Here is a 72,089-nt window from a genome sequence, read left to right as displayed (position 1 = left end):
TCTCCCCCACTCCCCATGGTTCTGATGGTCATGCAGCAGGAGTATGCACAGGTGACCAGCAAAGTGTAACCAACCTCAGAGAAGTTGCTAGTTTAGTCTCCCTGTTTCCAATATACTCTATACACATCAATGGCTTCCTACACAGGAGGCGCCTGGCCTGACCTTTCCATAGCATAGAAATGGGACCCACAGACTCCAGCCCCATGTCCATCCCAACCCCTCCAGCATCCATCTCCTGTGCTGCCTTGTGTCTATCTCCTGAATGGGCCATGTAGCCCACCTCTTGACCTGGTCTGTGTCTGTCCCCTGACCTGATTATGTACCCATCATCTCCAATTCCAAACCAATCAGCAGCAAGGAGCAAAAGACCAATACTGTTCTGTTAGAACAGCCCAATGTAACCAATACACAACCTTCCTAGGGTGGCAGCAGCTAGCAGCCACCAACACTGCCATTTTGAGCAAGACATGAGCAAGCACATAAGCAGAAGGCCAGGTGTAATGGCTCTGTGGCTAAATCCTCACCTTGCATGCACCAGGATTGCATACGAGCACCAGTTCATGTCCCGGCAGCTCCACTTCCCATCGAGCTCCCTGCTTGGGGCCTGGGAAAACATTAGAGGTTGGCCCAAAAATCTTGGGAGCCTGCACCTGCATGGGAGACCCAGAAGAAGCTCCTTGCTCCTGGGTTTTGATCGGTTTGGGATAGGCTCAGCTCCAGCCATTGCAGCCACTTGGGGAGTGAACCAGTAGACAGATCTTTGTCTCTCCTCTCTGTAAATCTGCCTTTCCAATAAAAATAAATGAATCTTAAATAAGAAGAACATAAACAGAACACAGAGCCAGGTGCAAACTGAAGTGCTGCATGCAGAGAACCATCACTTCTCCCTGCCCAGAACAGATCCTGCCCAGCTCCCTTCAGAGAGCCAACTGGCAAGACCTCTTGCCACTATATGTTCTTTCTCATGCTTCCAATAAGCCTTGTCTAAATCGAACACTGGCCTCTTGTCAATTTCTATTTATAGGTAAGCCAAATAACCTGAGGAGGTAACAACCTCCAGCCAGAGGAGACCAGGAGCCTGCACCTCACCTGTGCTGGCCCCTCACTGGGAGTTGGCTGTGACCTACAGTGCTTGCTGCAGCGGCCTTTCCCTGTAGTAAAGTATGGGATTGTAGGGCATGTCATTGTGGGTCCTGTGAGTCTTTAGCAATTGAACCCTGGTGACATGCCACTATTGGTACAGTTGATTTTTGTAAACACTTTCTCAGGCACTAGAATAAACCTGTGGCGTGTCTGCTGTACCTTTTTCTTTCCAGGAAACTACTAACTGAGACTTACTAACCACATTATTGAGTCTCTGAGAATCATGTTTTGTTTCATACACTACAACGCCATTTTACTCATTGGACTCTACCAATTTATGTGTTTTGATTTCTGGTTTTTCATAACTTGCACCTGCTCTGTATAATTCTCACCCCCATTTTTGTGCCAGTGTGTGTGTGTTTACATAATGCAGAACTGATTTAATTAATCCAATCTGGTAATTTTAGTTGAACTTGACTGGACAATAAGATGCTGGACTCTCTGTTTGGTATACGCTTGCAATGGGGGAATCTCAACTGAACTTGAGCTGTGGTTATGCAACAAGGTGGAGGAATCCACCATGGTGGGAGGGTTTGGGGAGGGGTGGGAGAACCCAAGTATCTATGTAACTGTGTCACATAATACAATGTAATTAATGAAGTTAAATAATAAATAATTTAAAAATATCAATTCATATTTGTCACTATATTTATCATATTTCATCTTTTCCATACTATTTTAAAATACTTTTTGCCAATTCCTCTGTTTCTATTTCTTATAAGTAGTTTCTTTTTGTTTTTTATCTTCTCAGTTTCCTTGGTTGGCATATGTATTTCTTTTAGTACTAGTAAATATGACCTTTAAGCCTTTTGAGTATGAGAAAAAACATAAAGAAGGTGTTTTTATAGCAAGAAAGCTATTAAACACAACTAGGTCGTGGCAAAACAACTCGGCAGTTTGCATTTGCCACAGGAAGGAAAATCTGAGCATCAATATAGACAACTGCAGTAAATTAAAACACAATAACTAAAAATGAAAGTATGAGTTCATAACATTACCAAAAAGGAAACTTCATTGTTTGGCTTTTTTAATAAAATTCTTATAATTATTCTTTTAAACTTTGAGACACTAATAAAATAATCAAGGAAGTTAACATACAGCAGAATTGATTTTATTAATCCAATGTAACCCATAGCTGAGTACCTGAGATTCAGTCCCACCTGATTCCATGCAGCTTGCTGCTAATGCCCACCCTGGGAGGCAGTGGAGAATGTCTCACCTGCTTAGGTCTCTGCAACCCATGGGAGGTACCCAAATGCAGTTCCTGCTCCTGACTTTAGACTGGCTTAGCCCTGGCTGTTGCAGGCATTTGGAGAAAGAAGCAGCAAATAGGAGATCTCTCCAGACAGGTAGGGAGGGAGGGAGGAAGAGAGAGTGAGAGCGAGAGAGAGAGGATTATCTATTTCACTCTTCCCTGTATGAAAATTAAAAATATCTATTCAAGCCAAATAATAATAATCTTTTAAAAGCATTATTAGCCCCATATTTCTTAAATTGTCAGAATTTTTACAATAAAATAACCTTTAAGGGCCTGGCGCGGTGGCCTAGCAGCTAAAGTCCTCGCCTTGAATGCATCGGGATCCCATATGGGTGCCAGTTCTAATCCCGGCAGCTCCACTTCCCATCCAGCTCCCTGCTTGTGGCCTGGGAAAGCAGTCGAGGACGGCCCAGAGCCTTGGGACCCTGCACCCACATGGGAGACCTGGAAGAGGCTCTTGGCTTTGAATCAATCAGTTTGGCTCTGGCCATTGCAGCCACTTGGGGAGTGAATCATCGGACAGAAGATTTTCTTCTCTGTATATCTGACTTTGCAATAAAAATCAGTAAATATTTTAAAAATTAAGAAAATAACCTTTAAGTTCCTCCTGATAAAACCAAGTGGAGCATATTTTTACCTTCCTCCCTGTTAATAAAATCTGAGATTTAGATGGAGATGAAGTTTTTAGACTTTTAAAAGCTGTCTTTGCTGTTTCACGAATTCCCTATTTCTGAACAATTTTTTTTTTTATCTCCTGTGGCCTATATTTCTGCAAGTTTTTTTTTTCCAGAAGAAGTAAGCACTGATGGTACAGCTGTTAACCCTGGCCTGAAGGCCAGACTGCCTTGGCTTACCCCTGGATCTTGGCTGAAATTACTAAGCTCCCTAGGCTCCAGTTTTCTCATCTGCAAAGCAAGGACATCAAGAACCCCTGGCTTTACAGACCTGCTCGGGCATGAATGCACTTGGATCCACACAGGAGGTACCCAGGGACACCACGTGTCACATGGCACATCTCTAGTCTTTGCTAGCTGTTGTGAAATTTCAAGAGACAACTAATGGGGAGAGCAGGAGAATCCATTACAAACTTTTTCTCCAAAAAGTCTAACTGTTGCTCTATTTTCTTCTGAAAGCTAACGTTGCCCACAAGCCTGAAATCAAAGTGGTTTTGTTTCCTTACAGCACAGCGGTTAGGAGCTCTAACTCTAACTCATGGCACTGCCTTCATTTGTATCTCCCCCACTCGCTAGATGTGTGATGAGCTTGGGCAAGCCACCTGACCTCTCTAATCTTTCAAGGGAGTTACGACAAAATATGCCAAATTGGAATATTGAGTATTTCAAGCTGAAATCGCTTGGGGAACTGTACCATCAGAAGAGACCGTTTGGCCTGTCTTTTCCTGCAGACGTAAGCCAGAAAGATTCTTACGGGAGGTATGTCCTTGACATTCCCAGGCTGGAAAACAGCCTTGGTCACCGGAGATTGGCAAATGGGGCCGCATTGAACCTCAATAAACAAACTCTGTGAAGGAAGCCTTATCTTGTATTCGGTTCTACATCTCCCAAATGCATCTCTTAGTAACAGTCTTAGAATTTACTACCCTAGGCAAGACAGCAGTTTGTCCTGTCAGCCCTTCAAACTTTTATTCTGTTCTTTGTCCAAAGGGTATTGCACTGGTCATTTCTTCATACTTCACTCTCTTGTGAAGCAGCCCATATATATGTAAAGAGAATAAAACTTGCATACTTTCCTCTGGCCAATCAGCTTCTGTAATCACTGAGCTTGTGAATGCAGCCACAGAGCCCATGTAAGACAGAAGAGGGATGGAAGGGCTCTCGACAACCATCTCCACCTTACTGCTCTGCTCCACAGTGTGGGGCAACACAGACTCTTCCCTGTCAGGGACCTTGTGCATTTGCTGCCAAATGCCACCTTTCATTTCTTTTCTCTGACGGCAGTCTTTAATTCTAATGCAGCTTAAACTAGTAGGTTCCACCCTAGGCCAATTAGCCGTTCTCCTGGCCATCGTGCTGGATCCAAGTACTAAGGATTTGGGCATGAAGACAACCAGGGTCCTTCTTTGTCATTACCATAAACCAGACCCCATTGTCATCAGGGCACCTACGAGTCCTATGCCCAACCTAGACTTTATGGAACCTAAACTTGACTGTGGTCTCGTGGCTTGCCTCACCACTGAGAGTATCCTAAAACTTGCCATAGTTGTCAATAACACTTGCTTTGTTCTTCTATGGAAAAGCCAGAAGGGAGACACTTCTGCTTTTTCTAGTGAGATGCCTGAACTAGGACAGGGGGGGCCACAGTCACCTGCGCCACTTTGACAGAGTATCCTTGGAAGGTATCACTCAGGCACAAAGCAGCAGGATTGAGCTGCAGCAGAGCCAAGGGCTCCCAACAAAATCAACTGAAATTTCTGAATGTAATCATGCCAAAAGTCAGCACCAGTTCCATTATAGTGGAATGCTGTGAGATTGGAATGGGATAATTCACATAAAGCACGAAGTAGTGAGCCGAACATAGGCAAGCCCTAAATAAGGATTCTATGTTTTCTCCTGCCTTCAGAATTGCAGGAAAAATGTTGCCAAATGTGTTGAACAGGGTCAGTTGTTGCATTGCACAGACTCAGATCTTTGTCAAGCTGAGAAAAATATTTTTCTAGAATATGTTTCCTTATTGTATCTCTTGGCTAGGACAGCAAGTCCTGTGTATGTAGGTTGCCACATCATGTCCTGTTCTTCTTATCGGGCTTAGTGTTCTCTCCCCACCAGCCTGTGATGTCCGGGTCTCAGGGCTTGGCCTTGGGTGAAAGCCTTCACGACTACAGCAGGTAACTTCTTGTTCTACCCCCAACCTTCCTGAGGCACAGAGGGACCTCAACACGGTGGGTGTTGGAGAATGGAAGCACAAGCGAGGTTTACTCTGGTGCCAGTAGGGTTTGCAATCCCTGCACGCCTTTCCCAGGACCCTCTGGCAGCCCGTGGTGCGAGCTGTGGGGAGCAATCCTCAGCCCTGGCCCAGCCCACCCAGCCCCTTTCCCCAGATCACCTGAGGGCAGGGCTTTCTGCCATTCCCCAGGGCTCCCGCTGTCTCTCCAGCAGTGGTGCCGCAGGTATGCGCAGTATGCATGGGTGACCCAGGGCTCCTGCACAGCCACGTGAGAAGCAAGGCCAGGCTGCCCTTGGAGACCCCACTGCACAGACCGGCAGCCTGCAGGGTCCTGGCCTGGGAGCTGGTCCAAGGCAGAGATGACACTGTCAGGTGCCTCCTGGGCCCACCTGAATCCCAATGAGGCTTTGCCTAGCACCCCCAGGCCACGTGTGCCCATATCAAAGGGTGCCCCTGCTCCACTCCCCCATGATCTTTTCCTCTCATCCACGTGTCCTTCTGTCCAGGAGGTAATCCCTTTTTTTTTTAAGATTTATTTATTTGTTTTATTTTTACTTTTATTTTATTTTTATCTTTTGGGTAGGCAGATATACAGAGAAGAGGAGATACAGAGACGAAGATCCTCTGTATGATGGTTCACTACCCAAGTGGCAGCAACAGCTGGAGCCCATATGGGATCCCGGTGCATTCAAGGCAAGGGCTTTAGCTACTAGGCCACCATGCCAGGCCCCAGGAGGTCATTCCTTCCATGGAAGCTCTGGACCCCTCGTCTGGTCAGGTCAGGGGCCATTCCCCCAGCCCCGGTCCCTACTTAATTTTCCTGTGACTTTCGCCCTTGTGTGAGGGGCATCATTTCCACGACATCGGGCTCCAATGCCAGGGCACCTAGCAAACATGCGCACAAATCAAACTTTGCTGAAACCTTTGTTTTCCCGCACCCTTCCCTCCCACTCCCTCCCCACCCCAGACTCCTGCTGCAGCATCACCTTTGGCAGAATCAAAACACTTGGAAAGTTGAGGCAGTGATTTCTGTTGTTCTCTCCATAAGAATCGCTGATTTGGGGCTTAAACTTGGCCACCACTTGGCACACCCACATCCCATATCAGAATGTATTGGTTCAAGCCTTAGCTGCGTACAAGTATCTACTCCCAGCTTCCTGCTAATGCACATTCTAAGAGGCTGCAGATCACGGCTCAAGTGGTTGAGTTCCTGCTGCCAATGTGGCAGACCTGAATGGAACCACAGGCTCTGCCTTGGGTCTGGCTGGCCTAGTCACCGATCTTGCCTGCATTTGGTGCTCAAACCAATGAATGGGAGATCTCTCTCCCTCTCCCTCTCTGTCACCTTACCTTTTAAAAAAAAATAGGCATTTGGGGTGGGTGGGAAACTGGGTGGGGCTTCTCCCTCAATATCCCCCTTTACCTCAGATACATGATGGAAACAATATGGACATAATACTATTATCCACTTCCTTTTACCCCCTGAACCTTTTTTTTTTAACCGCAATTAACTATGTAAAGATTGTCAACAAAAATACAATAAAAAAAAAAATAGGCACAAGTACAATGGCTCAATTGTCTAATCTGCCTGCAGTGCTGGGATCCCATAGGGGCAGTGGTTCTTTTTTTTTTTTTTTAAGATTTATTCATTTTATTATAGCCAGATATACACAGAGGAGGAGAGACAGAGACAGTCCGATGATTCACTCCCCAAGTGAGCCACAACGGGCTGATGCGCGCCGATCCGAAGCCGGGAACCTGGAACCTCCTTCCGTGTCTCCCACACGGGTGCAGGGTCCCAAGGCTTTGGGCCGTCCTCCACTGCTTTCCCAGGCCACAAGCAGGGAGCTGGCTGGGAAGTGGAGCTGCCGGGATTAGAACCGGCGCCCATATGGGATCCCGGGGCTTTCAAGGCGAGGACTTTAGCTGCTAGGCCTCGCCGCTGGGCCCGGGGCAGTGGTTCTTGTCCCAGCTGTTTCACTTCCCATCCAGTTCCCTACTTATCACCTGGGAGGCTATCCCATGTACTTGGACACCCATCAACCATGTGGGAAACCCAGAAGAGGCTCCTGGCTCCTGGCTCCTGACTTCAGACTGGCTCAGCTCTGGCCATTGTGATCATTTGGGGAGTGAAGAAGCAGATGGAAGATCTTTTCCCGTCTTACCTTCTCTCTGCAAATGTGAATTTCCAATAAAAATTCAAAAATCTTCATTTGAGTATGTCCTCGTGAGTTTAGAAACTTTCATTTGTTCTGGCCACCTAACCTTGATAAATTTTCTTTCTCTAATTATTGGATCACTATTGAATATATACACAACAGTAACAAAACTTTCATAGCCAACTTTGGTTACCATGCAGCATTTCCATGGTTGATCTCATCTTTTTACTTTGGAAAACTCCCTGAGGTAGGGGTAAATTTTCCTATTTTCCAGATGAAGAAATACTGATTAGAGTAATAAGTGGAAATTGGGATCTTCCATTTTGGTTTTTTTTTTTAAGATTAATTTTATTTGAAATGCAGATTTACAGAGAGGAAAGACATAGAGAGAGAGCCCTTTCACTGCCTGGTTCACCCCACAAATGGCTGCAATGGCCAAAGCTGAGCCAATCCGAAGCCAGGAGTCAGAAGCTTCTTCTGGGTATCCCATGCGGGTGCAGAGGCCCAAGGACTTGGGCTATCCTCTACTACTTTCCCAGGCCATAAGCAGGGAGCTGGATGGGAAGTGGAGCAGCTGGGACACAAACCCGGATCCATATGGGATGCCAGCACTTGCAAGTAAATGATTAGCCTTCTGAGCTACCATGCTCATCTCCTTTCTTCTTCTTTTTTTTTTTAAGATTTATTTATTGGGTCAGTAATTTTCTGAAGTTTGCATGCTTTTTTTAAGATAATACGCATTTTTATGGACTTTTTGAGGTCTTCACAAGCTGACCTTTAAAACATAAATCACGAAAGATCCAGCATGGCTGAACAGGGGACAGCCACACTAGCTTAAGCTGTTCTAGGATATGAAAAGAACAAAGGCAAGACCTTCAGAGGTCTGACACACAGAAATTGTTGGTGAAGAAGTGGGGTGGGGTGGGGTGGGGTGGGGAACCGGCTGGTAGCCTAGTGGCCAAATCCTGACCTTGCACGTGCCAGTCTCCCATATAGGCACCAGTTCACATCCCAGCTGCCTGGTGCCTGCTTGTGGCCTGGGGAGGCAGCAGCAGAACATGGCCCAAGCCTTGACACCCTGCAACCGTGGGCTGTTGCGACCACTATGCTTGGGGAAAATTTTTCTGTCTCTCCTCTCCATAAACCCGTCTTTCCAATAAAATAATAATAATAAAAAATATGGCTTTTGGGGAAAAAAACCCCGGGGGGGTGGGGGGGTTGCGACCAACACAGACTCCACGAAACAAGAGGACAGGAGAGAGACACACGGCTGCAGCCAGGCCCTGGCTGTGAGCCGCCATCTTAGCACCTCATGGTAGGAAGAAATCCCCACGCCTCCACTCAATAGTTTAAGCTGAGAAGGAATTTCACAGTCCAGTCACTCAATGACTTTTACCTCAGCCTGGAGAGCTGGCTGGGGCCTCAGCACAGCCGACTATGGAGCGGGAAGGCCGGCGAGGCTTTCCCTTCCTCCTCTGGGCCGCCCACACAAAGCGCTACACTCAGCAGCAAAAAACCACACAGGATCACCTGGCCACTGCTCCGGTCACAGCCGAGTCTAGAGGCGGTCATGGGTGGGGCAAAGGGCACATCCCCGCCTCCTACGGGGGCCTGGGGGGGACCAGCGCCAGAGCTAAACTCATGTGCTCTACGGGAGCCAGAGGATTGGCCTCTTTAATATCTGGAGGCCAACACAATTTTTTTAAAAAAAAATCCACTCTCACCCGGGTGCAGCTGGGTAATGACCACACTCTACCCTGCAACCCCAAAACTGTAACAGTTTGCTGTAAAGTTCTCAATGCCGCTGGAATGTACTCAGCAGATACAGGGAAGAACTTACTTGGATTCCAGCTTTTCTTTTCTTTTCTTTTTTAAGATTTATTTTTTATTTTTAATACAAAGTCAGATATACAGAGAGGAAGAGAGACAGAGAGGAAGATCTTCCATCTGATGATTCACTCCCCAAGTGACCGCAACGGGCCGGTGCTGCGCCAACCCAAAGCCAGGAGCCAGGAACTTCCTCCACGTCTCCCATGTGGGTGCAGGATCCCAAAGCATTGGGCCTTCCTCGACTGCTTTCCCAGGCCACAAGCAGGGAGCTGGATGGGAAGTGGAGCTGTCGGGATTAGAACCGGCGCCCATATGGGATCCCGGGGCGTTCAAGGCAAGGACTTTAGTCACTAGGCCACAGCGCCGGGCCCGGATTCCAGCTTTTCGAACTCACACCTTCCATCATCAAATCTCCTGAATAGCTTGTAGTCACCCCATAGAACTAGAACAGCGGTCAGTTCTCATGCTGTAGTCCTAGAACTCGGGCTGCTGGTATTATAACGCACAACACCAGTAGACTCCTGGTGGGAACCAGGGAAGGATATACTCATGCTACACAGTCCTAGAACCACAGAAATCGGTGCCAGCAGCCTGGCATCACTCAGGCTTGCCAGTAGAATAAGGGGCGGGGGGCACCAAGAATAAGGTCTTGGCTATCATATTCACCAGGGAAACTGACACCGAATTCTCTGTGGACCAAAGATACACACCCATGGAAACCTTATTCATCTCAAAGTCACACTTTTATCACTATGAACTGCAGCCGACCAGACCACTGTCATTGACAGACACAGCTGATAATGAAGACAAATAAAGGCACTCCGAGACTATACTCCTGGGCCCATGTAGAAACAAAGCCAAAGGAACAAGCCGACAGATACAATGCTTTCCAGCCAAAGCATCAACTCTTTTCCAATAAACCTATTCCATCAAGGAGGGACAAACACACCAGATAGGCAGACATCAATGTAGGGACACAGGAGATATGAAGAAACAAGGCAGCATGACACCCCAACATGGAGTGATAGCTCAGTGGCTAAATCCTTGCCTTGCATGTGTTGGGTGCCGGTTCGTGTCCTGGCTGCTCTACTCTCCAACCAGCTCCCTGCTTATGGCCTAGGAAAGCAGCAGAGGATGGACCAAAGCCTTGGGACCCTGTACCTGCGTAGGAGACCCGCAGGAAGCTCCTAGCTACTGGCTTCAGATCAACTCAGCTCCAGCTGTTGCAGCCACTTGGACAGTGAACCAGCGAATGAAGGATCTTCCTCTATGTCTCTCCTTCTCTTTGTAAATCTGCCTCCAATAAAAATATGTTTTTTAAATCTAATGTATCCTGATGGCAAATTCAGCATGATGTTGGAAATAATATGGATCAGAGCAGAAATAAATGAAATTGAAACTTAAAAATAAAATAAAAAGTTGGGTTTTTCTTGAGATGGGAAATTAAACCTTGAGTCAGATTGTAACAAAGAAAAATAGAGAAAAAACTTAAATAAAATTAGCAACACCACTGTTATATAAAGGAATATAAGAAACTACTATTGGAAAACCATATTCATTTTAATAAATTAGAAAATCTCAAAGAAATGAATAATTACTGGATTCATGTAACCTGCCATGATTAAATCAGGAAGATACAGACTACAGAAACAAACCCATCACAAGCACTGAGATTGAAGCAGTACTCAAAAGTCTTCCATCAAGCAAAAGTCCAGGACCTGATGGCTGCATTACTGAGTCCTACAGACACTCCAAAAGGAAGTAACTTCAATACTCTTTCAACTATTCTAAAATATTGAACAGGATGGAACTCTGCCAAACTCTTTTTATGAGGTCAGCATTACCTTAATACCATAACCAAAGACATGACATGAAAACCACAAACTTACACCTTAATGAACAAAGATACATAAGATTCTCAACAAATATTAGCAAACAGAATCCATAAGTTTATCTCAAAAAAAAAGAAAAAGGAGATCAGGAGAAGGAAGGTAGGGGAGAGAAAGGGAATATCATTATGCTGTTAGAATTTTGTCTACAAATCACATCACTTTGAATCTGTTAAAAACTAATTAAAATAAATATTTTTTAAAAAACATAAATTCACACTGGCTCCCTACTTAGAGCCCTTCAGTAACCATCTAATCCACTTAGCCTAAAACATAAACTCCTCATGTCCCTTCCATGATCCTGTGTGATTTGACCTTGGTACCTTTGCGGAGACATCTTGCACCCATGCCCCACTTTCCTCATCCCATCCAACATCATGTTTTTCAGGAAAATGTTCAGGCTAAGCATCCTTTGTATTCTGTACTGTCTGCACTACAGGTTTCATTCTACTTTTGGCCTTGGAATTTTCTTATTCTCTTTAAGTCATACACCATTTCCATTTTGCTTCCACGCCAGGCCCAGGATTTTCTTTGTTTCTTGACATTTGCTCTCCTAGCTCTGTCAGTGAGGAATTCACCGTCCCCAAAGCATTCCATATGCTTTTCTACTGTGCATTTACCCATGCAATTTTCCCTTGCCCAGAACCTTTCACTTTCGGCCTCCATTGTTCAAGAGTGGGATGCTGCACCTTTCAATTTGTTTGAACTCTGCGCAAATTAGGACTCCATGCTCATGAGCACAAACATTTTGATGAGAATTCCATCATAACTCACAAATTGTTATGAAGAATGCAATTTCCCTTGAGCAAATTCAAATCATAATTTCTTGTTGTTGATTTCCTTTTGTAAAGCAGGTAATATATTTCTGTTACTGCTTTTGTTTGTTGGAATTATTTTCATCTGGAAACAATTTATTCATGTCACCATTTAGATTTCTCTTGAAGTTTGTCCACATTAAATTTTTAACATTTTAGCTCCAAGGATGGATGTTATACTATAGCAGGTTAAGGCTGTGTTGCATGTACACTGCAACTGAATGCTGGTTCGAGTCCAGGTCACTCCACTTCCTTTCCAGGTCCTTGCTAAGACACGTGGGAAGCAAGTGTTTGAGTTCCTGTCATACACATGGGAAACATGGGTGGACTTGGTGGCTCTTCACTTCAACCTGTTCCAGCCCTGGTTATTAATGTCCTTTGGAGAGTGAACCAGTGGATGGAACCTAACTCTTCCCACCACTCCTGCTCAATTTCTAATAAATATATCTTTTTTTATTAATTTCATTGCATTATGTGACACATTTTTTTATGCACTGGGATTCCCTCCGCCCCTCCCTAAACCCGTCCCCTCCCATGGTGGATTGCTCCACCTTGTTGCATTTCCATAGTTCAAATTCAGTTGATGATACTCTGCTGGTTCTACCTTCAGACCAGAGATGGTCCCACCAAGAAACCATTGCACTTACCAGGACAATAAGATGATGAACTTTATAATAAATATATCTTTAAAAATAAATAAATTCTGACTCCTTATGAATGTAGCTTTAGCAGTAATTATTTCCTAATCAATTTCTCATGGTTCCAAATTTTCTAGGCCTAAATTTGATCAAACCCTGTTTCTTCTGACAGCTTTTAGTCACTACCAAATGTAGTGCAATCGTGGTGCCTTCCCTAATTCCCACTGATGCCCACATTCAGGACATGAGAATGGTGGTTTCCTTCTGAAGTACCAACTTTGATAATTGTCACCTGAGACTCACTTTCAGCCTGCCACTGGTCTCAAGTACTGAGGAGCTAATCTCCCTGGAAAGGAACACCCCTGGTCAGTGACTGGCAGTAGTTGGAGGATATACATCACAACTCCCTTTTCTCTCTTCCGGAGGGACTCTGAGGGGTTTTCTACTTTTCTTCTTGTCCCCCAGCAAAGACTAAATCCAGTTCCTCTCAATGGAAAACTGTTTGATAATGGAACTTTGGTGAACTTTATGCCAGTTCCTGTCTTGTGTCCCCTATTCACTCCTGATGCTTCCTGCAACTTCACATTCTCCGTTCAGGACCTCTATGTGAGTGGCAGGGACTCACGTACATAGGGCATCACCTGCTGCCTTCCCAGTTGCATCAACAGAAAGTGGGATCAGAAGCACAGCATTCACAACTGGAACCAGGGCTCTGATATGAGACCTGTTGTGCCACCAGGCCTGTCACTCCTGTTCTTTGCATGTTTTATTTCTTAGATAACATGCGAGCATTGTAGCAACTCCAGATTCTGTGTTCCTTCACTCCCAATCTAAAAAGTAATGGGCTTTGCTGGTTTTTGGCTTGATAGGGATTTTCCTGGATTAGTCCTGTTTTCCAATACCCATGCCATTCCTTCCCTCTTCAATGTACAGCCACTGATGGTGTTTTTCAGTTTTTGTAAAACATAGGCAATTTTGGAACCAGGAACCTCTTCCTGGTATCCCACGTGGGTGCAGGGTCCCAAGGCTTTGGGCCGTCCTGGACTGCTTTCCCAGGCCACAGGTAGGGAACTGAATGGGAAGTGGGGCTGCCAGGATTAGAACCGGCGCCCATATGAGATCTCGATGTGTTCAAGGCAAGGACTTTAGCTGCTAGGCCACGGCACCGGGCCCATTTTCTGTTGTTTTTTTTAAATTACTTTTTCACGGGCAGAAAAAGAGTAAGGACAGAGCTTCCATTCACTAGCTCACCCCTTGGATATCCACAATGTTAGGGCTGGACTGGGAGCAGAATCAACAGCTCATTCCAGGTCTCCCACTTGGGTGGCACGTATCATCACAGCTGCCTCCAGTATCCAGTAGGCAGGAAGTTGGCTCAGGAGCTCACTCTGATATGGGACACAGCAGCTTAACTGCTTGAATACCTGCTTCTTCACTAATTTTCATTTTTAAGCCTGGATACCGAGGAACCACTGAGAAGTCAGCATGGCTTACTATTCTGCCAATGATTGGTCGGTTTTGCTTACACCCCTTGATTTGAGCCAGTACAGCCTCTACCTTTTGCTGATGAAAAATGTCTGGCATGGGAAATGTATTCAAAGTCTGAGCTACTTCCAAGACTCTTGTAGCTTTCCTTGTTTGCAATGCTTCATAACTGGCCAATGACAAGCAGCTTGGGAGGTCCTCTTAGGTCTCTCCTTAGGTGTTAAGAATGCTGTGCATGACCACAGCCTTCTGGATCACCAGGGATAATGCAGCATCATATCAAAGGCAGCTGTCTTATTTCAACAATCTCCCTATTAAAATGCTGACTACCCTGCCCTGTCTGCTGCTATCACCGATCAGCAGACTGAAAGTCACCAATCAGGAGACTTTAAGTTAGGTGCAAGTTTGGCCACAGGGAAATCTAGGATTCTCCACACGATTCTAACTAAAGCCAGCCCCTTCCCAGGGCTCTGGCAAAACTTCTGTGACCTGGAGCTCAAGGAATGGGAGTTTGAGTGGGAGTAATCCTAGGCTACATTACATAATTCCACTTTTCTTATTGAAGTTCAATAGACTTTATTGAACAAACACATTTGAGCTTGTTGTGGGACTTTGTAAAAAATTTCCAGACTATTAAACTCTTTTGTGACAAGACTTATCTTGCATTTTAGGGAAAATTGCTGAGCTCCTTGCTTAACCATTCTAGAAATCTCACTCCTTATACCACATCAGGATGCACAAATTATTCAAGTTCATACTATTCCTAGGCAAAGGTGGCATCTTCCTTGCAACATAAAATCTCCAAGGTAGTGAATGTCATTTCAATGTGGAAACTGGACCTGTAGAAGTTCTGTTATGTGGACCAAAGTTCCTGATGTAGTGGCCCTCTCTACCTGTTTTTTATGAACCTGTTTCACTTGGCTGCTTTCACCACCCACCTGGGCAGGCTCTCTGCCTTCTGGGGGCCAGGGAACTTGTGCTGGGGCCAGGGCTGGTGGAGTGGACCTGGGGACTTGTGCATGTGCTTAGGTCCCCGGTGGGCAAACAGGTAGGCATGCTGTGCGGGTAGGCCATGCTTGTGCTTTAGGTCCCAGATGGGTTTGGGGGTAGGGCTCCAGGCCAGCACATGTGCCAGAAGACCGGGTCTGGGGATCTGCGCATGCCCTGGGGTCAAGGGCTCCAAGCCAACATGCCACCCCGATGAAGGACCTGAGTGGGGAACCCATGTGCTCCCGAGCACGGGGCCACTGGATTGCTTAGGGAAGGGGGCATGGGATGTAAGGAAGGGGAGACCACTGAGGGAGGATGTTGCAAGCAAAGAAAGACTTCTGGGGGACTTCCACCGATAAGGCCACCGTACTTATAGGTAAACAAGGGGGCTGTGAATGAGTAGTTTTGAGGAGGGAAACTGGAGGACCTTTCTGGGTTACACCAACGCACCAACTGACGTGGGAGACCTGAGCTGGGCTAGTTAGCATTGGCCATTGCCAACCACCACCCAAGAATCGGGTGTGGGGTGGGCTGGGGCACAATATCCACCAGCACACAAAGGTCAAGACAGAGATGGACTACGCTGGGGTAAGGGTCGAGCAAATGCTGGTACATGAGAGATCTGGGACTGGGAGCAGACCTGCTGGTGGAACTTGAGGAATTCCCCTAGTAGGCATTAGCTCTCACTGGTGAGCACTACATAAAGACAATAATCAGAGATAAAGAAGTACATTTTAAAGATGAAAAATATTTTATTTAAACTTTTCTTCATAAACACTTTTAACATTTTTTTTTTCAATTTAAAAACAGAATGGATAGCATAAACATGTTTGAATAGATTATATCCACGGCTTGGGAAAAAATTACCTGACAAAAATGTAAAGGCTTTCAAAACATGTATAAAAGGCAAACCTTAAATTATTCTAAGACTTTTATATCGGCCCTAGGATTATTTGACTACTGGCCCAAAATGTACCTAAAGGTGAAAATATTTTTCTATAGACAAAGTATGCCCAAGGGCATATACAAGTTAGGTAGAAAATAACCTCTCTGATCACCTCACTGGAACGTTCCTTCAAAAATCTAACACCTAATTGTTACTGGTGTACTGGTTCATAAAATTTTTAATGCAACTGTTCCCAAAGGCGTAAAATGAAAACCCCAAGAACATTAAGGGGGGGGAACAAAGCTGATGGTATTCTCAGTCTTACTAGGGTAATATTGAAGTTCTACTGGTGTACTGAGAGGATATGATCCCCATGAATTTTATCTATTCCAGTCTATGCCTACTGAATATTTATACTCTTGGTAAACTAATTTCTCAGAACTTTTCATTTTTAAGATAAATCTCTTTTTTAGAAGATATTTATTCCCAAACCAACTCTAAATGCAACTGAACAAATGTATGCTGTCTAAAAACGTTCAGAATAGAAAAGGAAAAATCAAAAATGTAGAGTAGGCAAACAGGAAAACTGGCACTAGCAGTTTTACTGCCATATAGCCCTCAATTAAATCTAATTTACATTATTATATATGCTGTGTTTTACTTCAGTCTAAAACTTTAAATTATGTATTCTCAAAAAGAGCTAGTCTCTTCTGAGATAGCTTATAAACTGAAATAACAACTTATATTATAAACTGAAATGTTATGACCTACACCCACATATACATATATAAAAATAGTCCCACTGAACGTTTGACATGTTTAGATTATGCAGCTCAAATAATTTGTTATAAAATATTTAAAGCTTAGTTTCATGTAGTTAAGACAAAACTCTCCATTTTTACCACTTCTCCCTACACAAACAATGTGTGTCCTTTACAATGACTCACATAGGCTTCCCAAAATGAGGTGTCCAAAGGTGCTGCTTTAGAAAAGGGTAAGTCAAGGGCTCAGTCAGTATTTCACAAATGAGAATAACACTCATAAAAGAGCAGAGTAATGAGCACACATAGAAAGCTGTCTCAGGAAACACTATTCTACTCATTAAGCTTTGCTTCTAAAAAAAACCACTAACATCTCTTCCAGTACAAACCCTTCAATGTGAGAATCTTGCATTTGATGAAAAGACTGTAATGCAAAGATTTTCTTCAAAATCAAAACTTACAAGGTCAAAGACATGGAAGAGAACCAATGGTTTTAATTAAGATGCAATTAATGAGGATCAGCTATTTTTGTCAAGTCTGGCATTTAAAATGTAAAGTAAAAGAAAGAGCACAAGAGTTATTCTGTGGAGTTTCAAATCTCTTAATGAATTTTGAAATAACTATTTTGAGCACATACAATGCATATAAACACAAATGGTTCCAAATGAAGCACACAAAAAATGAAGTTGAAAAGTTCTTTGAAAAAATGTCCATAGTTTAGTATAACAAAAATAAATCTCTTGCAGCAATTAAACCATAGTCTTAAAGGGAATGTACGTTAATCATGGATTTAAAAGAACCTAAATTAGAACTACCTATAAACAGAAAAAAATTTTCATACATTCAGAACCCAAGCCACAGCAACTATTCTTAAAGCTCAAAACTGATCACAGCTAACATCAGGTCAGACATGACTTATGTGAAGCTGAATCCAGAGTTAGTTCAAGTTAAAATTTCACAAAATTCTATGAGACATGAACTTTGATTTGGCCTTATGTCTTTACTACGGAAAACCAAGAAAATTCAATTTTTGACTCAGATGTGACTCTAACTAGTGCTATAAACTGCCATCTAAGCCATTAGAGAGAACCACCACTGGAGTGTCAAGCTTTCAATATGGAACCCTGTCTGAGGGTGCTTTCTCGATCTTTTCCAGCCAGATATCAAAGAGGAAAATAATGAAGAAATGATTCTCTTTAAAGCAAGACAGCACATATTCAAAATCTTAAATGCACTAATGTAGTAGGAAAAACAGTTAAATGGTTAACCGAATCTGTAATTTCCAAAAGTAATGAAATCAAAAAGTATTTGTAAATGTATAAAAAAAATTTTGACCCACACTGCTATGGGAAATAAGATCAAATTGTATTTCTAGAAACTGTAGGTAAAATGAAAGATCACTTAACAAAACATTAAGTCTCATACATAAGGAAAGTATTACTGACTTTTCTGAAACTAATATTAAGGATATTTCTCTTTCAAAAGCTACTTGTGTACCTGGTTGTGCTTCTGAAACTCAAATGTCTTCAGTTAATGGAGTTTTAAAATCAGCTTTTATTAACATAGGGAAAAAAAAGTCTTCACATTTCCACTTCAGGCTTATGTGTATGTTCAATGTTGGGAGCAGCAAAATAAAACAAAAAAACAAAAAAAGGAAGAAGGAAACAAAAAGAACGCTAGAAACTAGAAAATGTATACAACAGCAGCCATTTAGAAGGCATTGCAATATTGCACCAACGTCCTAGCATCTGGCAAGTTCTGCCAGTGTGGATCTAGTCTGTATCACATATAGACTACTCTGGAGAAAATGGCATCAATTGGAATGATCCATCCCCAGGTTTTTCTTACTGAATTTAGTCAACTCTCTTTCCCTTCTTACCTACAGAGTTGCAAGGTGCAGCTAATTCTAAAATACTTTTAAACAGCATTTTTGTTTCACTCTGAACTTTGTGGTTACTATCCTTCATGCTAGTAGCTTTCAGTAAATAAAGTCAAATCTGAGGGCTTATGTGCTTAGTGCCGCTGGGTATTTTTGCATGATAATTCTTATGAAATAAACATGTAGACAATAACATTATAATTCTTACTTCTAAATCAAAACTGAGCTTAAATTTTCTAAGAGTTGCTACCTTCCATCCAATAACAGATGCAGCAGCCTTAATGAATGGAAAGAATGGGGGTTGCACTTATTTTCAAGGAGCCTTTATTTAGGAGTCTGGTATTACCTAAATTCTCTTTAAAAGTGCTTGTACATTGCAGGGTCAGAGCTTGTCAAATACGACTCCGATTTTCACTATAAATGGGGCAATGTTAAACGGATTGCAAAGAAAAAAACATTTTCAAAAAAAAAGATACATCGATAAGGAACACTAAAACATGATTTTGGAAACAAAATGCAAAATACTAGTTTTCATAAATCCATACATGTTTCAGAAATACAAGGAGCACTAATATTACTGAATCAGTATGGACTAAAGTTAGACTACTTTGATATCAAATGAGGACTCCAGTTATTTTAACTTTCTGAAAATGTTAATGCACAAGACGACATTACATCTAAAATTCAACAACTATGGCGAACCGTGTGTGCGAGTGTACTAGCTTAAAAATATAGAATCCTAAAACCACACATACAAGGGATGTGCCTTATCTATAGGATGTAGGCGAGTATGGATATGCGTTCACTAACACGATGCAATTAAGAGAAGGCAGCTTAGAAATAGTGTTTTGAATATAAAAAGTTAACTTTGTAGAAAATTTATATTTTTGCATTTTCAGCAAAAAGCCATGCAAAAAGGTCAAGAGTTTTAAACATTCAAATAATAAAACTCAAAAAAACTACAGACCGAAATACACTGAAATAAATGTCAAAAAATTTCTGATAACGATAGGGACTGAAATCACATCCAGTGACACATATCGGTCTTCTCTTAGAAGATGCATGACTGCTACACTAACACCTGAAAGAAACGTTTAAAGCAGATAATCGACTTCCTAGAGAAGTGGAGCATTCTATTAAACTGCTTCTGGAAGTAGTTTCAAGAGCTAGCGCTTAGATTTAACTTATTGCATGAGTTTGAGGCCACTGGGGGGGAAAAAAAGATGCTAGCACAGAATGAGAAATTCTTACGATATTAGACCAATGGCTTTGATAGTAAAACTGGTGAGGTTTTTCTTTTATGTTTGTTAACTACTTTATCACAAACAAAAGCTTTGTTTGCCTTTGTTTTTCAAGAGGAAAGATGTGTTTAGTTGCAACGTCTGACTTCATCCAGTACGTAGTCCGGAAAATGCAGGTTGCACACTTGTAAACCATCCAGCTTGCAGGGCATTCGAGGGTACTCATCCTCCTTCCATTTGTTTTCATCCGGATCAAATGTAAGAATGGAATCACTGTAATGACCGTTATAGCAAAGGCCTCCGAGAACCATTATTTGCTTGTCCAGCACAGTCACACCATGGCCACTTCTACCAATCGGCATGGATGCCAGGATGGTCCACTGATCAGTCTCTGGGTTGTATACTTCTGTAGAAGGGCATCCCTGAGATTCAAAAGAGGCCCTCAAGATCACACAGACACCACCGAAGACATAAAGCTTGCCATTGTAAGAGATCATCTTGTGAAAGCATCTCGCATAGTTCATCTTGCTCTTGTTCTCCCAACAGTTGGTAACTACTTGGGTTCTTCTGGTCCGCTGCTCTATGGTCCCTTCCTTACTGGGGTCAAACACGCACACTTGCTTGGAGGTGGAAGATGAGGTGATTCCACCAGTGATGAACAACTTGTTATTGAGCACTGTCCCTTCATGTCCATATTTGTTAACTGGATATGGATCCACAAATTCCCATTTATCATTGGTGATGTCATATCTCTCTGTTGAATAGAAAGTCTCATCTCTGGTTCGGCCTGCTACAGCATAAATGAATTTGCCAATAACACCAACTGCAAATTCTGAACGTGGGACAGACATGTCCGCCATTCGTAGCCAAGAATTTTGTCTTGGGTCATATCTGAACACTTTGGAAGAAGCATGGAATTCACCATCTGGACCTAGCTCTTCCCCACCTAACAGAAAAACAAAATTGTTGACAATAGCAAGGCAGTCTGGCCGCAGAGGTACCTGAGGGCCTTCCAGCTCCCACCACACTCTTGGTTTCTTTAAGAGAAGGATTTTACTGTTAACCATGCTATGTCCGATCATTCCTCGGAATACTGTAGTTTGGGGTTTGGCAGAACGAATACGGCTGGACTTCATGTCCAACAGAGGCTGCTGGTGAACATTCTGAAAGTAATTCAGTGCTTGGTCAACTTCATAGCGCAGCTGTCGTGAGTATCTGTAGAATTCTGATGTTTTAACCTAAAAATGCAAGCAAAACCAAGCAAAAGAATTCAAGCAAAAATATCAACAGCAGACAAAACAAAGCCCAGTAAGCCGATTAGGATATTATAATAGGCCCATTTTGCCGGTAAAATAATTAATTTTCCTTTGTCTTCTACGAAGTTTTACTGTATTTATTTTTATAATTTGCATTTACAGTAATTTTGTACATTCCAAGCTCTTAAAAGTAAACAAGTGGGGCTTGGCAGCGTGGTCTAGTGGCTAAGGTCCTCGCCTTGATCCCATATGGCCGCTGGTTCTAATCCCGGCAGCTCCACTTCCTCTCTATCTCTCCTCCTCTCAGTGTATCTGACTTTGTAATAAAAAAATAAAATAAATCTAAAAAAAAAAAAAAAAAAAAAAGAAACATATCTTTAAAAAAAAAAAAAAAAAAAGTAAACAAGTGATTTTCAGGCGCAAGTTAATTTCTAGCAGGAGGAAATTGTCTAGCAACGTTACGAGGCACCTATTATACATCGGGCTATGGCCTACAAGAGAAGACAAACAGGTGGCTTTACAGTATAGGAAATCAAGGAGGCAGTTTTCCTAACCACAAGTAACACTGTAAACTAACTATGACCAAAAACTCTGAGGAGTTAAGTCAGTGAGTCAAGTGACAATTCAATTCAATTACATGCAAAATTTCCATTAGTGCTTTTTTTTTTGAAGATTTTTTTTTTTTTTGGAGAGAGAAAGAGTGAAGATTGATCTATCCTCTGGTGGAATCCCCAAATGGCCTTTATGGCCAGAGTTGTGGCAGTCAAAGATAGGAGCCAGGAACAACTTCTTGGTTCCCCACATGGGTGCAGGGGACCCAAGCAGCTAGGCCATCCTCTGCTGTTTTCCCAGATCATTAGCAGGGAGCTGGACTGGAAGCAGAGCAGCCAGGATTCTGGCTGGAACACATATGGGATGCTGGTACTGCAGGTGGTGATCCCTGCCTTAGCTTTTTGCATAAACAATTTGGTCCGGTATTATGAACTCACACTGTAGCAATACAGTAGACAAGAACAAACTTCATTTTTCGTTTTGCTTTTGGAGCTGGAACTACCTAATTATGATGATCAACAAGACCTTATGAAGTCATTTTAAGTATCGTGCTAGTAAGCACAATGGGGAACTATAATCCAATTCCTGAAATAACTTAGAATAACTTTGGGTCGAGCTGGGTGCAATGGCTCAATTGATTAATCCTTCATCACCAAGTGCCAGGATCACATGAGTGTCGGTTCATGTCCCAGCTGCTCCACTTCCCATCCAGCTCCCTGCTTAGTCTGTAAAAGCAGTAGAGAATTGCCCAAAGTTTTGGGAACCTGCACACACAAGCGAAACCTGAAGAAGCTTCTGGCCCCGGGATTCAAACTGGCTCAGCTTTGGCTACAATGGCTATTTGGGGAATGAGCCAGCAAATACAAGATCTGTTCTCCTTCACTCTGTAAATCTGCCTTTCCAGTAAAAATCAATTTTAAAAAAAGAACAAGGGGTCTGGCGTGGTAGCTTAGTGGCTAAAGTCCTCTCCTTGCATGTTCCAGGATTCCCATATAGACACCGGTTCATATCCCAGCTGCTTCACTTCCCATCCTGCTCCCTGCTTGTGACCTGGGAAAGCAATGGAGTACAGCCCAATGCCTTAGAACTCTGCACTTGTGTGGGAGATCCGGAAGAAACTCCTGGCTTCAGACTGACTTAGCTCTGGTCATTGCAGTCATTGATTGAGTGAACCAACAGATGGAAGATCTGTCACTCCTTCTCTCTGTAAATCTGACTTCCCAACAAAATCTTTAAAAAAATAAAATTTAAAAAAAGAATGAGAATCCTTTTCTGCTACATTCTGTTCTATAAACTGTCTCTGTCTCAATTTCTGATGGACCTGTAAAAGCTGAAAGGCAACACTCTGGAAGTCATCAAGAATCATAAACCTCAAATTAAATATTTAAGTGTCTTCTGTGCACAGCCAGTGGTCTGAGAGCTACACAGGTTTTCAAGTGATAAAATCGACTCCAGCATAGTAATTAAGCATCGTATCAAGCAGTCCCGTATGGTGATTAGAATTCAGTTCAGGAAACTTTTGACTTTCATACACAGAAGCTGTGGTCCTGGGCATGTAACTTAATATCCTTAAACCAGTTTCTTCATCTGTATTACTAGAGTACCAACAGCACCAAGAGCACTCATCCTAACCTTAGGACGAATCAGATGATGTATGTGGGAAGGAGTTAGTGTAGTGCCTGCCATGTAGCAGTATGCAAACAGTATTAGCCGGCATGATCTGGTATTACTGACTGGAGGATTATCTGCAAGAGTGACTAAGCTTAAATTGATGCATCTGATAACATGCTTTTTGATGTGTGTAACAATTTAGTCTTTGAGAAAGTAGAAGAGATGAGAGAAATTATTAGTTTGGATTTAATATTCACTAAGGAAAAAACATGATTGGTAATACACAAGCAGGAAAAAGCTTTAGAGAAAGCAGCCATATTATCTGGAGAAAAAGAAAGGAACAATGCTGCACATATTGGACAGGCAGATTTCAGGTTTTTCAAAGGAAAAATAGGATCAACTCCAAGATCAGAAACCATAAGAAAACTTGAGAAGGCTCGGAGGTTCTAAAAGCATAATGCTGACTGCATAATTGCAAAACACACTGATGACAGGAAGAAAAGGAGAAAGTATCTTAAAAAAAATCTAACATACTGCACAAAACCTTCTGGAATTCAGATGTTAGAAAATCACAACAGATGGCAAAAAATAGGCACATAAAACAAGTATTACAAAGAATGAAATGGAGCTGTACTAATATAGTGAATAAGGCTAAAGCCTCAAGAGATAAGATGACTTTAAAAGGTACTAGACACTGAAGATACAGGATTTTAGATGTTAAGGGACAAAGTGATGAAGTCCCCTGGAAAAGACAGTTAATACAGTAACACACGACAGAGACACACAGCACTCAGCACTCCTACTGCCTCATTCCTGCTCTCAGTTAAGAATGTCTTATTCTTCCTAATCTGCAGTTCAAATATGTGTACTAATTATACCGGGGCCAGTGCCACGGCTCAACAGGCTAATCCTCCACCTGCAACTCTCAGCATCCCACATGAGCACCAGTTTGTGTCCCAGTGGCTCTACTTCCCATCCAACTCACTGTTTGTGGCCTGGGAGAGCAGTGGAGGATGGCCCAAATCTCTGCACCTTTGTACACCCATGTGGGAGATCAAGAGGCTCTTAGCTTCAGAATGGTTCAGCTCTAGCCATTGCAACCAAGGAAAGTGAACCAACAGATGGAAGATTTTTCTCTCTCTCCTCCTCTCTGTAAATCTGCCTTCCCAATAGAAATAAATAAATCTTTACAAAATAAATATACATATGTACTAATTATAAAATAAATTCAAGAAAGTTGAAGTAAAAAAGATATACTTGCTGGTTATTCTCACCAAGTTTGACATAAAATCTCACAAGTCATGACCTATGATCCTGACAGGCTTCCAAGACAAGGTTGACACTTCATGTCTTTTCGTTATTACATCTGCTTTCTATAACCCGTGTGGCATGATGAGAAATGAGGGAGGACTAAAAGCCAGAACTACTATCCAACCACAGCTGTTAGCCTCAGGTGGATCCTGGAGTGTTAAATAGTTAGCACTTGAAAGTAAGAAAGCAGCCAACAGATTCACCATGTAATGCCAAGACTGACCCTGTAGGCTAATTTTCCATGATGTAATTTCATCACTAGTAGAGAATTCGAGAATATGCAAAGTAGTAAGTTGAACCATGAAACAGGAGGGAGTTCAAACTATCTGAAATGTATTTGGGAAGTAGAATGAGTAATAGGAGACCCACAGTTTTTTTTTTTATCACGTTCCAGGGTTCTACAATTGTCTCAATATGAATCAAGAGGATATTGCAGCTTTAGGAGCTAATATCTTGGAATGAATTAAGAGTAGATAATTTCACTCTCTCCATTCAGTGAAAACCACACTACTCAGCCAGTATTCACTTCCGTCATCGCACTTCAAAATACACACTGACAATGTGGACCACATCCACCATACAGTGAAGAATGGTCAAATGGATGAAAAACATTTTAAACTAACAGAGTACTGAGGAGAACACCAACTTTTCAGGACCAGTAGGGGGAATTTGGAAATTTTTAGGCCAATATAAGAAAAAGCTGTGTAATCAGAATTTTCAAGATAGAAGATGCTCATTATCAGTAGACCATTGGATAAACTCTAGTATACATTATAGTCATTAAAAAGGTTAATCAGCAGATGGAAGATCTGTCTTTCCTTTTCTCTGTAAATCTTATCTGCCTTTCCAATAAAAATTTTTAAAAATCTTTTTTAAAAAATCATGCGTAGAACTCAATAAAGCTTATGTTGCTTTAGATGAAAGTAAGTCATAATTTAAAAGGTTAAGTACAAAATGACTTTAATTAATCCCTTTGTCCTGAAAAACTGAAGTAATGATGAAGGCTCTGCACACTCATCCGGGCTAACAGCAAATCCTTCTGGTTAATGCTGTAATTACAGTCCTCCCTCAGTATCAAAGGCCTCTTACAACTGTTCAAGTTCTTGATATAAAACGATATTGGCCTATGACCCAGAAACACCTTGTCACATATTTTTCTAAAGTTATCTATTACTTTTTAAAAAAAAAAAACATTTATTCATTCTATTACAGCCAGATATACACAGAGACAGAGAGCAAGATCTTCCGTCCAATGATTCATTCCCCAAGTGAGCCGCAACGGGCCGATGCACGCCGATCCGATGCAGGGAACCCGGAACCTCCTCTGGGTCTCCCACGCGAGTGCAGGGTCCCAATGCATTGGGCCATCCTCAACTGCTTTCCCAGGCCACAAGCAGGGAGCTGGATGGGAAATGGAGCTGCCGGGATTAGAACCGGCGCCCATATGGGATCCCGGGCCCTCAAGGCGAGGACTCCAGCCGCCAGGCCACGGCGCCGGGCCCCATCTATTACTTTTGAGGGGGCTCCAAAAAGTTCATGGAAAAACAGAATCAACAGATAACATGAATTTTCTGCAAACTTTTTCAAACCATTGTATTTCTAATACAATATAAATGCCGGTTAAACTGCTACACAGTATAGCTTAGGAAAAAATTTAAAAAAAAGATTTTTTTTTTTTTGGAGACAGTCTCAATCTGAGGTTGGCTGAATCCACAGATGTGGATGTGCAATGTAACACATATGGAATCTGCAGATGTGAATGACTGTACACTGTACATGTATCAAAGCACAGATCAAATTTTAATAAGAATTTATCCATTCTTTCCTCCACAAGCAGACAAAAGTCTAAAGAATTAACTTGAATTGCAGAACTAAAGTGACCAGGACAAACAGCAGCAAGAAAACAGTCACAGCATAGTTTGCTAACTTTTCCATTCCCGCAACTGTAAGAACTATATGAGAGGCAGCACTCTGGGGCAGGGGGCAGAACCACCACTTGTGACAGTGGCATCCTCTACATGAACACCAGTTTAAGTCTGTGCCAATATGGTTCTCACCAGCTTCCTGCTAATGAATGCACCTGGGAAGGCAGTGGCTCATGGTCCAAGGCCTTGGACCCCTGACATTGAAGTGGGAGACCCAACTGAGTTCCTGACTTCAGCCTGGCCCAGACCTGACTGTTGTAGACATTAGGGGAATGAATCAGTTAATGGAAGACCTCTCGCTGCTCCTCCTCTCTGCACACTTCCTTTCAAATAGATGAATCTTTTTAAAAAATATGCTCATTTCCTTCCAACTTCAGTGCCATAGGAATAGCACTATTTAGTAACTGTACAAATGTAAAAGAAATATATTTTTAAAAAAGACTTAAGAGCATCTATTACTGTTATACTAATATTTAGATAGCGCAACTAAGGTCTACAACTCACAACTTACGAGGAATTCTTTTCCCATTTATGGAAATATGATCAACTGTGTAAATATTTATAAATATGCTAGAGCATGAAAGTCAAATAATAGGTTTAATCCTAAAATTACCTGCTGAATGAGCAATGCTTACCTGTGACACGTATGGGTCTGTCTGGATAAATAACAAACCTGAAAATCAAAATGTTAAAACCTAAAATCTAAATATTTCCTCTTTTTTCTTTTCCTGCTCCTAATCTTTCCTACAGTTATTTCCAGACTTCTTTAATCCTTTTCCATTTCTGGTTATCATTTGGTTTGCCGTACCCTATTAAAAAGATGTTTGCTGCGCCCGGTGCAGCAGCCTAGCAGCTAAAGTCCTCGCCTTGAACGCCCTGGGATCCCATATGGGCGCCGGTTCTAATCCCGGCAGCTCCACTTCCCATCCAGCTCCCCGCTTTGTAGCCTGGGAAAGCAGTTGAGGACAGCCCAAAGCCTTGGGACCCTGCACCCACATGGAAAAACTGGAAGAGGCTCCTGGCTTTGGATCAGCTCAGCTCTGGCCATTGTGGCCGCTAGGGGATGGAGTATCTTCAATGGGTGGAATATCTTCTCTGTCTCTCCTCCACTCTGTGTATCTGACTTCCCAATAAAAATAAATTTACCAAAAAAAAAAAAAGATGTTTGCCTTTTACTCATGTCAACCTGTCTCCATTCCCTGCAGTCTTGCTGAATCTCTAGTTCCTCTAGGCTTGCTTTCTTTCACCTGAAGGGACAATCAGCAAGTCAGAGCAGTTTCACTTTCATTAGCTTCCAGTCTGCTTACCTGAGCCCTAAGGTGCTCTCTTTCTCAGGGCAGCCCCACCCCTAGATCCCTCTTCAAGAACCGCGGAGCCTGGGCTGAGAGCAAGGCCCCCACAGCAAGTCCCTTGCTCAACAGCTGCAGCCCCAAAAGCAGACGACTTCACAGGGGAAGAACAACGTAGGTAATCTTTACTGACTGCACATATGTTAATTAAAAATCCTCCGGGTCCATGGGGTCTGGGAGGAGGGGTCAGCACAAATCAGAATGACACAGAAAGACATTAACTGTGAAAGTACACTTAACCCACTGACCTACTTTTCAACAGCAAACCTGCTCCTCTCTGCTTTTACTCCAAGGGGCAAATGAGCTAATTGTTAAGCAATTTCAGATTCTAGCTGCACAAGTACAATATCCAAAGAGAATTTTAATTAAAAAAAAGTCTAGCTTATCAAATATTCTAATCAAATTTCACATTTAAAATAAGCATTGCTATCTTATCAATACATTTTTCACTGTCAAAATCCTGCTGTGTCTCATGTACCTCTAGAACTGAGTGCTAAAGGGAGCGTTCCATTTATTTCTCTAAATTTAGCCACTTCTAGCTAAAGTCAACAAATACAAATAAACTTTTTTCAACAGTTTTGGGGGACGGCATGCTGGCTCAACTGGCTAATCGGATCCTGCTAGCACCAGGATCCTATATGGGCACTGATTCACATCCCAGCTGCTCCATCCGGCTCCCTGCTTGTGGCCTGGGAAAGCAGTCGAGGACGGCCCAAAGCCTTGGGACCCTGCACCCGCATGGGAGACCTGGAAGAAGCTCCAGGCTCCTGGCTTCAGATTGGCCCAGCTCCAGCCGTTGCGGCCACTTGGGGGAGTGAACCAGCAGATGGAGGATCTTTCTGTCTTGCCTTCTCGCCATAAATCTGCCTTTCCAACAAAAATAAAAGTAGCTAACCTGTGGTAACACTTGCTGGACAGAAATTTTCATCATCCAAGTGTGAGATTATTCAAAACATGTTCTAGTGCCTGGGGCAAGGAATTCTGCAGGATGCCCTACACTGCAGAGGGAAATCTACCCAGGCAATGTCCTTACCATGTGGGTTGTACTTCAATTAACTAAAGTATCACCCTCTTCCTCCTAAACATGTGATACCATTAATATCAACAGGTGTCCTTAGATGTCATGGACCACTGTGAATGCTACATAAATCAACTCTGGTAACAGAAAAAATATTTAGTAGATTAGCAGTGGTGACCAGTTTTGAGAGGTACTAATTGCTTTTAAAATGCTTTAACTTATTTAAAAAGCAGAGTTACGGAAAGGGGAGGAGGAACAGAGAAAGACAAAGAATCTTTCATCTGCTGGTTCACTCTCAAGAGGCCGCAACTGCTGAGGAGCTGGGCCAAGTCAACAAGTCAGGAGCCAGGAGCTTCTTGTGGGTCTCCCATGTAGGTATATAGACCCAAGCACTTGGGGCCTCACTGCTTTCCTAGGCAAATCAGCAGGGAGCTGGATCACAAGCGAAGCAGCCAAGACTTGAACTGGCTCCCACATGGAATGTCAGTCCTGCAGGAAGAAGCAGCATAACCTGCAGTGCCACAATGCCAGTCCAGAGGTATGACTTTCTTTTGATATTATTTATTTACCTTTATTTGAAAAACTTACTTTATAGAGAAAGACGTAGAGATAAAAGACCTTCTATCTACTGGTTCACTCACCAAATGGCATCAATGGCCAGGGCTGAGCTAATTCAAAGCTAAGAGCTTCTTCCAGGTCTCCCACGTGCAAAGGACTTAGACCATTCTCCACTGCCTTCTCATAGGTAGGAAGCCTGATCAGAAGTGGGGTGCAAGCACAACAGGATTAGTCTGTTATGCCACCACATCAGCCCCCAAGGTACTATTCGCTAAGTAAAGCATACTTCAGATACTAAACTCATCATCTTTCAATTCTATCAGTTTCAAGATGAGTCCCAGACATCCCATCCCCACTTTAAAATGCAGCTCCTAAGGCAATAAATTCTGCTCAAGAAAAAAAGTATTTGGGGATCTGGCCTCATGGTATAGCAGGGAAAGTCAGCACTTGGTTCACCATATGGAACTCTGTCCCAGCTGCTCGCCACGCACTCCAGCTCCCTGCTAATGGCTTGAGAAAGCAGTGAAAATGGCCCACGTGTTAGCGCTCCTGCTGCCCATGTGGGCAATCTGGAAGCAGCTCCTGGCTTCTCTCTTCAGCCTGGCCCACTGCAGAGTGAACCAGTGGACTAAATATCTCTTTCCCTTCTCTCTTCCAAATAAATAAATAAACCTTTAAGAAAAAACAACCTTTTTTAAAGTGCTCAGATTCTCTGCTGAAGCAATAACCTCTATTTGGACCCTTGGATTCTCAGCTATTTCAGCCACCAAAATTAGCTCAAAGTTTCTTCTAATAATAAGCATTTATAAAATGTAAATATAGTTTCTTAATTCCAAATATATTCTTAGTGAAAGAGAACATTTCATTACAGACCCAACAGACACAAAGACTGCACATTATGATCTTTTCTCATTAAAATACTAGTTTTCTCTGAAAGTTATATAAACCCAATTTAACAGCTCAGAGCATAAACCATAGCAGGAAATCTGGCTTACAAACACAATGTTTACAATCAAATGATGGGTTTACTCAAAGTAGAATAGAACTACATAATCTGCCTTCTTTATCGTGAAAAGTAAAAAATCAACTGTAAAACCCTAAAACACAAAATTGAATGTGTCTTTTTTCTAGTCAAAGGATTGAAAACAGCCTTCCTTCTCCTTGGAAAAAATTGAAGTTTCTGTTTTTGTCCACAGAAAATGACTCACTGCTTTTGGGGTTTGGTTGTTTTTAATATTGGGGGGAATTCTGGATCACTATTTTGAAGCTATGTTACACCAATGTAATTTTAAGAAAACAATGGTATGATGAGTCTGACCCTATGCATACTTATCATACTGAAGATGTCCTAGGTTCAAAATTAAAATGCCACTCTGCCAAAGAATCAATATATGGTTATTTTATCTGAATAACTTAACAATTTTGCTACAGATCTTTCATGTACAAAAAGGTATATGTTCTTTGCCAAATACATATTTATTTCATAAAATGTTTTCAATAAAGAAGCAAGTGTTTTCCAAAAAGCCAAAGACCAAAAGGAGCATAATTTAGGTATTTAAATCTTCACTCAAATTCAGAATGACGAATGTCAGGACTTATCTCTGGTAACAGATGCAAAGATCATCAGAGCTAGTGGCTGAAACTGCTGTCCTATTTTAAATCTAGGAGCTCATTATAGGCACACATAATCATAAACAGCATGTCAAAGCACAAGATTCTTTTTTTAAGATTTATTTTATTTTTATTGAAAAGGCAGATATAAGAGAGGAAGAGAGACAGAGAGGAAGATCATCCATTCGATGATTCACACCCCAAGTGACCACAACGACCAGTGCTGTGCCGATCCGAAGCCAGGAGCCAGGAGTTTCCTCCAGGTCTCCCACATGGGTGCAGGGTCCCAAGACCTTGGGTCATCCTCAACTGCTTTCCCAGGCCACAAACAGGGAGCTGGATGGAAGTGGAGCTGCTGGGATTAGAACCGGAACCCATATGGGATGCCGGCACATTCTAGCAGAGGATTTTAGCCACTATGCCATTGCACCGGGCGCAAAGCACACATTCTTAAAATGTCAGATTTGAGTTTACAGTAACAATTTCTGGATTGTTAAAATTTCCCCTCCTTTTTCAGTACTATTACATGTAGTAAGGCAGCTGTGTTCAAGCAAACACATTAGAGAACCTTTACAACTCTATCACAACTTCATCCTGACAGAGGCTGACCCACAGTGCAGCGCTGTTCTTCCAGCGTCCTGCGCTCCCAAGCAGCTATTCCATGTCCTCAGCTTGAGAAGCAAGTAGTAGCAACTCTAGTTTGGGAAACATCACTTATTCTAAAATAAGACTCTATCCTATCCCTTTGTTTTGTTATCTATAAAATGCAGATAACATGTGGGATTTATCTACATCTAAAAAACTTAACAGCTGGCACGGTAGTGTAATGTATAAAACCGCTGCCTATGGTGCTAAGGTCACATACGGGCACCAGTTCAAGTACCAGCAGTTCCACCTCAATCCAGCTCCCTGCTAACATGTCTGGGAAAGCAGAAGAGATTAGCCACACTTGTTTGAGTCCCTGTACCCACATGAGAGATCCAGAAGAAGCTCCTGGCTTTGGATCAGCCCAGTTCTGGCTGCTGCAGCCATTTGGGGAGTGAACCAGCAGATGAAACATTAGTATCTTTCTCACACTCTTCTCTCTGAAACCTGCCATTTCAAGTAAATAAATAAATCTAACAGAAAAAAATTACAACTATCTAAGGACTCAATCAGTTAACGGAAGTTCTGTGTCTCTCTCAAAGAAGTAAAAGTCTTTCAAAACTTTTTTCAAAAAGAGACTGGAGTAGCTAAGGTAAAACCAACAGATTACTAGACATATTCATAGTGTGTGACACATTGTGACAACTGGTATTCTAGGAGAGAGGAGCTTGAAGGCCCCAAACAAAAAAAGTGGTAAGGAGACAGAAATACTAATTACCCTGATTTGACACATATATGTATGACTCTGCTGAAATAACACAGTGTGCCATGCAAATATTTACAATTACTATGTTAATCAAAAATGAAAAACAGGGGGAGGGGAACTATTCTAGATTACAGAATATTTAAAAGGCATTAATTCTAGTGCATTTTGGAGACAACTGGGAAAAATGTGAATATGCATTTAGCTACATGATAATATCAGTGTATTACCATCCTGAGTGGAATAGCAGTGTATTTAGGCAGGAGAAAAAAAAGTCCTTACCATTAGAGGGAGAATCATAGGTATTTTTTAAAGATATAATACTTTTATTACAAAGTCAGATACACAGAGAGGAGGTGAGAGAGAGAGGAAGCTCTTCCGTCCAATGATTCACTCCCCAAGTGTGCGCAACAGCCGGTGCTGTGCCAATCTGAAGCCAGGAGCCAGGAACTCCCTCTGGGGTCTCCCATGCAGGTGCAGGGTCCCAAGGCTTTGGGCCGTCCTTGACAGCTTTCCCAGGCCACAAACAGGGAGCTGGATGGGAAGTGGAGCTGCTGGGGCTAGAACCAGCGCCCATATGGGATCCTGGTGCTTTCAAGGCAAAGACTTTAGCCGCTAGGCCAAGCCGCCGGGCCCAGAATCATAAGTATTTTAGAAGGAAGCAAGGTGCTCTGAGGCTCACAATACATTTACAACAAAAAAAATCTGTTAGCAATTTGTGAATTTAGGTAACTGCAGGTGTTCACCTACTCATTCAACTGCTTATATGTCTTCACAATAAATGGGAAAAAAAGATAGATAAATAAAAGTGTATTGGGGCCAGTATTATAGCATAGCAGGTAAAGCATGTGCATCCCATATGGGTACCAATTTGAGTCCCACTGCTCCACTTCAGATCCAGCTCACTGCTAATACGTCCAAGAAGGTTGCAGAGGATTGGGCCCCTGCACCCACATGCGAGATCTGGAATAATCTCCTGGTTCCTGGCTTCAGCCTGGTCCAGCCCTGGCTGTTGTGGCCACATGGAAAACAAACAGGTAGATGGAAAAGTCTCTGTGTCTCTGAACCTCTTTCAAATAAATAAATCTTTAAATAAAAGTAATTTAAAAGAGTGTTCTGTTTGAGCCTTGATTAAATCCTGAGTCATAAGAGAGCTTGAAAAAGGACAGTTTCAGAACTGCGAAAAAGCTGAAAATAGAGTGGTTATGAAAAGGCATTAGGAAATACTTTCCTTAAGCCTAACAACGGTGTTTTGGCTATGTATGTATGTATACCCTTACTCTTGGGAGAGATGCCTGGTGAAGTAATTAGTGGCAAAGTATCACAACGCCTATAACTCTCTAAGAAATTATTTAGCCATAAAAAATTACTTAAAACAACACATTCTCTACCTAGCTAGCACATTTGACAACATGTTAACAACTATTAACCCACATGGTAAGATTACAGGTGATCATTCTATTATTTCAGCTTTTTTGTGTATAGAGTGGATTTATAATCTGGTTGTTTAGAAATTCTAAAATTTGAGGCCAGTGCCACAGCATAGTGAGTGAAGCCAGCACCTGCGGTGCCAGGATCCCATATGAGCGTTAGTTTGAGTTCTGGCTGCTCCACTTCTGATTCAGCTCCCTGTTGTTGCATCTGTGAGACTGACAAGACAGCCCAAGTCCTTGGGTCCCTGCATCCAGTGGGGAGACCTGGAGGAAGCCCCTGGCTCTGGGCTTTGGACCAGAAAGCTCCAGCCATTGTGTTCATCAGGGGAATGAACTAGCAAATGGAAGATTCTCTGTCTCACCAATTCTTTCAGGTAAAAAAAAAAAAAAAAAAAGAAATGCCAAAATTGTATTTTATAGATCTGTATTGTCATAGTCAAATTTAGTTAGTATCCAGTGAGTGAAAACTAGGTGAGAGTCGGGAAGAAAATCACCACTATAGCCTACTGACTTTCACAAGCTATTTTATCTATCCTTAAATACATCTTGGAGGAGTAAGAATTTACATGAATTTCAGCTTCTCGTCTACTTGAAACAAAGAATGAGAGAGAAAGATCTTCCATTCGCTGGTTTGCACTTCCCAAATGTCACAACAGCCAGGGGTCTAGACGTCCAACAGTCTCCCAAGCGCTTCAGCCATCATCCGCGTGCAGTCTCGCAGGATGCATGGGCAGGAAAGTGGAAAGGAAGCAGAACAGCTGGGATTTGAACCAGCACTTTGATATGGAACGCAGCAGCCCCTGCTGCAACATAATACCCACCACAAGATATAATATTAATGCATAACACAGAACGATAAAACACTGATTTCAGCATATATTACTTAAGTTAAATTTTAAGAAAAGTGAGCCTGACCCAGTTCAGATTTAATTTGTGCAAAGAAAGGAAAGCTAAAGCAAACTTAGAATATTCTGCAAATAATGCTTTAACTTTAAAAGCACTTTTAAAATGAGATAATTACTTACCGGTTCATCTTTCTTCCACAAAATATGTATTTAAAAGCTTAATCATACAATCTACAGCAAATCAAATAAAAATAAAATAAAATAAATACAAACAAAAACAATCTACAGCAAATCAAGCCTGGGAATCTCATCTATGAAAACACACTGCCTTCATTGAATATTGTTATCATCAGATCTGGTAACTAGAAAGTTTCATCTATTGCTTTCAAATGCACTGACCTTTTCAAAAACGTTGGATGGGGTCATCAAACAGAACCTGATATTCTGAATGATGGTATCAGTGTGTCTCCAGCGTCGCCTATCATGCCGCAGCCAAGACTGCACAGCCTCATACAGCTCTATCTCTGGGAACCTGCTGAGATGATCATTATCTAAATAAGACATAAGCTTCTCAAAACTCAGATAGGACAGGAAGTCAGGCCTAGACATGAGTGGCACAAAGTTGTCTAACAGAAAGGCATCCAACTTCTCCCTGACTCCCTCAATGTTTACGCCGAAATCATCCAACAGTCTCATAATTTCGGCACAATTTTCTAGACAAATTTTTGCCAAGAGAAAAGAGCAGCAGAATTTCACCACTTCAATGAGTTGCACATACATGGCAGCCTGAAGAATCTCATGAACAGTATTCATGCTCAGTTCTATTGTTCCATAGTACATGAACTGAAGGACATGGCTAAAACCAGTGGCAGTTAGACCTTTTAGATGAATCTTGTTCTGGTCTCGTTCCCGCATGTCTGCAGTGAACATGATTCTGAAGTAATCACTCTGGGTGGCCAAGAGGGCTTTGTGGGCCTGGAACTGATGATCTTCAATCACCAGAGTGACATCAAGCAGCAGTCCCTCCTCATACAGTGCTCTGAAGCCAGCAGAGACACTGGTGTCATGGATGGAGGAACAGAACCCTTCCACGTCCCCTGCCATGGCCTGGAAAAAAAGCAAGCAAAGAAAACCAGCTTAATTCTTTCCATGCAAGAAGTTATGAACTCAAGAGTTGTTATGAACAAGACAGTTATGAACTCAAGAGTTGAACAATAGTCACAATTACGTCAATTCCACTTCCTAGGTCTTAAAAATTGACAACACTTCAGGAAAAAGACAACCTAGAAATTTTCAGAGTGATGTTTTTGAATTCCCTATACCTGGGGAACAGTAGATTGTTAACTTCAAATAATATGTGCTTGTTCTATTTGACTTTATATTGCTCATTTAAACATGTTCCAAAGCTAGCAACACAACAAAGGCTTTCATAGCCACACATTAAATTACAAGAAAAAGAAATTCCACCAAAACACACTTGAAGACTCCTATAAATTTACCCAAAGGAAATAATCCAATAAATATGCCAGGTTATACATATAAGGTTTTTCTTTCAAGTCTAATTTAAATAAAAATTTTAAAAAACGTAGAGAATACTCAAAAGTCTAATAATAGATAATTAAAGGATGGCAATAATTTACCTATTCTGACAAAGGACATGTACTAGACAGTTACAAGGTAGATCTCCAAAAAATAAAAACATTTATTTGCTTACATGAGAAAAATTATGAATATATAATCAAATTACATTCCTTAATAGTGGGGTTGCATGGAAAGAGGGGTGCTTTTTCATTTTTACTTACCTCATTAACCTTACTTTCAAAATGATTATGTTGAACTTTAAATGTATACCAGAAACGAAGCTAAGACAGAATTGAAATTACACCTCTTCAGTAAAGCAAACTTTAACCTCTAGGCTACCAAGTCGGGCCCAAGTTTGGTCTTATTGGAATTTTCTTCAATTAAAATTTACTTGTTTATTTAAATGCCAGAGTAACAAAGAAGCAGAGGTAGACAGCGACCTTCCACCCACTGGTTCACTCCTCAAATGACCAAAACAGTTGGGGCTGGATCAGTCTGAAACCAGGAACTTAAAAAAAAAAAAATGGAAAGGCATATCCAGAGAGAGAGAGAAAGATCTTCCATCCACTGGTTCACTCCTCAGGTGGTCACAGGAGCCAGAGCCGACCTGATCTGACACCAGAATCCAGGAGCTTCTTCCAGATCACCCACACGGTGCAGAGTCCCAAGGCTCTGGGCCATCTTCTACTGCTTTCCCAGGCAATAAAGCAGGGAGCTGGATGGGAAGTGGAGTGGCCAGGACACGAACTAACACCCATATGGGATCCTGGTGCTTAGAGGTAGAGGATTAGCCAATTGCACCAATTCGATGGACCATCTCTCCTTTTCTCTGCCCTTCGAGTAAAAACAAATCTTAAATAAATAAATACATAAATACATAAATAAAAGCTGGGCCCGGAGAGGTAGCCTAGCAGCTAGACACATGTGCCAAGCACTTAGACTATCTTCTGACGGCTTCCCACATGCACTGGCAGTGAAGTGAAGCAAAAATAAAAAAGCCAGGACTTGAACGGGTACTCATATGAATGGTGGAGCTCTACCACATCAGCGGTCCTAGAAAATACATTCTTTTTTTAAAGATTTGAAACAGTTACAGATAACTGGCTTCAGTGTGGCTGGGAGTAAATCAGGGAAGAGAAGAGATAAAAGGACACTTTTTTTTTTAAAGATTTATTTTTATTACAAAGTCAGATATACAGAGAGGAGAAGAGACAGAGAGAAAGATCTTCCATCCGATGATTCACTCCTCAAGTGACCACAATGGCCGATGATGCGCAGATCCCAAGCCAGGAACCAGGAACCTCTTCCAGGTCTCCCACACAGGTGCAGAATCCCAAAGCTTTGGGCCATCCTCGACTGCTTTCCCAGGCCACAAACAGGGAGCTGGATGGGAAGTGGAGCTGCCGGGATTAGAACCGGTGCCAATATGGGATCCCAGCACGTTCAAGGCGAGGACTTTAGTCACTAGGCCACGCCGCCGGGCCCCAAAAGGGTACTTTAAAGAGCTAGAGAAATACAGGACATTGAAAAAATACGCCTACTTTGGGCCCAGCACAGTGGCTCAATACCTAAATCTCCATCTTGCAAGCACCGGGATCCCATATGGATACTAATCCATGTCCCAGCTGCTCCACTTCCCATCCATCTCCTTGCTTGTGGCCTGGGAAAGCAGTAGAGAATGGCCCAAGTTCTTGGGATCTTGAACCCACATGGGAAACCTGAGGAAGCTCCTGACTCCTGCCTTTGGAATTGCTCAGCTCCGGGCATTGCAGCCATTTGAAGAGTAAACCAGAGGATGAAAGATCTTAATGTCTCTCCTCTCTGTAAACCTGATCTGCCTTTCCAATAAAAATAAATTTTTAAAAAGTCAACAAAAACATATTTATTCTTGGTTCAAAAAACAAGCCTATGTATAGCTTTCACATATTCTTCATAAACTTTCTGAAGACCCTCTATACTTCAGACTAGATCGCTTTATGTTTCGTTAATCTATTTTTGACAGTGCCTAATACAACATGTATACCACTTCATGTCAAAGTTCTTTATTCAATAGTTCTCTCCATTTGGAAAGCTCTGAAACAGCTAACATCCACTTTTCTGAAAAACACTCTATGTAACTGAAAAAAAAAAAAAAAGAAATACTATGCTTTCTGGAAAAGAGCAATCCAGGTTGCAGATAATTAACAAAAGACAAAACATCAGAAGGCAAAGGAGTAGGAAGAAAGAGTAAATGATGAATGAATCAAAGACCCAAAGAATGTAAGATTGTACCTGCCCAAGTGCTCAGAACTCTTCTCCGCTAGGCCAGCCCGAGGGCATTCCTAGCAGGCTGGCTCCCACTCTGAGATCCCAGCCCTAACCACACGCAGTCAGACCAGAGAAGGAAATTCAACCCAAGATGAACCTCTTTTCATCAAGAATGTACAGGACAGGAGGGGAGATAAGGGAATAAGAGTGCACTGACTGCCTAGAACTGGACCTAGGAACTCATCCAGAAGCTGCTGTGGGGGCACCCACTTAAGACTGACATGTGGGCTATCAGCAAGAAAAAAACAACTGCCCACCCAGAGAGACAACAGGGAGTGTTCCTAAAGCCTCATTGTCCCTGTCCCTAGCTTAGCACAGTGCCTGTACTGGGATTCTGAAAGAAGCCCTTAAATTCCCCTTTTTATTACCTTAGCTTGATTTTTGCTACTTAAAAACCAAGGGTCCTAAAAGTTTCAGAACAAATATTTGTACCATTACTCAAACCTTCTTAACTTTCTCTATGTAGCTATACAAAATCAAATGTTAAACATGATCTGTGAAATTCCTTTGTCATAAAACTCATTTATTCACCTATTTGTTATGATTCTAAAATATATATATAATCCTTACATGGATATGCCAAGTAAATAAAATTAAACCAACTTTCAAAGTCTAGGGCAATTCATTTGTAAAATGTACCCAATCTAATGAACTTCTAAAACTCATCTGTAATAGCTGAGCCAGATACAGTAATTTCCTTTTCATTCTCAACAGGTACAGCACATTTTTCAGGAACACTAAGCAATTGCTTAGTATCATAAGAGCAACATTAGTATCATACTCTTTTATAGAAAGCATGCATTTAAGCAGAAACCAATGAAATAGTCAGTGGCCAGCTAACATGATACAATCTTTAGATGGAAGAGTACAGGTTTGGAATGAGATGCTAAGGTTTGCATCCTTGCTCTCATTGGCTCTGTGACTTTGGACCAAGGTACTTGGCCTCTCTGTGCTCTGAAGTCCTCATCTGTAAAATGAAGGAAATAATATTCAAAGAATCTACCTCACAGATTGCTGCAAAGACTGAGTTGATGCATAAAGCACTGGTAATAATGCGTATCCTCTAAGGATACCACAGCATCAGGACTTATTGCTCCCTCATGTGTTGCTATGGCAGCCAAAATTAGTAAGCCTGACCTTTTAACTTGAGTTAAATAATAAACCAACCTGACCTGACTTCAGAAAATTATCCTCCTACAGTAATACATCCAAGCCACACCCTCAATGAAGTCTGTCGATTTGGGGGCAATTTTAAGTGGACACATTAAGACACTGATGGTCACAGCTGAACTTTGTAAAAATATGCTCATTTTACTTGAAAGAAAGAGTGAGACAGAGATATCTTCCATCTGGTGGTTCATTCCCCAAATGGCAGCAATGGCTAGAGCTGAGCAGGTCTGAAGCCAGGAGCTTCTTCCAGTTCTCCCATGTTGAGTGCAAGGTCCCAAGGTTTTGGGCCATCCTCCACCACTTTCCCAGGCCATAAGCCAGGAGCTGAATGGGAAGTGGAGCAGCATGTTTACCCTTAAAATGGGGGAAACCTGTGGGGGCTGACCCTGTACACCTCAACACAGCTCGAAGGTAGAACTGACTGGACCATGATCGCCCATAAGATGGCGGGACCTGTACCACAATCACCTACAAAATGGTGGGGCTTGTGGGGGCTGAGCCAAGCTCTCTCTCAAGAAGGCAGAGGAACCTGTGAAGACTCTACCAAGGTCACTCAGAGAATGGCGAGCTATGGGGGTTGAGTCATGTTCACCCACAAGATGGTCACTCCTGTGGGGCCTGGGGGCTGAGCCTTGTGCATTCTAAATTAGCTGAACCATACGGATAGTTGCACCATGATCACCCTCAAGATGGGAGCACCTGCTGGGAGCTGGGCCATGATCGTTCACAAGATGGCAGCACATGCGGGGTTTGGGCCATGCTCAACCACAAGATGCTGGCGCATGCAGGAAATGGATCATGATCAATCACAAGATGGCAGCGCGTGTAGCAGCCGGGCCATAATCAATCACAAGATGGCAGTGCATGCAGAGACCAGGTTGTGTGCTCACTCACAAGATGGCAGCGCATTCGGGATTTAGACCAGGATCACCCACAAGATGGCAGCACATGCAGGGTTTGGGCCATGCTCAATCACAAGCTGGCGGCTCATCCGGGGTTTAGAACATGATCACCCACAACATGGCAGTGCATGCAGGGACCAGGTTGTGTGCTTACTCACAAGATGGTGGGGCCTGTAGCAGCCGGACCATGATCAATCACGAAATGGCAGCGCATTCGGGGTTTAGGCCATGATCAACCACAAGATGGTGCTGAGTACAGGGAATGGGGTGTGTGCTCAGTCAAAAATGGCGGCGCCTGTAGCAGCCGGGCCATGATCACAAAATGGCGGCACTTCCGGGGTTTAAGGCATGATCACTCACAACATGGCGGGGCCTGTAGTAGCTAGGTCATGATCAATCACAAGATGGCGGCGCCTGTAGCACTGGAAAATAGCTATCCCATGGGGTCGGTTGGGCACAATTACATCCAAAGTACCAGTAACCATATGAGATGCCAGTACTAAGGAAAGCCATTAGCCTGCCAAGCCACCACACTAGTCCTGTTAACTTTCTACTCAGAGTCATATAACTGAACACAAAAGGTTACCATCTTACTTGCAAGGAATATAAAACAGAGTAGTTGAAAAGAATATAAACCTTTGAAGCCAAACTGCTTACTAATACCACCTATGAAAATCAGAGAACCTTTGTTAGCTGGCTTCAATTCTAGCATTAGAAATAATAGTAACCTACTGAACTGAGGAGTCATTAACAATTAATATAAGTTAAATACCAAGTCCAGAGCAACCATATCAGAGACCAAGCAGTGATGGCTTTATTTACCAACTCTCACTAATGGTCCATATCACACAGCAACCACAAGGATGAGGGATCCCTCACACTGTTCCACACTCCCTAGGATTCACTGCAGGTTTAGGAGCTCAGACTACGGTCACTCCCTCCACGAGTGCTTGTTAAATTACGATACACCTCCCTGCTAATGCGTCTAGGTCCCTGCATCAACGTGGAAGACCTGCCCGAAACGCCTGGTTCAGGCCTGGTCCAGCCCTACCCATGTGGGGAATAAACCAACAGGTGGGACGAATCTTTCCCCTTTCTCTGTCAGGCTGCATTTCAAACAAGTATTTTTCAGACTTACTGTTTTAGCTTCTGAAGGGAAAAACAGTTCCAGAAGGCGGGACACACATCTTTCATCAATTCCCGCCCGCTCCAGCGCCATGTTCCAGCACCAAGCACTGATTCGGACTGCACCAAAGCCACACCACGTTCACCCTCAAAATGGCGATGCCTTAACAGGCTGCACTACCACCACCCTCAAGTTGGCCACACCTGTGTAGGCTGGGCCAAGACCACCCACAAGATGGAGGGGCCTGCTGGGGGCTAGACCACATTCTGCCACAAAATGGCCACACCTTTGGGGGCACGACAACATTCACCCACAAGATGGTGCCTGTGGGGGCTGGGCCACACACATCCTCAACATGGCGGAGCTTGTTGGGGCCTTAGCACGTTCACCCCCAAGATGGACACGCCTGTGGGGGCTGGACAACATACATAAAGATGACGGGGTTTGTGGAGGCTGCACCACGTTCACCCCTATATGGACAAGCCTGTGGGGGGCTGGGCTATAGTCTCGCAAGAGGCAGGGCTTATGGGGCTGGGCCAAGATCACCCTCCAGATGGTGGGCCTGTGGATACATTCACTAACCAGAAAGGGCACAATCATTTTCCTGAGGAAGTCAAGAGCTTCAGCTGAGTCTTGAGAGCCCAGAGTTGGGCCATCTTCCACTGCTTTCCTAGCCCATAATTAATAGGGAGCTGGATATGACTTGGAGTAGCAAGGAATCAACAACCACACTAAGCCAACATGGATGCTAATCAAGAGATACAATGCCTGCTCCTTTCATAGAAATGGGGCTGGGGGAGTGAGACTAACGACTTTCCAGCCACTGCAAAGGGGGCCTGAGGCAGGCTACAGCCAGGGGCTCCATTCAGGTCTTTCATGTGGGTGGGTGGGTCCAACTGCTTCAGCAGAGGCAGGATGAGCTGCAAAGCAACCCAGACAAGAATCAGGCACTCCGATGTGGGGTGCACACCTCACAAGCATCAAAACCTAAGTAGCGGGCAAAATGTCCATTTCTCTTGGCTATAAGAAAATGGCCTGCATTATATTCTACTGCACAGCATGGACATATAAAAATGTTTAAGGCACCAAACAAGCAAAATTAGCACTTGAACAGAACCAACCTGTTCACATCCATACCCTGGATGCTAGCAAGAACAAAAAAAAAAAAAAAAAAAAAAAAAGGCAGAGTGACAGAGACACTAAAATAAAACTACTACTAGAACACAGAACAGGTACAGAAGTAAATTTTCCAAATAAGGAGCAAAAGCCAACTGTAAGATTCCAAAAAGAAAAATATGCAAAACCTTATAAATTCTCCAGATAAAGTATACCAATTTAAGGAAGAAATTTAAGTAATAATTGTAAAATTAACAGAAAACTCACATCAATGACAGAAAAAAATTCATTAAGGAGCTTACAGGAAAAAAAATTGCTAGTATACAAAATGTCTAAGGTTAAGGTACAGAAACTGTCCTCACTTTTCAAAACAGAGAAGAATTAAGGGAACATGTGAGTTATAAACCTGTATGTGTGGCTATATGTCACACTTGTTGGCCTTTGGAATCTGAAATGGTTTAAGGTTTTTTTCAAGGGGGTTTCAAAGCAGGAACCAACCTAAATTAGACTAAATAACAAGGCATACCTACAATACCAGGGAAACAAATACTAAAAACTGTCATGCTTCATAAACTTGGCACTAGTAAATAAAAAAGCATATTTGTATACATAAAAAATTAGACTTGCAATTCTCAAATTACAGTCTAAGGACAACTGGGGTGCAAGTTTTTGAAAAGGGCTTCCAAGAGCCAAAAATAATTTTTTAAAAGATTTATTTATTTTTATTGGAAAGTCAGATTTACAGAAAGGAGATACAGAGATAAAGATCTTCTGTCCGCTGGTTCACTCCCCAAATGGCCACAGTAGCCAGAGCCGAGCTGATCCGAAGTCAGGAGCCAGGAGCTTCCTCCGGGTCTCCCACGTGGGTGCAGGGTCCCATGGCTTTGGGCTGTCCTCCGCTGCTTTCTCAGGGCACAAGCAGGGAGCCGGATGGAAAGTGGAGCACCCAGACAGGAGCCTGCACACATATGGAATCCCGGCCCACGCAAATCAAGGATTTAGCCTCTGGACCACTGCGCCAGGCCCTATTTTCAAAATAATAAAAAATCATTTGCTTTCATACTTTTCTCTCCGAATTTTCCAGGAGGTTCTACTTAATGTGTAACATGGCAACAGACCTGAAGCAGAGACCAATCAGAAGTCCACTGTCTTTGAGTAAATCAAACAGTAAAGCAAACCAGTAGCATTCATCAACAAGCTCTTCATAATTTTGGAAAACAGCTATTTTTCACCGTGGGGAAAAAAAAAAGACTTAGGTTTCATGCAATGTGATTATGTTTTTAGTATATGTGCTGTCGAAGCGAGCACGTGATTATGTGTTTAAAGAAATTACAGGTAAGAGTTCTGTTAGATTTCCCAGTTTCAATTTATTTTATGACAAAAAACAAGTCACCATAACCCACAAACCAAAGCTCTTTGGAAGTCCAAAAATTCTGAACAGTGCAGGGATCCTGAGCGCTTGAGACCCACCACAGGTGTGATGACAGGTGAGTCACACACACATCAGCATCAATGCAAAGGGATTCTGAGAGCTTCAGACCCACCACAGGTGTGAGGACAGCTAAGTGTCTCACACACACACACACACACACACACACACACACACACCAGCCACAGTATAGAGTTTCTGAGAGTCTGAGATCCATAAAGGTGTCATGACAGGCAAGTCTCAAACACACAACACATACACACACACAGCCCAGCTTCAGTACAATAGAGAACCTGAGAGCTTGAGACCCACCAAAGGTGTGATGACAGGTCTCAGTCTCTCTCTCTCTCTCTCTGTCACACACACACACACACACACACACACACACACACACACACAAGCAGCCTCAATACAGAGGGGTCCTGAGCTTGAGACCCACAAAGGTGTGATGACAGGTTAAGTCTTTCTCTCTCTCACACACACATGCACACACACCCCTCAGTTTCTTCCTACCTGTGTCCTGCAATGCTACTATTGCTATTTACATCCCAGAAATCCTAACAGTTCAAACTCTATAGTGACCTGTAAAGAAAGAAGTCTGAATGGGTTAAAACTGGACAGGAAATTAAAGGCAAAGAAATTCAATGCTTCTTTTTCAGTTAGATGGCTACAGTTCTACTTTGAAGGCAAAATTCTAGACAGTTAAAGATGCCTTAAAATTAACTAACCTCCATGTCTATATCATAAGCAAAAATTTATTAATGTCTCAGTCCTTCTACAGCTACTTGAAAATTCATACAAAACCTGAATCTATTCAGTGCAAAAGCTACATTGGTAGTGGTCGACATGTGATAGTTATCCTCAGTAAAGTATATATATGATATCATACTACTTTCATCCTCAAACTCTTCTCCTACCAAAACTGCTGCCTATGCAGAAAATGTACTTGCACATTAAAAAGAGCATGTGGCTTACTTGGGATTCAAACAATCTCTGAATCACAACAGTTTTCATGTCTGTAACTGATGAAGTAAAAACTGTATTACAACCATTTCAAAATTGCCAACTTTTCCATGTATCAATCTTAAAGGAAAGAACATTTTCAAAACAGATCAAATTTTGGTTCTATTAGCAGTCATTTTACCCCCAGATACGTGCTCAAGTTGAGAAACAACTCAGTTTAATATGGGAGGAAAGGCTGCACAAGTTAAATGTTAGTTTATTTAATACTGGGAATTCTTTCTTGCCATCAAAATATTTCTGTAATTCCATACCAAATTGCAAAGGACCACTTAGGCTATTAGGAAGGCTGGGGGGTCCTCCAGCCTCCAGGCTGGCACCTATTATCCACATTACTTCATTCCTCAGCTATGTTCAGCACGCAGCCATCCTAGAACACAAGAAACCGTGTAAGAAAGCACAAGCACCCGACTTCGAGGATATTTTTCATCCAACAACTTTAATTGAATGCTCTTTTGCTTGGTCCTCACTACAAGTAGGAATAGTCCAAGAGTGACGTCATGGAAAACAGCTTCCCTAGCCTTCATGGATCCAGAGAGAATTCGAGGAAAAGCCTGTATTGGGAAATGAAACCCCAAATCTTCTAAGTTAGGTTCTACCATGAGATCACGAAGACTGTAATGCCCACATGTAAGTTATCCACAATTATACAACTGTATCAAGTCTTGGGGAGGTTAATATACAGATTTTCTGCAAGTCTTAAAGCTCATGATGCAGAATCATTAAATTAAAAGATGTCATCAAAGATAACAGATAATTGTTCTATCTGTTCCAATTCGCTCAATCACACAGCCAGATAAAGTGTAATGGAGACCTGAGAACATATTTACTGTTTCTGAAAGTTTCTTTTCCGAAGTTAAAATTTCTAATTCTGAACCAGTCCTGCACTTGTGGGCCAGTAGCAATACAACTGAAACCCACAGCCTAGATGAACTAGGAGAGCCTTTACAGTGGTTTCTAAAAGCACAATCCAAATTATCTCCTCTGACTCTCCACTTGTGCTCCTTGAAAACCAGCCACATACCCACCTTGAGGCCTCCAGGGCTGGCTCCCTCCGCCTGGATCATGCCGTCCCCAGAGCCACAGGGCTGCTTGCTCGGGTCTTTCCTCCAGCTGTCATGGAAGCAGCCAGTCCCTAACCACCCTCTTTAACATGGCAAAACTCTACCCCGGCCCACCCACCAGGCAATCCCCACCTTCCTTCCTGCTTTATTTTTCTCCGTAGGCTATCAGATGGAGATATGGGCTACCAAATACTTTTTTTTTTTCAATTTTCTTTCATTCAGTGTTTTATTCCCAGCACTGGCACATTAAGTCCCTAACAAATATTTGCCATATGAAAGGACAAATTTAATCCTCACAATTCTCCATGTTCTTTAAATTACTCCTGATTCAAAAAGGAGAAAACCCAAAGCCTCAGGGGTCAGTAACTTGTCCAAGGCTGTGATCACCTGTAAGTGCTGGAGTCAGGGTCCATCAGACTCCGGAGCCTACCCAGTAGCCACTACACTACAATTCAATGAAGCAAGAGCTATAGCCTTCAACTCATGGGAAACACATAGGCTACTCAGTACGCAATATGCACAAATCCCCAGATTTAAGATTTCATTCTCCTCACAGTCAATGCTATTCACTCTGAAAACATCTTAAGGGGAAAGACCAAGCCTGATAAGGACCCAGTTAATCACTGGGAGGGCCTGTTTGAGGTTCCTCAAACGGGGAAGCGGGGAGGCAGAGGTACTGACACCCAAAGGTTTTTTCCTTCTGCCTCTCTTGTCTGTTACACACTATGCCACTCAAAGTAAAGACATCCAAAAATTTAGATTATGAGCATGACTGTCACCATTCACCTTTACCTTGGTCCATGGCAGCTTTAACACACAGAAGGCGATGTGTGTGGATCTTCTGCGCAAGCCAGCCCTGGTTCCAAGACGCTGCCCCCAGATAACCCAAATCAAGGCAGAGAGGTCAAATCGGGAATTCCCAATGAATCAGGACTGCCCAAAATTTTCTTTAGGACAGGCTATAGACAACCACTACAAGCACAAACTTTCAAAGTAGGCTCCTCCTTTTAGCAGCTTCAATCCTGGCCACTTTTGTATCACCCTGCCTTTCCACAGAAACAGCAAAGCATACTTTGAAAAGCAACTGTTACTAGACTGGTGGATTATAAACTTAACAAAACAGCAAACACTCCAGAAAAGCATTTGTTAGCTAAAAATAACATCCCACCCCAAAATGCCCTTTTTTCACATTTTGGGAACCAATTTTTTAAGTCAAACCATATATTTTCATTGTGCCAAGTATGAATGATTCAATACTGCTCCATTACACATTTGAATTCTGCATAATAAATTCCATTTTAAAACCACAGATGTTTACCATGCTATTATCCCCCCAAATTCATCAGTATAGAATACAGATTAGCACCTCTTACCGCTGCTAAACCGTGACTCTAAGTACCTACTAAGTGTTGACTAAAAACGAGAAAAACATTACATAAATACTACATTAAGTGCCAAAAAGTTGAAATTGTCTAGACCCACTAATAACAGAAATATGAATGCACTAATAATGTCTTCAAAATCAATTTTAGAATTAGTAGAAGTATTCAGGCATCCTGGTCCCTAGATATAAAAAAAACAGACATGCAAATCAGGGCATAATACAGCTTACAAGCATTTCCTAAATTACAACTTCTATTAAGAAAGAGAGAACAAAATCAGAAAACTGAAAATAATCAACAAATGTAAGGTGTTAAATAAATATTCTGAGTAAGAGAGGGGGGCCTAGGCAGCCTCCAAAAGGTGGACAGCAAAGCCCTGCAGTAACACTAAATTTGAATTAAAGAATACCGTTATTTAAATAAGCAGTTAGCATTTCGTAGGAGGAAGGCCAAGCAACGCGACTATTACATATCTGTCGGCTGCCACCAGTGCTGCTATGCCATACTTATCTGCTTATGCTCACAATAATAATGTAGAAATAAGGAGACAGCAACAGTTAGGCACTATCACATTAACCACTCTGAGAAAGGTTACTTTAAAAACGGCCTTGCATTTCTTACACTTGCAGCTATAGACTGTTTCCACATATATGACCTCATATAGTCTTCAGTAGCCCTGTGATGTGGGTATTACTGACTAGATTTCATAGATAAGAAACCGATTTTCTCAGTCACCCAGTCGAACCCAGACCTTCCGACTGCACATTTAATGCCTCGCATTTCGAATAGTTCTATTTCAGGCATAAATACAATTTTTAAAGGGAAAGAACGGGTTAGGGAAGAAATAATCATGGTACCTGCAGCTGTGTGCTGCAAAAAATGGCTGAATTATGCTTCTTCCTTTCCTTCCTCCCCCCACCCCCGAAAAAAATTAGATTGCAAACAATTTAAGTAAACTCAAAGACAAATTAGGTCCTGGCGTCTACCAAATGTTTGACTCAGGTCTGTGTAAAAGGCCGCGGAATAGGTGCCTAGCTCGGGGCCGCGGGCGAAGCCCGGGCTCCGTAGACCGGGTGGCCAGGGGCGGCTACGCACCTCGGGGGTCCTGTCCAACCTTTAGTGGACGGCAGTCTGCATCAGGAAGCCGCGGGCCGACGGGCCGGTCGGTGGGCGGGCGCCGGGACGGCACTCGGCAGGCTCTTCGAATGTCTACAAGGAACCGCTCGCGGGCCGGGCCGGCGCGCTCCGGCGGGGGGCGAGTCTGCTCGCCCGCGGCCCCCTCGGAATCAGTCCTGGGAATGAAGACAGCTCTGAGTCTCGAGTCCAGACAGTCGGGCGAGGCGCGAGGCGCCGCGGCGTCGGGGAGGGGGGCTCGGAGCACCCGGCGGGGCTCGGCAGGAGGGCAGACCAGGGCCCGCGGGAGGGGGAAGGGGCTGAGGGGCAGTGGGCAGCTGCAGAAGCACCGGCGGCGGCCGTGTCGACGACGGCGTCTCCGAGCTTCCACCCTGAAGCGCGCCGAGCCTCGGGATCACCCACGCCGGGGGTGGAGGAAGGCGGGAAAGGGGCGGGCAGTGGGCGGAGCTTGCGGGGCCACGAGCCAGGGGCCGCTCCGGGTCTCGCGCCCCCTGCGGGCCGGGGGAGCCGCCCGGGGCCCGCCCAGGGAGGCGGGGCTGGGCGACAGGGGGCCCCGCGCGCCGTCGTAGGGACGCGCCAGCCCGCCGCGCTGGGCGACAGGGCGGGAGGTGCCAAGCCAGGGGGTGGAGAGCAGGCTCCGGAGGCCCCCCTCGGCCCCTGCTGGCGCCCCGAGGGGGCCAGCGCGCGGCCTGGCGGGTGTTTACCTTCCCCCTGGTCGAGCGCCAATGCCGCCATCTTTCAGGCCAGTGCGCGTCACTTCCGGCGCCACGGGAGCGGGAGCGGGTGTGGGAACTGGACGGTGGGGGGAGGACTGTCCCCACGCCCGTGGCGCCCCGAGTCCAGCGGGACCTCTGCGAGGAAAAGGGCAAGTGTGGCGCTGCGGGCTGGGCCCGACGCAGGTTCCTCAGCGACAGGTTCTTCGGGGGCTACGGACGCTCGCTTGTGCTCATCCCCCGCCCCCAGCAGTTCTTCTCCGCTCGCGGGAGCGGTGGGCCTACAGCCCCTGTGGTGCGCCCACCGTCGACAAGTTGGGGGGTTCGCAGGCTTGGGAAATGCATTTTTGCATAGTGCACGCCATAGGGATAGGCTAATGGGGAGGGGGCATCATGCAGGGAGCTTTGCCCTATCTACCTGTTATAAAAGTGACCAGACCTGTGCCAAATGACATCATTTTGCCAGGCAACTTGCAATGACTTATTGCGTCACTCTTCCACTTAGCTTATTGCTCAGTTACACAGTTCAGAAATATATTTCCCAGAGATGGGAAAATTCATAGAAAATGGCATGTCGGCACCACACAGAGAAATACTGGATCTAACAAAGCTGCCTCTATTTGCGTCAAAATAAACAAGGACGAATATTTAGAGAGCATTGCTTTTTTTGGTTTTCGTTTTAAATAGGTCATCTGTACAATTCTAGCTAATGCTTTTTAAATGTTTATTTGAGGACATAAAACTACACTGTAGGACTACTTCGCACATTTATTACTATGAAATAGACATGGCAAAAATGTAGATGATAAAAACACAGCTGCAGAACAGTGGTTCTACCACTGACCCAAAATTACATCAGCCATTGCCATTTCTGATCCCAAATTGAGGTCGTTCTCCCACTCTCTTACCACCTCCGCCATGGCCATTTTCTCTCTAGGTTAATACACCTCTGAACGATCCCTGACATAGGTAGCTAAAAACGGGCATTATCTCTTTCTAGCAAACTTGTCCATGTAGTTTCCCAGCAGACCAAACTAGCAAACGGAGTACTCTTTTGCTGAAATAGACTACTCTTCATGGGGAAAATGAAGATCACCTTAATCTTTTGGAAATACGCTTCACTTTAACAATTAAAATTACAAAACAAGCTTAAAAAATTATAAGCCACTGAAATGCCCAAGCTGTTAACACATGCTTTCCATCGTTCCCAAAGGATCATTTAATACATTTTTATTATCCTTTGTTTTAATTATCCTTTAACACGTTTATTATGTTCAAGCCCATGCTTACTGTATTTTTATATATTACTGCATGACAAATTACTGTAGGATTTCTAAAAAAAAAATTAGAATTATAGAAGCAGACAGAAAGCTCCCACCTGCTGGTTCACTCCCCGGCAGCCGGTAGCCGGTAGTCGGTAAAGGCTGGGAGACTGAATACCAGAACTGCAAAGTCAGTCCAGGTCAGGAGTCCCGTTACTTGCTTTATCACCTGCCCAACGCCTCTGTCAGCAGGAAGCCGGGGGCAGCAGCCACACAGGAGCCTCGGATCCAGGCATCCAGGTATAAATTGGTTGCTCCTACCAGCAACTTAACAGCTAAGCCAAACACCCCCCCAAACAACAAATGTGAAGCCAAAAAATAACAATTGCTGACATTCAACTTTTGAACATTGAAAGTTGCGTACATCACTTCTTGAGAGCCTAAAGTGCTGGATAACAGGGTGAGTGTTTGGCTCCGAGGTGAAATTGCTGCTTGGGAGGCCTATCCTCTAGGCCCTCATGGGTGTGCCTGATTTCAGTCCTGCTGCTTCTACTTCCAGTTCCTGCAAATGCACACTCTGGGAGGCAGCAGATGATGACTCAAGAACTTGGATCCCTGGGGCTGGAGTGGTTACATTGTTGGGTAAGCTTCTGCCAGCAGCACCAACATCCATTATGGGCATTGGGCATTGCTTTGAGTCCCAGCTGCTCCACTTCTAATCCAGCTCCCTGCTTATAGCCAAGAAAAGCAGTGAAGGATAGCCCAAGTCTTTGGACCCCTGCACCAATGTGGGAGATCTAGAAGAAACTCCTGGCTCCTAGCTTCAGAGCAACTCAGCTCTGGCTGTTGGGGTAATTTGGGGAGTGAATCAACGAATGAAAGGTCTGTGTCTCCTTCTCTTTGTAACTCTGTCTTTCAAACAAAACTAGAACAAATCTTACAACAAAACAAACAAATAAAAGCAGAACTACCCTGAGGGAGGGCACTTGGAATGAGCCCTGGGCTCCTGGCTTCCGCCTGTCCCAGCCCTAGAAATTTGGGGAGTAAGACAGCAGATGGAAGATTCTCTCTGCCTTTCAAAGGAAAATGAACAGCGATCAAATAAGTAACTACTAAAACCCTGGGTTTTTATTTCCATTACTTGAGGTACATTTTGAGTAATACCCGACGGTGTTGTCTGACCTGGTCAGAGAAGCTTCAGTTTCTTGGCTTGGCAGGCACCGAAGTCTGTCTCCCATGGAGCAGGTAGAAGGATGAGCGATGTCATGGGCTGCTCTCATCCTTGTGCACCCCTGATTTTCACATTACATGATCTTTAAGTGACAACTCGTTATGCCAAGAATGGATTTTTAAATAAGTTTCGCTGTTTCTGAACTTAAATAAACAGAAGCCTCCAGTAGTTCTGTCTGCAATGATAGCCATGCCTTGCTTAATCACAGGAACAGGATGAGAAAGTCAGACAAAACTTCGTCATACTGGATGAACAGCACAGAACTTCTGGCACAAGCCTAGCTAGTATGGGTCAATTCTGACATGTGCCCTCTTGATACAATCAGAGATGCCAGATTGTGGTGCACATTTGGCACAGTGGTTAGGTCACCGCTTGGGATGACGGCATTCTAAATTGGCAGTGTCTGGGTTTCAGTTCCCCATTGCCTTAAAAAAAAATTTTTTTTTTTACTTATTTTAATTGGAAAGGCAGATTTAGAGAGGAGATACAGAAAGAAAGATCTTCCACCCACTGGTTCACTATCCAAGTGGCTGCAACAGCTGTAGCTGAGCCAATCCAAAGCCAGGAGCCTGGAGCCTCTTCTGAGCCTCTGATGCTGGTGCAGGGTCCCAAGGCTTTGAGCAGTCCTCCACTGCTTTCCCAGGCCACAGGCAGGGAGCTGCATGGGAAGTGGAGCAGCTGGGACGTGAACCAGTGCTAGTATCCTAGGTGGAAGCTTAGCCTGCCACATCATGGCATCCACTTCCCCATTCACTTCTGATCCAGCTCCCTGCCAGTATACCCCCTGGAAGGCAGCAGTTGACTCAAATACTTGGTCCCCTGCCATCCATGTGGGCGACCTGGATCTGGCTTCAGCTTGGCCCAGCCCAAGCTGTTATAAGCATTTGGGCAGCGAACTGTTAATAGACTATCTCAATCTTACACTCCCTCTTCTCTCTCTGTTGTTCTGCCTTTCCAATAAAAATAGATGAATAAAGCCTGAAAGAGGGAAAAAGATGCAGTAAACATGACATGTATGAGGCCACTGCTGGTTAACCTGGCAGACTGTTTTACTCTCAATCTTTTATTTTTCCTAGTAGGAGTATGTTCTTTTAAAAAAAAAGATTTTATTTTCATTGCAAAGTTAGCTATACAGAGAGAATGAGAGGCAGAGAGGAAGATGTTCCATCTGATGATTCACTCCACAAGTGACTGCAACGGCCAGTGCTGCACTGATCCAAAGCCTGGAGCCAGGAACTTCCTCCAGGTCTCCCATGTGGGTGCAGGGTCCCAAGGCTTTGGGCCGTCCTAGACTGCTTTCCCAGGCCACAAGCAGGGAGCTGGATGGGAAGTAGAGCCCCGGGATTAGAACCAGCACCCATATGGAACCCCGGCACTTTCAAGGCGAGGACTTTTAGCTGCTAGGCCACCGTGCCAAGCCCAAGTAGGAATATATTCTAAAATAACAATAAAAATATTGCATAGTGAATGCATAAACCAGTAACAGAGCCTTGTATTATCATTATCAAGAACTAGGTAGTACTTGTAATTTAAACACCACAATCCAAAGACTTCTAGGGCATCCTTTCCCATTGCTGGAACCCCATAGAGAAGAGAGAAGCTATCTTTTCCTCACCCTCTAGCCTACATATTTGAGAAGACAGGACACATTCTTCAATCACTATCTCTCTAATAGCTAACAATGACCAGGAGCAAGCTAGAGACTGGGTCGTGAAGCGGCTGTGCGGCTGTGTGGTTCTAAGGTGTCTGCTTAAGATACTGTAAATCCTCCTCTTTCTTTTTTTGTTTGTCTTACTTGATTTTCGTTTTATTTTTTTCTCAAAGATTTATTTATTCACTCGTTTATTTATTTACTTGTTAAAGATTTTTTTTTTATTTGAAAGTCAAATATACTGAGGAAGAGAGACAGAGAGGCAGATTTTCCTCTCCATTGATTCACTCCCCAAGCAGCCGCATCAGCCAGAGCTGCGCCAATCCAAACCCAGGAGCCTGGAGCCTCTTCCTGCTCCCCCATGCAGGTGCAGGGTCCCAAGGCTCTGGGCCGTCCTTGACTGCTTTCCCAGGCCACAGGCAGGGAGCTGGATGGGAGGTGGAGCCGCCAGGATATGAACTGGCGCCCATATGGGATCCCGGCATTTGCAAGGTGAGGATTTAGCTATTGAGCTACAGCACCAGAGTCTCATCTTTTTGCTTTTTAAGAAGCTGAGATTTTTCAGAAATCCAGCAACTGTGGTAGCTTTCTTAGTAATCATTTGTGATGTAAGTAGTCCCCATGTGGTGTTTGGGAATCAAAGAAAAAGCTAGCAAACTCTAATAAAGCTTCACATGCTTTGTCTTTCCTCTTGCCCATTGTCTGGCAACCAATGGCTGCTCGGAATTCCCACAGCACCTTGTGGGACCCAGCCCATTGTAGTTCCTCAGGGTCCACTGCTATGTCCCAAATCAGTATCAACTTCTCACTCAGCTCCACCCAAGCCCTATACACCAACAGGTTACAACATGTTAAGGTGTTCCACCCCAACATTTTATCTTGGTTCCTACCCTAGATGGAACGTTCCAAATACAATCTGTGGCTTTCCTGATTCTTCAGCCTTTTGTTTCACGGCTAAACAGAGCACCTGAGCCATTAGTGTGCCTGAGTGATGGAAACTTGGGGTCTTCATACATACAGCAGGATTTCTGGCTAGTGCATACACATCCCCTTCATCACTGGTCCCCTCTTATTTGGACTGGCTCCTGTTTCCTCTTGTCTTCACTCCCATCACCTCTGGCTTTCTGGTCTGTTTCTGCCTGTTCACAGCTCTCCAGCCCTCATACATTCCTTGCTAATGCATGAACCTAATTCACTCCCAGAAACAAAGCAAAAACCTACAGGTATCACAAGAAAGCTTCAATGTGTTTAGCCAGATTATGGTTTCTAGGGACTCCTACACAGAAAAAAAACAGGTGTGTGTATTTGTGTGTGCACGTGTGCAGGGAAGATGCAGTACTGGCATCCCATATGATGCCAGTTTGCATCTTGGCTCCTCCACTTCCCATCAAGCTCTCTGCTTTTAGCCTGGGAAAGCAGTGCAGGATGGCCTAAAGCCTTGGGGTCCTGTAACCATGTGGGAGACCTGGAAGAAGCTCGTGGCTCCTGGCTTTGGATTGGCTCAGTTCCAGCCACTTAGGAAGTGAACCAGCAATAGAACATCTCTCTGTCTTTTCCTCTCTGTATCTTTCAAGTAAAAATAAAAATACATTTTTAAAAATCCCTAAAGAGCTTTCTCCTATGAAACAGAATGTACCTGAAGTATCTACATTTGTTGTATTCCACCAATGTGGAGAGCCACCTCAGGAAAATGAATTGATTGACTTGTATTTAAATAGCCCAAGCCGGGCCCGGCGCCGTGGCCTAGCGGCTAAAGTCCTCACCTTGAAAGCCCCGGGATCCCATATGGGCGCCGTCTCTGATCCCAGCAGCTCCACTTCCCATCCAGCTCCCTGCTTGTGGCCTGGGAAAGCAGTTGAGGACGGTCCAATGCATTGGGACCCTGCACCCGCGTGGGAGACCCGGAAGAGGTTCCAGGTTCCCGGCTTCAGATCAGCGCGCATCGGCCCCTTGCGGCTCACTTGGGGAGTGAATCATCGGACGGAGGATCTTCCTCTCTGTCTCTCCTCCTCTGTGTATATCTGGCTGTAATAAAATGAATAAATCTTTAACAAAAAAAATAGCCCAAGCCAATGAACATGGAATCTGTTCTGGAAGCAAGAGCTTCTTCATTATTTCACCACTATCATTAAAACCCTTGCAAACAGCGCTCTCCTATTCGTTGTTAGAATGACTGGCACCTGAGGACACCTCACTAGCATTGAGAAACATTCAGCTTGGCCCTAGTCTTCAACATGTTGTGGGGTTTGGCTATCATGGGGCGTTATGGTATAAACTAAGGCAGGGAGGGCAAAACAGCGCTTCTCTAAGATCAGCTCACACAGACGGAGTTGGGGAAAGTGAGGGAGGAAAGCCACAGTGTGTTCTAGGCCTGGGAGAAGTGGCAAGTCCCAGTTAGGCAATGACGGATAATTCAGTAATTGCAGCAGAGCACAAAAGAAGGGGAGAGAAAAGAAACAGAAGCCATGGTAGCCCAACAAGCTAGCAGTGCCAGTCGGCCGCCCCCGGGCCAGGACAGCCCCCTGCCCCGTGCTCTTTCCCCAGGGCCAGGGAATCTACTGACTGAGAGTAAGAGCCTTTCATGTGGCTGAACTCAGTATTCTGACTTCATTCCATAAAGTGTTGGGTTGTTTCATATAAATTTTATTTCTTATAATGATTACATGGTGGATCAGGGTGGGAAGGATCGAGGTTTAGGGAAAATTAGGTGCACTCGTTGCTTCCAAATTTGCTATTTCTTCTTGTTTCTGAGGGAAGAGGAGAGACAAAGGGGGAAACCACTCATGACTTTCCACACATCCCAGTCCCCAGGGATGAGGAACCGTCACCTCACGTCAACCCAGAGTCCCAATGTGTACATATTCCGAGGGTTCTGTCCAGGTGGTTTGGATAGTTCTGGAATGCTGATTTCACCGATCTAAGGATGATGTCACCCTCCCAACGTCCATTGGCTCCATTCACCGGAATTATTTGCTGTCATTGTTTGTTTGGGGTAGTTGTCCAGTTAGTTCTGCTTTTCTGCTACAGCACCAAGTGTTGTTGTTGTTGTTTTTAAGATTTATTTCTTTATATTGCAAAGTCAGATATACAGAGAAGAAGAGAGACAGAGAGGAAGATCTTCCGTCTGATGATTCACTTCCCAAGTGGCCACAATGGCTGGAACTGAACCAATCCGAAGCCTAGAGCCAGGGGCCTCTTCCGGGTCTCCCACACAGGTGCAGGGTCACAAGGCTTTGGGTCGTCCTTGATTGCTTTCCCAGGCCACAGGCAGGGAGCTGGATGGGAAGTGGAGCTGCCAGGATTAGAACTGTTACCCATATGGGATCCTGACATGTGCAATGTGAGGACTTTAGCTGCTAGGCTACCATGCCAGGCTGCAAATGTTGGTTTTTAATCAACTATAGCCATTGCCCTATTTGTTCCGTAGGTAGTTGCTGAGCGCCTGCTCTATGCCAAGTCCTCTTCTATGTGATTGAAACATAGGAAGATCCTTGTCCTGCTGTGCATCAGACTAATTGAAAATAAATGAAGCAAATTAGGTGGCCTTTCACAATGTGATGATTGTTATGGAAAGTAACAGAGCAGGGTGAGAGTTGTTCCAGTTTTAACCTAAAATATCAGAATAGAAAAGAACCTGACCATTTTAAGATCTTTGACAGTTGAGAAATTAGAAAAGGTTTGTGTGTATATGTATGTGTGTGTGTTCTTAATGTAACTGCATTTTTTGGTTATTTTTTTTTTTGTTTTTTTCCTTTATTTCATTTTTTGTAACTACATTTTTAAAAAGATTTATTTATTTTTATTGGTAAGTCAGATATACAAAGAGGAGGAGAGATGGAGAGGAAGAGCTTCTGTCCATTGATTTACTTCCCAAGTGGCTACAACAGCCAGAGCTAAGCTGATCCAATGCCAGGAGTCAGGAGCCAGGAGCTCATTCCAGGTCTCCCACACGGGTGCAGGGTCACAAGGCTTTGGGCCGTCCTCGACTGCTTTCCCAGGCCACAAGCAGGGAGCTGGATGGGAAGTGGGGCAGGTGGGATTAGAACCAGCACCCATATGAGGCCCCAGCACTTTTTTTTTTAAAGATTTATTCATTTTTATTACAGCCAGATATACACAGAGGAGGAGAGACAGAGGAAGATCTTCCATCCGATGTTTCACTCCCCAAGTGAGCCGTAACGGGCCGATGCGCGCCGATCCGAAGCCAGGAACCAGGAACCCCCTCCGGGTCTCCCACGCGGATGCAGGGTCCCAATGCATTGGGCCGTCCTCAACTGCTTTTCCAGGCCACAAGCAGGGAGCTGGATGGGAAGTGGAGCTGCCGGAATTAGAACCGGCGCCCATATGGGATCCCGGGGCTTTCAAGGCGAGGACTTTAGCCGCTAGGCCACGGCGCCGGGCCCGAGGCCCCAGCACTTTTAAGGCGAGGACTTTAGCTGCTAGGCTACTGCACCAGGCCCTAATGTATTTACTTTTATATGGGTTCCTGGTGCTGCAGGCAGAAGATTAGCCTGTTATGGCACTGTACAGTTAGAAAGTTTTAATAAGAGGAGTCCCGGAAGGCCAGGCACAATGGCCTAGCACCTAAAGTCCTCGCCTTAAAAGCACCGGGATCCCATATGGGTGCTGGTTCTAATCCCGGCAGCTCCACTTCACATCCAGCTCCCTACTTGTGGCCTGGGAAAGCAGTCGAGGACAGCCTAAAGCCCTGGGACTCTGTACCTGCAGGGAAACCCGTGGGAGACCTGGAGAAAGTTCCTGGCTCCAGGCTTTGGATCAGCACAGCATTGGCTGTTGCAGTCACTTGGGGAGTGAATCATCAGATGGAACATCTTCCTCTCTGCCTCTCATCCTCTCTGTATATCTGACTTTGCAATAAAAATAAATAAATCTTAAAAAAAAAAAAAAAAAAGAGGAGTCCTGGAGCTGGAGCACTCAAGTAGCAATTTAATCTTCTACCTCCTCCACTTCTTTTATTTTCCATTTTTTATTATAGTTTTGATAATTGTTACATAGTTTAAAAGGTTCAAGGGCTACAGGAAAGTGGGTAAGACTATTATTTCTACATTGTTTCCTTCATGTATCTGGGGTAAAGGGGGATATTAAGGGAGAAGCCCCACCCAGTTTCCCATCCACCCCAGGTCCCTAATGTGGGGCGTGCTCCGAGGGTCCTGCTTAAGTGGTTTTGATAGTTCAGCAGTTCTGAATTGCTGCCAGTCTCACCACTCCAAGCATGATGAGGTCGTTGAAGAATCCACTGATGGACAGAGTCCACCTTAGAGTCTCTGTTTGCTCAGTTTTTCAAGGTACCTCCTCCACTTCTAATGCAGCTCCCTGCTTGTAGTCTGGGAAAGCAGCAGAGGATTGCCCAAGTCCTTGGGACCCTGCACCCAAAAGGAGACCTGTAGGAAGCTCCTGGCTCCTGGCTTTGGAACATCGCAGCTCCTGCTGTTATGGCCATGTGGAGAGTGAATCAGCACATGGAAGATCTTTCTGCCTCTGTCTCTCATTTTCTCTCTGTAAATCTGCCTTTCAAAACAAAAAAAACAAAAACAAAAACAAAAACCTCTTAAAAAAGTACCCTGGCGGGCCGAGCCCAATACCTAGTGGCTAAATCTGCCAGGATCACATGTTGGCGCTGGTTCTAATCCTGGCTGCTCCACTTCCCATCCAGCTCCCTGCTTGTGACCTGGGAAGGACGGCTTAGGACCCTGCACCTGGAAGTGTGGGAGTCCTGGAAGAAGCTCCTGGCACCTGACTTCAGCTCAGCTCAGCTCAGCTTTGGCCGTTGTGGCCACTTGGGGAGTGGACCAGCAAACAGAAGATCTTTCTCTCTGTGTCTCTTTTTCGTTGTATATCTGCCTTTCCAATAAAAAATAGATCTTTAAAAAAAATCACCCTGGTAACTTGTTTAAAACGAACATTCTCAGGGCTGGCATTGTGGCATAGTAAGGTAAAGCCATGGCCTATAATGTGAGCATCCCATCTAGGCAGTGGGTTGAGTCCTAGCTGTTCCACCTTCGATCCAGCTCCCTGATAATGGCCTGGGAATGCAGCAGAGGATGAATCAAGTGTATGGTTCCAGGCACCCGCATGGGAGACGTGAAGGAAATTCCCAGTTCCTGACTTCAGCCTGGCCAGCCCTGGCGTTGCAGTCATTTAGGGAATAAAATGGTAGGTGAAAGATCTCCTCCTACTTCTTTCAAGTGCAATTTTTTTTAAGATTTATTCATTTTTATTACAGCCAGATATACAGAGAGGAAGAGAGACAGAGAGGAAGATCTTCCGTCCGATGATTCACTCCCCAAGTGAGCCGCAACGGGCCGATGCGCGCCGATCCGAAGCCGGGAACCAGGAACCTCTTCCGGGTCTCCCACGCGGGTGCAGGGTCCCAATGCATTGGGCCGTCCTCAACTGCTTTCCCAGGCCACAAGCAGGGAGCTGGATGGGAAGTGGAGCTGCCAGGATTAGAACCGGCGCCCATATGGGATCCCGGGGCTTTCAAGGTGAGGACTTTAGCTGCTAGGCCACGCCGCCGGGCCCTTTCAAGTGCAATTTTAAAAAAAACAGTGCATTAAAAATTAAACTCAACATTTGATGCCCTAGTCCTAGATATTCTAATTTATATGACATGCAATTATCCCAGGAATCTGTATTTTTCTGTCCCTTTTTATTTGTTTCATTCTATTTATTTTTAATGCAGAGTTAGAGAGAGAGAGAGATCACTCCCTGAAAGGCCAGAATGGCTGGGCTGAGCCAGGCCAAGCCAGGAGCCAGGAGCTTCCTCCAGCTCTCCCAAGCACCTACACCTACCTGTCTTCCCAGGCACATTAGCAGATTGCTGGAGTGGAAGTGGAGCAGCTGAGAGATGAACTGGCGTCCGTATGGAATGCTTGGGTTGCAAGTGGCAGATTTACACACAGTGCCACAAAGTTGGCCACCACTTCCCCTCTATTTTTAACTATGCAACTGAGGTCCTTGCAAAGCAGCGAAGATGGTCCACTTTGAAATACCTTCCACTGCCAGTAGCCCTTTTGTCTATTTCTTTTTTCATTATTATTTGCTTTTGGTTGCAAACAAAAATTTTTTTAAATCATTTGATTTCATTTTAAGCTACATTTACAGAAAGAAGAGAGAAAAGTGAGAGAAAGAGATCTTTTGGGGCCCAGCGTGGTAACCTAGTGGCTAAAATCCTTGCCTGGCAAGTGCTGGAATCCCATGTGGTGCTGGTTCATGTCCCGGCTGCTCTATTTTCCTTCAAGCTCGCTGCTTGTGGCCTGGGAAAGCAGTAGAGGACGGCCCAAAGCCTTGGGACCCTGCACCCATCTCAGAGATCTGAAGGAAGCTCCTTGCTCCTGGCTTTTGATCAGCTCAGCTCCAGCCGTTGTGGTCACTTGGGGAGTGAACCACAGATGGAAGGTCTTTCTGTCTCTCCTTCTGTCTGTAAAATCTGGCTTCCCAACAAAATTAAATGAATATTTTAAAAGAGAGAGAGAGAGAGAGAGAGAGAGAGAGAGAGAGAGAGAGAGAGAGAGAGATCTTCCATCCACTGGTTCATTCTCCAAATGGCTACAATGGATGGAGCTGAGCCAATCAAAAGCCAGGAGCCAGGAGCTTCTTCCAGGTTTTCCTGGGTGCAGGGCCTCAAGGCTTTGGGCCATCCGTTACTGCTTTCTCAGGGCATTACCAGGGAGCTGGATTAAAAGTGGAACAACTGGGACTTGAACCAGTGCCCATCCAAAGGGATGCTGGCACCATAGGTGGAGGATTAGCTTGCTATGCCACTGCATCTACACTATGTAACATTAGACCTGTTGTCCATTTCTCCTGGTGAGTCTTCAACTTACTGATTAAGACACTGTTGAAGAGACCCAGGTGCCACATTGCCTGGGTTGAGTACCAGCCTCTTGCTCCCATACACCAACCTTCTGCTACTGTGCATGCTGGGGGCAGTGGGATTGGCTCAAGTAGTCTGGATATTGCCACTAACACAGGAAAATGTTTTAACTTTCCAGCTCTCAGCTTTGCTCTGGCTCAACCAGCCCCAGTTATTTACTTTTTAAAAATATTTATTTTTTTTTGGAAAAGTAGATGAGATTTACAGAGAGGAGAGACAGATCTTCCATCCGCTGGTTTACACCTCAAATGACCAGAATAGCCGGAGTTGAGCTGATCCAAATCCAAGAGCCACGAGCCTCTTCTGGGTCTCCAATGCAGGTGCAGGGTCCCAAGGCTTTGGGCTGTGCTTGAATACTTTCCCAGATTACAAGCAAGGAGCTGGATGTGAAGTGGAGCAGGCAGGAGACAATTGGTGCCCATATGGGATGCCAGCACTTGCAAGGCAAGGATTTAGCCATTGAGCCATTGTGCCAGGCCCTAGCCTTAGTTCTCTGTGGCATTAAGACAGTGAACCAGTGAATGGATGCTCTTTCTACTAACAAATAAGTGTGTGTGTATATATATATATATGTATATTTATATATGTATATTTATGTGTGTATATTTATATTTGTTTATAATATATAAATTCATAATAAACTATATTTACAATTTATAATATGTTTAAATATTATCTATCTAATGAATTGTGGTTATAATAAATAATAAATTTATAATATATTTATTTATGTGTACATATAAATATGTCAGTATATACAGAGAAGTAATATTATTTGACATCCAGACTGCTGTTTCAAAAATAGAATTGAGATGAACAGTCATGGCAGTGGGAGACAGGTGAAGAAAGTATTGCACGGGCAAGGACAATGGAGATGGCGGAAAGTGAGCCGACACCGTGACTGCTCGTAGGAAGAGCCAAGCAGAGTCGCTGGATGTAGGCATGAGGTAACGGCAGCATTTCCTCAGTTGTTGAGATGCTGCAGACCACAGGAAGGGTAGGTTTGGAGGGATGAGGAAAGAACTGGGCCCCAGGAGGCTGTGCCAGGGGATCTGATGGAATGTGGAATGCTTCAAGTAGAAGAGAAAGATACTGCAAGTTGTTAAACACTCGCTACCACAAAAAAAGATGCAAAGAACATCACCACTTTAACTGAATATATTTAGCAAGCATATACAAAGCTGCCTGCAAATGAAAATCTGAAAAATAGCACATGTGGGGCCCGGCATGGTGGCCTAGCAGCTGAAGTCCTCGCCTTGCATGCACCGGGATCCCTTATGGGCACTGGTTCTAATCCCATCGGCCTCATTTCCCCTCCAGTGGCCTGGGAAAGCAGTGGAGGATGGCTTGGGACCCTGCACCCATGTGGGAGACCCAGAAGAGGCTCCTGGCTCCTGGCTTCAGTCAGCTCAGCTTTGGCCATTGCGGTCACTCGGGGAGTGAATCAGCAGACAGAGGATCTTCCTCTCTTTCCTACTTTCTGTTTATCTGACTTTCCAATAAAAAGAAACAGGTCTTTGGCTCAGCCCATTAAACTGCGATCTGCAGTGCCAGCATCCGATAGGGACACTGGTTTGAGTTCTGGCTGCTCCACTTTCAATCCAATTCCCTGCCAATGCACCTGGGAAAGCAGCAAAGATTGGTCTGACTCCTTGGGAACCTGTACCAACATAGGAGATCCAAAAGAGGCTCCTGGCAGGCTTAGGCCTGCCCTCCTCCCCACTTTCTCTGTCTCTGTAACTCTGTCTTTAAAATAAATATATAAATTTTTCTCAAACATGTCAATCATGTTTGTGTTCCTAATGAACAAGTCCAGGCAGCAGTCAAGTAGCATTGATGAGGTGAGCAAGGCCCTCATGGCCCAGAGAACCCCAGCCTGAGGCAGTTCTGGGAGAAGATGGGGAACTGTGTGGAAGGAGACGTGGCCAGATAGATATAAGCAATATACTGGGATAAGCCAGATCGAAAAATTCTAAAATTGAGGCCCTGCGCGGTGGCCTGGTGGCTAACGTCCTCACCTTGAATGTGCCTTGATCCCATATGCGCACGGGTTCTAATCCCGGCAGCCCCTACTTCCCATCCAGCTCCCTGCTTGTGGTCTAGGAAAGCAGTCCAGGACGGCCCAAAGCCTTGGGTTCCTGCACCCGCATGGGAGACCCAGAGGAAGTTCCTGGCTACTGGCTTCGAATTGGCTCAGCACTGGCTGTTGCGGTCACTTGTGGAGTGATTCAGTGGATGGAGGATCTTCCTCTCTGTCTCTACTCCTTTACATATATATATATATATATATATATATATATATATATACACACACATATATATGTATATATATATACACACATACACACACACATATATCTGACTTTGTAATATAAATAATGTTTAAAACAAATTTCTAAAATTGTTACATATTGACTATCAATAAAGTTGAAACAAATGTCACCATGTGAACAGAATCATTTACTTGGAAATACAAGGACTCTTTTTTTGTTAAAGATTTATTCATTTTTATTACAGCCAGATATACACAGAGGAGGAGAGACAGAGACCGTCCGATGATTCACTCCCCAAGTGAGCCGCAATGGGCCGATGCGCGCCGATCCGAAGCCGGGAACCAGGAACCTCTTCCGGGTCTCCCACGTGGGTGCAGTGTCCCAATGCATTGGGCCGTCCTCAACTGCTTTCCCAGGCCACAAGCAGGGAGCTGGATGGGAAGTGGAGCTGCTGGGATTAGAACCGGCGCCCATATGGGATCCCGGGGCTTTCAAGGTGAGGACTTTAGCCGCTAAGCCACGCCGCCGGGCCCAATGCAAGGACTCTTGTAAATGGAAACATTAAAAAGAACATCTTCAAATGTTTATCACTTCTCAGTTCTTTAAGAAGCAGTGAAAAGGGCCCAGCGTGATAGCGTAGTGGTTAAAGTCCTCACCTTGAATGCACCGGGATCCCATATGGGCGCTGGTTCTAATTCCAGCAGCTCCACTTCCCATCTAGCTCCCTGTGGCCTGGGAAAGCAGTCGAGGACAGCCCAAAGCCTTGGGACCCTGTACCCACATGGGAGACCCAGAAGAGGCTCTGGGCTCCTGGCTTCAGATTGTCTCGGCTCCGGCCATTGAGGTGGCTTGGCGAGTGAATCAGTCGATGGAAGATCTTCCTCTCTGTCTCGCCTCCTCTCTGTATATCTAACTTTGCAATAAAAACTAAAATAATAATAATAATAATTCCCCAGTCATTCTGGAAAAACATTTTAACTTAAAATTTTTAAAATCCAAGCTCAAATTTATCTCAAAATTTCAAATATAAATTTACCATAGCAATTTGACAATTAGATATTTACCAAAATAAAAGAAAAAAATCGTACACAAATGTTCATTTGCACCAATATTCACAATAACACAAAAATAGAAACAATCAAAATAATTGGTGAGTAATCCAGTAAAACGTGATACGAAATTATCTGGCACAATAAAAAAAACAACGTGACACAGGCTACAGCATCGATGAACGTCAAAACCGTTATGCTAAGAAGCCATTTAAAATACAAAACATTGCATGATTCTAGTTAAGTGCAACACACAGAGTGTGGAAACATGGCAACAGTGTCCACCTGCTGGCTGCCTTGATCTGTGAGTGGGACTGGCGGCTGACTGACAACAGACAGTAAGGATATTTCTGGGATGACAGGAATTCACAAAATCTGCATTGTGGAACTGGTCACGTCTTGTAAGTTTATTATTTAAAATTACTGAATTATGTGTTGAAAATAGACTAATTTATGGCCTATAATTGTAATCCCAATAAACGACTTTTTTCTTAATTAATTAAAAAACTTTTTAAACTTTTACTTTGTAAGGAAGAGACAGAGCTACAGAAAGACGGCCCATCCAGTGGTTCACTTGCCCAACACTGCAAAAGGCAAAAGCAGAAGTCTGGAACTACATCCAGGTCTCCCAGGCAGATGGCAGGGATCCATGAACTTGAGCCATCCTCGACTGCTTTCAAGGGTGTGCACTTGAGGAATCTGGGTTGGCAGTGCAATAGCTGGGACTCAAAGCAGGTACTCCAATCTGGCATGCAGGCATCCCAGGGGGATAAGCTAACCACTGCTCCACACTGCCACCCCTTACTTTGTTTTTACTTATTTCAGCGACAAAAGACAGAGAAGGCTTCCTATACATTCAGAAATCTTACCTGCTTTACTACCCAAACATCCTTGTCAACAGCTGGAGGTGGGCCAGGCTGAAGGCAGCTGCCAGAAACTCACCCTGGGTCTCTCACACACATGGCTAGAAGCCAAGTGCTGCAGCCACCGCCTCCACCTGAGCAGGGAGCTAGTGCCAGGGGTGGGGGGCACACTGCGGCGTGCAACAGGAGTGTCCCAATGAGAGGTTCAACTGTTAGGCTGAACGGGTACTCATCCATTTGGTGCTTAGTTCCTTTACTCTCAACGTTCACGAGGTGTGAGGTTATAGATGATAGGTGAGAGGTGTTATCAGTGCTTGGGGTTCAGCGGCAGTGGTACTGTCTCTGTGTGAATACCCTAAAAAGCTGACCTCTGAGGCCCAGCTCTGCTACTTCAGGCATGTTATTCTGCCTGTCAAGCATTCTGACCTCTCATATGTAAAGTGAGATTAATGCTATGTATCTCATTGGATTGCTATGAGGATTAAATGAAGTTAATACTCATGTTTAGTTGGTGCCAATAATTGTCAACAAAAATATCCCATGATGTTTCTCACAAGTTTTTGGTGATGAAGCATATTATATTTATTTTAATGGATCTTATTTTTATTAAGATAGAATTCATATATCCAAAGACACATTCTGTTAACTGGTACAATTGAAGCTGCTTTTAGGATGTTCATCCACTATACTCTAACTGCAGAACACTTTGATCAGCTAAATGTTTCTCAATCAGCTGCTACAGCTTCTGAATGTAAAATAAAAGGAACTAAATACCAAATAAATGTCTACCATCACTTAGCCAATCCAAGTACTTACTGAAATGTAGCTTCCTGTTTTAGGTAAACTGCTGTACCTAGAGTTTGGTGATTTTCTACAACACGTATTAATTTTTAGTTTACTTATTTAATGACCACAGACAAGGTACTTGCTTACCTCTCCTAATATTTTTTTTTTCTAGTGAGGACGCATGGTTCTTAGAACAGTCGTAATGCAGAAGGAAGAACAGAAGAACAGAAATCACTTCCTTTCAACACAAAATACACGAAATAAAAAAAAAAGGAAAAGGGGCACAGGAAAATCTGAAAGTCTTTTAAAGTTTAAAACATCGATTTATCGGTAATCATGCCGTTAAAGCGTTGTCTTCCTGAATCCACTTTTTTTTTTTTTTTTTGAAGCTAACTTCGGACGCTCTTACGACAGACAGCTAGATTCAATCAGACGCTAGGTTCCCGGAGTACGCAGCAGAACGTCACTAAGCACCACCTCCTAGCCTGGGAACCGACTGCGGACTATGTTCCCGCCAGCCCTGCGCTTCAGCAAGCATCCGCGCGAGGGCGGGCTCACACGCGCCTTCCTCCTGGTGCAGTCGTGTCACAGGCAGGCACTGAGCCCGCACTCACCGAGCCTCATTAATTTATAGAAATAGAATTTTTTTAGGAAACAAACGGGGGGAAAAGGAAGTATTTGCTCCTCCTACTCTTACACCCTAGATAAAAGATTCAGGTTCGGGAAACCTTTGGAACCCCCCTCCACAGTGAGCGGAAATGGCCGCTCCCGGCGCTGCGCATGCGCGTCTCGTCGCCGCGCCTCCAGAGGGCCTTTCCTTTGTGGAGCTGCCCTCAGTGTTGCCTGCGCAAAAAGCTGGCAGGTCTGCGACAGATACAGTCCGAAACGCTGTACTGATTTATATTTTTTTTGTAAGGCTGCTGGTAGACACTGCGAAGGTTGAGACAGAGAAAAGTCCAAGAATTGAGGCCACTGCTGCACATTTGATTCTTTTTTTTCCGGGCCCGGGCTCTAGTCGGCCTGCCCGACTCGGCTTCTCCGCCCCGTGCAAGGGACCTGCGTACTGTCATGCGGCTGCCGGAGCCACTTCCTTCCTCTCTGGGCAACATGGCGGGGGGTGAAGCTGGAGTGACTCTCGGGCAGCCGCATCTTTCTCGGCAGGATCTGGCTACTTTGGTGAGCTTTTGCTTTGGGAGGACGCGGAGTGAGAATGGGAGTGGGGATGGCCAGGCCTCCTTGGAGGCGTGGGGCGAGGCAGTGCCTAGCTGTTGGAAGCATGCTTCAGGACGGAGCGCCGGAGCTTGGCGCGTTCAACCACCTGCTCCACGTCCAGTCCGCGATCTGGATGTGGCTTTCAGATCGTGGAATTTAGGGCTCCTGGAGCATCTGTTTAATTCTCAGTGTTAAATGTCGTTAAGGTTTCATCACTGAGAAGCTGGGGTGGAACTATCTACATTGGCCTCGATGCTTACATTCGAGGGTTTCAAGTCCCGGGTCTCCCGGGCTTCCCCTACTGAGCGCGGATGGACCCTTCCTTGTATAACACTGAAGGTTTTTAAGCACCAGAGTACAGTATTTCTTACACGGGAAAGGCGCTGTAGCAAGTACGGGCTGTACAGGTAGTGGTGGTGGGCTTCAGACAGCAGGTGTAAGCCTACCTTTTACATACAGTGTTTCAAAATACATTTATTTTGTTGCAGGATGTTACCAAGTTGACCCCACTTTCCCACGAAGTTATAAGCAGGCAAGCCACAATTAACATAGGTAAGAGAATAATCTCTACAGACTGGACTTGATCTCTAGCAAGTCATTTTGTAAAAATATAATTCTCTCTGAACTTTCACATATTCAAGAGCGGATGGTGAGCCCTTGTGAGCAAAGCACCTCCTAGACTCTTAAGAAACCGAATTTTGCTCATATCTAACTTACAGGCTGAAGGAATACATGAGGCATTTATGAGCATCAGGCACTGCTGGAACTTAAGAAAGAGGTGAACATGTGGCCATACCTGTCACACTGGATTATTGCAGGGGAAGGGCTTATGGAAGTTTTATTTGATATATAAGCTGTGATTAAATGGTTTTTTTTCCCTTTTAATTGGCATCTAGAATTTGAGATATTATGTTAACTGGGTTTAAATTTTAGACAATTACAGTCTGCACTATTTCTTGACATACAAATATTTTCTACTTATTTTAAATGAAAGTAATCTTTATTTGGTTAAAAACGAGTGGATAACTTTTATTTTTCCTGAATACTTCTAACTAAGGTTGTTAGTTACATGGAAAATTCCCTTCAAGTCTATAACCAAAGCAAGTTTGCAGGAGGAACATTTGCACAGAAGAAAAATGAAAGTCATTGTTGGTTTTATATTGAGACTTTACTGAGAGCTTGGGCTCTGAGTTCTCCACTCACACTATTTGGAAAAACGCTTGATGTGTTTGCACGGGAGCTAACTCCTTCTGTGCTTTGTCTACAGGTACAATTGGTCATGTAGCACATGGAAAATCCACTGTTGTGAAAGCTATTTCTGGAGTTCATACTGTCAGGTTCAAAAACGAGCTAGAAAGAAATATTACAATCAAGCTTGGATATGCAAATGCTAAGGTAAACTGTGTGCTGTGCAAGTAAGAACTATTTAAAAGCTGTGTACAAAACAAATGCAAATCTTTTTGTTGTTGTTGTTGTTTTCACTGAAACTTGTAGATTTATAAACTTGATGATCCAAGTTGTCCTCGCCCGGAATGCTACCGGTCTTGTGGAAGCAGCACGCCTGATGAGTTTCCTACGGACATCCCGGGGACCAAAGGGAACTTCAAACTAGTCAGGTGATTCTGTGCTAAAAGCACTATGCACTTTTTATACCATTGGCTTTGTGCTTTTTGAAATACAACAGTGACTTCGGTTGCTGAATGGCTTTATTTTGCCATGCTTTTTATTTTACTTCCTTTACTGAAATAGAATAATTTGAATTCAGCTACCTAAACAGGTTAAAATACTTACATACAAATTCTCTAAACTTGAAATGTCAATTAAGCAGACTGCAGGGATACAATTGCTTGGATTTAAGGGAATCATTTTCTAGGCTTACTAATTTCTTTTGGACAGCATTGTTCCTGTTTATTCAATAGAAGAGAAGCAAGGCTATTGATTGCTTCTTTAAAACACACCTTATCTTACTGAGCATGGCTGCACGTCCTGGTTGTGTGTCAGGTCCCGGACGTGTGTCTAGTGGTGGGTCCTTGCTCTGTAGGGAAATTTTAGATCAGGAACAACGTTGGCTGTAAGAGTGCAGAGGCAGGATGAATATTTCAGTGTAATTTTTTAATTGATAAAAAGTAAGCATTAGAATTTTCGGTAAACGTAGGGTTAATATTACTGAAGTCCCCCCCCTTATTTTTCTTCCTTAGCTTTTTGTTGGAATCACTGGTCCTGTTTTGTTGTTGTTGTTGTTGTTGTTGTTGTTGAAATTTTTGGTGTCTTGTTCATTGACGGTTTTTTACATTTTTGTATTATTTTTTAAGAATATTGAGTTTAAACATTCAGCTTTAACACTGAAGTGATGTCTTCAGTCTTGCATTTTGAAAGTGGTGCGTTTGTCTCATTTTGATCTTTTTCCTGGGCAGAGATCCCAGCTCTGGAAGCACCCAGTCATTTTCTAGCTGTAAGGATTCGTTCCCCAGTGACTGAGCTGTAGGCACTCAGCGTCTTGCGTGCTTGACTGCCGCTGGACCGCAGGACTGATTGTCCTTTCTTGCTTGTTAGACATGTTTCCTTTGTTGACTGTCCCGGCCATGATATCCTGATGGCAACCATGCTGAACGGCGCGGCGGTGATGGATGCAGCTCTTCTGTTGATAGGTCAGTATGTCTCTCGGTCCAAAACAGGGTGCTTATGGGGCCTAAGGCCTTTCCGAGCCACATGCGTTACTTAGGGGTGACATGAATGGGAACTAACTCGTCATCTAGGATGATGGTTGGCCCAGCTATCACAAAGTACCCAACATGGTAGACCTGAGCCTGAAGGCTTCTGAGCATTCTGAAGATATTATCACCCCCCCTAAAAAGAAGAAAAATAGCAGTTAATGCCTTTTCCCTTTTTACATCACATAAGGTGATGTATTATTTAGTTGGAATTTATATGGAAAAGTGTGTCTGGGTTTTTCTGTCTGAGCTGTCTACTTGTAGAGGTATATGTAGTAGTTTTGTTTAGGTGTAACCTGCTCATTAAAAGTGCTGAAGTCTAGCCCAGAGTTACTCTTGTGAGCTTTGGAGATTTCCTTGCGGTGGTGCCTGCGTTTTTCAGTGAGCAGACTAGCACAGCTCAGCATTGCGACCTGGGGATGGTGGGTGCTGGGGTGATCAGCCAGCACAAGCCTGCTTGGCTGCCTTGCTAACGCTCTGCCTGCCTGCCAGGGAGCAGCCTCTGGGTAGATACAACCCTTGGACGGTGTTAAATGTCTCTCCGTCTTAACTTAGTCAGTGTGTGCCTCTCAGGAGTCTGGCTGAGCCAGAGGGCTGTCCCTGACACTGCAGTTCAAAGCTCAGCGTAGACCCCAAGAAGCCGAACTTGTTCATTCCGGGCTTCTTAGCACTGGACTGTGAGTGGAAACCAAAGGATTGGGAAGCCGCAACCCACCCCCTCCCCCCCGCCCCCTGGATACAGGAAAGGGGGGAAGAAAAGGAAAATTAGAAGCATGTGTCCCACGCACTCCCCTTCCCCCATGGCTGGACCATGTCTACACTCATCATTGGTCCGCATGGGCTTGTATCCTTGCCAACTATGTGAACAACATCAAAATTTAAAAAAAAAAAAAAAAAGACATTGCGAAGCCACAGGGAATGCTGCCTGAGGAACAGGAGCAGGAGCGACAACAGGTGGGTGCTGCAGGGCTTGGCTCAAGCAGGACTAGGACATTACAAAGTCCGCTGAAATGTCACCCTTTTTTTGGTATTGGTGGTGGCAAAATATCTACCTAAGGCACCATGTTAGCCGTTTGAAGCGTGCCGTTTCACACTGTCTAGTTGTAGAGCTTCTTTGGCACGACAGGAAAGCCCATGCACGTTAAGCAGTCACTCCCTGTTCCCTAGCTACCAGGAATTGCATTCTCTAGGCTTGCCTATTAAAACATTTTCAACCATATTTTTCTCTTCATCACCCAGCTGGTAATGAATCTTGCCCTCAGCCTCAGACATCTGAACACCTGGCTGCTATAGAAATCATGAAACTGAAGCATATTTTGATTCTACAAAATAAAATTGATTTGGTAAAAGAAAGTCAGGCAAAAGAACAGTATGAACAGATCCTTGCATTTGTACAAGGTAAGAAATTGATAACTTGATAAATCACATAGAGGCATTTCATCTATCAGTTGCTCAATTAGCTTTTAATATGAGAGATTGTTTTAAAAATCACATAAGCTTACAATTCAGCCTTTT

The 72,089-nt window shown here is 43.8% G+C and overlaps 2 protein-coding genes across 9 annotated transcripts in view; one reads left to right on the top strand and one right to left on the bottom strand.

Annotated features, from left to right (window-relative positions):
- Window positions 1-15,823: 15,823 nt before the first annotated feature.
- Window positions 15,824-49,871, bottom strand: KLHL15 (kelch like family member 15). 8 transcript variants are annotated; one of them, XM_058658439.1, is made up of 4 exons: window positions 49,631-49,871; window positions 48,888-49,084; window positions 35,095-35,802; window positions 15,824-21,116 (listed from the first exon to the last, which is right to left on the bottom strand). In XM_058658439.1, exons 3-4 carry the CDS (start codon window positions 35,797-35,799, stop codon window positions 20,007-20,009), a joined length of 1,815 nt encoding a protein of 604 aa, XP_058514422.1. In that variant the 5' UTR covers window positions 35,800-35,802; window positions 48,888-49,084; window positions 49,631-49,871; the 3' UTR covers window positions 15,824-20,006. The 8 variants fall into 8 exon arrangements, 3 of the variants coding, with proteins under 3 accessions (XP_058514422.1, XP_058514421.1, XP_058514420.1); XM_058658438.1 differs by lacking the exon at window positions 49,631-49,871 and having other exon boundaries at window positions 48,888-49,345; XM_058658437.1 differs by lacking the exons at window positions 48,888-49,084; window positions 49,631-49,871 and adding an exon at window positions 41,794-42,050.
- Window positions 49,872-67,671: 17,800 nt separating this feature from the next.
- Window positions 67,672-72,089, top strand: part of EIF2S3 (eukaryotic translation initiation factor 2 subunit gamma) — a 17,031-nt gene continuing 12,613 nt past the window's right edge. Inside the window, exons 1-6 of the mRNA XM_004587822.4 lie at window positions 67,672-67,827; window positions 68,352-68,415; window positions 69,131-69,258; window positions 69,358-69,479; window positions 70,417-70,511; window positions 71,814-71,972. Of these exons, the coding sequence (XP_004587879.2) occupies window positions 67,720-67,827; window positions 68,352-68,415; window positions 69,131-69,258; window positions 69,358-69,479; window positions 70,417-70,511; window positions 71,814-71,972 (676 nt within the window). The 5' untranslated portion in view covers window positions 67,672-67,719. The remainder of the gene's footprint in view (window positions 67,828-68,351; window positions 68,416-69,130; window positions 69,259-69,357; window positions 69,480-70,416; window positions 70,512-71,813; window positions 71,973-72,089) is intronic.

The sequence above is a fragment of the Ochotona princeps genome, chromosome X (assembly GCF_030435755.1).
Source record: "Ochotona princeps isolate mOchPri1 chromosome X, mOchPri1.hap1, whole genome shotgun sequence".
Taxonomy (NCBI): domain Eukaryota; kingdom Metazoa; phylum Chordata; class Mammalia; order Lagomorpha; family Ochotonidae; genus Ochotona; species Ochotona princeps.
This window is presented reverse-complemented; position numbering and strand designations above follow the sequence as displayed.

Bases quoted from the DNA above. Each gene is read 5' to 3' on its own strand.
- KLHL15 (XM_058658437.1), bottom strand. From the start codon at position 41,874: ATGGCGCTGGAGCGGGCGGGAATTGATGAAAGATGTGTGTCCCGCCTT. The intron at 35,803-41,793 runs GTAAGTCTGAAA...CTTTTTTTCCAG, and splicing joins TCCCTTCAGAAGCTAAAACA to GCCATGGCAGGGGACGTGGA. The intron at 21,117-35,094 runs GTCAGTGCATTT...TTGCATTTTTAG, and splicing joins CATCCAACGTTTTTGAAAAG to GTTAAAACATCAGAATTCTA.